Source organism: Canis lupus, chromosome 14 (genome assembly GCF_003254725.2).
Source record: "Canis lupus dingo isolate Sandy chromosome 14, ASM325472v2, whole genome shotgun sequence".
Lineage (NCBI taxonomy): Eukaryota > Metazoa > Chordata > Mammalia > Carnivora > Canidae > Canis > Canis lupus.
The window spans coordinates 59,563,109-59,635,197 of NC_064256.1; the positions used below are offsets into that span (position 1 = coordinate 59,563,109).

General features: G+C 40.8%; 1 long non-coding RNA gene across 3 annotated transcripts; it reads left to right on the forward strand.

Moving 5' to 3' along the window:
- The first annotated feature begins 38,792 nt into the window (after nucleotides 1-38,792).
- Nucleotides 38,793-55,485, forward strand: LOC112678089 (uncharacterized). Of its 3 annotated transcripts, XR_003147374.3 has the most exons (8): nucleotides 38,793-39,065; nucleotides 39,581-39,745; nucleotides 40,731-40,846; nucleotides 42,503-42,638; nucleotides 43,802-43,919; nucleotides 45,745-45,846; nucleotides 52,681-52,954; nucleotides 55,147-55,485. It is a non-coding gene; the product is annotated as an uncharacterized LOC112678089 (long non-coding RNA). The 3 variants fall into 3 exon arrangements; XR_003147376.3 differs by lacking the exon at nucleotides 40,731-40,846 and having other exon boundaries at nucleotides 38,794-39,065; XR_003147373.3 differs by lacking the exons at nucleotides 39,581-39,745; nucleotides 40,731-40,846; nucleotides 42,503-42,638 and having other exon boundaries at nucleotides 38,795-39,065.
- The last annotated feature ends 16,604 nt before the right edge of the window (nucleotides 55,486-72,089 follow it).

Sequence of the window (72,089 nt, forward strand, 5' to 3'; positions counted from 1 at the left end):
CTAAGCTTAGTACTCTGCTGTATATGAGCATCTTTTTTTCTTTTTTTACTCTTAGGGCATTTTGATAAATGAAAAACAGAACATGGGATCCCTGGGTGGCGCAGCGGTTTGGCGCCTGCCTTTGGCCCAGGGCGCGATCCTGGAGACCCGGGATCGAATCCCACGTCGGGCTCCCGGTGCATGGAGCCTGCTTCTCCCTCTGCCTATGTCTCTGCCTCTCTCTCTCTCTGTGTGACTATCATAAATAAATAAAAATTTAAAAAAAAAAAAAAAGGAAAACAGAACATGCTACTTTGCTGTACTTGTTCACATACACTTGTTCCTAGCCAGTTCTTAGCATTAGAAAACTGTAAGCTCTCCCTCAAACCCACTTCCAAAATTTGTCAATCTAAAATATACATATTTTAAAAACTTATTTATTTATTTTTAAAATATTTTATTTATTTATTCATAATAGACATAGAGAGAGAGAGAGAGAGAGAGGCAGAGACACAGGCAGAGAGAGAAGCAGGCTCCATGCCAGGAGCCCGACGCGGGACTCAATCCTGAGACTCCAGGATTGTGCCCTGGGCCAAAGGCAGGTGCCAAACCGCTGAGCCACCCAGGGATCCCCAAACTTATTTATTTATTTTAGAGAAAGAACAGGGTGGGGATGGGCAGAGGGAGAGAGAGAGAGAAAGACATCCCTTCCTGGGATCCAAATGAGATAGATACTATTATTCCTTCTTCTAAATGAGGATCCTGAGGTCACAGAGTGATTGCACGTCTGAACAGAGATTTTAAACTTTTTGCCACACTAGTCTGGAGAGAGGAGCTAACCACATATAGCACAATATTTTTCTGAATAAACAGACCCAAAGATTCGTCCTCAGTGAACACTGTGTGGATACAGAATCCTATAAACACAATGAGATATTAACTGGGGATACACATATGTGTTTTGTGTGTAACACATATATACACACGATGCTCCTTAAAATCTAGCACCAACACATCTCTCCAATTTCATTGCCAACACCCCTATACTTTGTGACTTTGGTCATTTTATACCTTCTGCCTGGAGTCCCATCCCAGGAACATTAGCCCAAAATTCTACTGTCATCTGCAAGTTCCTCAACAGCCAATCCCCCACCTCCACCTAAGTTTCCTCCTGGTGCTCCCTTGACATTTTTATTTTCTCCTCTTTTAATACTTATCATGGTAGAACTTTCATTAGAGGTAATCACGTACTTTCCTTATGTTTCCAGTAGTTTGTGAGGTCCTTCAACAAGGAAATTAGACTTCACTTATTTTTCTCTAGCATTTAGCATAACACTTTGTTCGTAGTGGTCTCCAAAGAGATGCTTGTTCAGCTAAACTGCCAACTTTCCCAAGATTTTTCTACAAGTGAACAAGGTGTTTACTTTTGCATATCATGTTGTTTTATGCTTAGTTCATGCGGGCGAGTTGTACTGATTCGTTAGTGCTACTCTGACTGGAGATGGAGTTTATTGGAAGAGAGAATCTCAGAGGTCAGCTCCACACAGATCTCATTTCTGGAGTTAATGATGCTGCTCCAGGGACATTCTCAATGTTCAGACACAAAATTCATTTCACTGAGGATAGTTAATGCTTTTCAAGAAGAATAATTGGTTCTCGTGGTGTTTTCAGTGACAGGCAGTCACGCATGGTAGGTAAAAGCATGTTTAGAGCCAGACTCCCTGGTTTTGAATCCTGGCTCTGCCACTTGCTAGTCACATGACCCTGGGAAAATTACTTATCTGTGCCTTAACTTCTTCATTTGTAAAATAGGAATATTCAAAGTACCCACCAAATTGAATTCATATGAATTCATGAATGGGTAATGAAGGCAAATCACATCGAACATTTCCCTGCACGTGGTCAAGCGTATGTAGGTACTGGCTGTTAGTGATGTTTAGCATACATTCCTGTCTCCCTTCCCTTGAATGGTAGATTTTTTTTTTTTTTTTGAAACAGCAGCCAACCATAAAATATTCTTTCACTTTCAAAAACTCTCAGAATAACATGAAAGAATATTTCTTTTTCTTTTTTTAGATTTTATTTATTTATTCATGAGAGACACACACAGAGAGAGAGGCAGAGACACAGGCAGAAGAAGAAGCAGGCTCCATGCAGGGAGCCCGACGTGGGACTCAGTCCTGGGACCCCAGGATCATGCCCTGGGCCGAAGGCAGATGCTCAACTGCTGAGCCACCTGGGGATCCCAAGAATATTTCTTAAAATGTCTGAATTTTGGAAACACAAACTATTTCAAATAAAATATCAGGCTTAACAAAACTATGCAAGTCATAAATATAAAAAGCTTAAGGGAATGTAGACAAAGGAGCATCACTATTTTGTAGTTATTGTTATACTCTGATGTAGTTAATTCCATCTGCTATCTAAATTATATTTTAAACTCTATAGATCCGGCTCATACCAAATAAAATCTCTTTTATGTATGTGTGCCTGTGTGTGATCTTATAATATCTAAGTATCATAAATCCGAATTGAAATGCCAGATTAGGTGAAAAAAAAAATTCTCCTTTAATGAACCAGAAAAGCAATGCCAGGTAACATATTTAAATTTTCCTGGGTAATATAATCAGTGATTTTATTATCTCACAATTTGCCATTTTTAAACCGCAGTTCTAAATTTATTGTGCAATTATTTTACCTCATTTACCCATAAAGTGCCACAGTTTCTAGAGTAAGATACTTGCCTTGTGGAATTTACCAGCAATTATAGATGCTATCTTTTGAACAGAATTGAATGTGTGTCATCCAGTTGAAGTGATGAAGGAAGGTGGGCAAGCTGGATGTAATGATCAAAGTTGGCGTGTGCCCAGCTCCTGTAGATGGCAGCCAGATGCTCTCATGAATGATGGGGTTGCTAGGCTCGTTTCTAGATGGATTGCATGCCATCGGCCTTGCCGAGTCTTAAAATTATTTTCTCTTTTTCACTATGCAAACTTGTAAAGATCACTCAGAGTTTTTGAAATGAAATTAGAGCAGCTAGTGGTAGGTCATATCAAGGATGTTAGAGCAATCTGACAGTGACATCTGTCACTCCGTTGTATGCCAAGTTTGATTTGAGGGATTTGGCTAGCAGGAAGATGTCCAGTGATTCCCTCACTGTGCTATATTTGTCATCCTGCCTTTGGCATTGGGCACATCCTCAGGATGTCACTCGAGTCAAAGAGGGTGATACTCCCAGATGGAGGAGGACCGTTCTGTAGTCCAAGCAATAGGATTAGCTAAACACTCCTCCTAAAACCTCAAAATAGATCTACAAGGTGCATACTGAACTGCCAGTTCATGTTTTAGTTTGTAAAACATTAAACATATTTTAAAATGTAGTGAAATTATTCAATTGAAGGTAAATAGACTCAAGGAATCTACTTGTTGATGAGGCTTTAATGTAATCTGTCCTGGGAAAAAATTACTCATTTAGTCATTCATTCAACAAATATTTACCAATCTCATTCCAGGCAGAAAGAACAGTATTTGAAAGGGCTTGGAAATGAGAGAGGATATGGACATTTGAAGAAGGGAGAGAAGTCCTTATGGGCAGACCAGGTTGGGACTAAGAACAATAAGAAGAAATGTATCAGTTTTAAGCACGGAATAGCTTTTCAGACTTAATTTTCTGATATATTATTTTGGTGCACAATGTAGAGGTACATTGGAGAGGAGGGGAAAGAAAAAAATGTGAGAAGAACCACTAGGAGGTTATTACAGAAATCTAGGTAAGAGGCGGTACCCTGACATAAGATGGTGAAAATGAAAATAAGTGGATGACTTTAGAAGACATTTAGGGAAAGAATAAAGTTTGTAAGGAAGTGGATATGAGTGGTGGCAAGATTCTGAGAGAGAAGGCACAGAAATGGCCCAGGTTGCTGATAGGTAACCAGGTAGAAGGTAGACCTATTTATTGAGACCGGAAACTTAGACAGGAGATCAGGGGAAATGATGAGTTCAACTCAGGTATTCAGGATTCAAGGAAGATGTGAGATATCTAATAGACAAATCCAGTAGGCAGTTGCAAATATAAGTAGAAGATCAGGAAGAAAGACTGGAGAGATCTTCATTTGAGTCAAAGATGTGCTCACCAAAGCTATTTTTTTTAAAGATTTTATTTATTGGGACCCCTGGGTAGCTCAGTGGTTGAACATCTGCCTTCAGTTCAGGTCATGATCCCAGGATCCTGGGATGGAGTCCAACACTGGGCTCCCTGCTCAGGGGGGAGCCTGCTTCTCCCTCTGCCTATGCCTCTGCCTCTCTCTGTGTGTCTCTCATGAATAAATAAATAAAATCTTTTTTAAAAAAATATTTTTTAAATTTATTTATTTATTTGTTTATTTATTTGAGAGAGAGAGAAAGCAGCGGGGGAGAAGAGGACTCCTTATACTTGTCCTTCCCCTTCTCCTCCCCTGTTCTCTTTCTCTCTCTCAAATAAATAAAGAATGTCTTAAAAAAAATAATGGAAGGCGTCATGAGACCCAGCATAAATCCCTGAAACATCAGGCGTTAGCAGGTCTTGGCTCACATGGCCCATACGCAGCATCAGCAGAGGAATGGCAGGGCCCTGGTAGATAGGACGAGCTTAGACTGGACCTACTACCAGGAAAGTAGCAAGTGCTCTAGAGACATTAAGATGACTGGTTAGTGAAAGATATGTGAGATTGGGTGGGTAGAATTAATTTAAAGAGTGAGTCGGCATGTCCTTGAACATGGTGGGGACAGAGCCAGAGCCATTCTCTTGCTATTGTCTGAGGGACCTTGCCTTTAACACCAAGCTGGGGCAACCTAAGGCGGGGGGTCGGGGAGGACGGTCTACTTATTGCTTATCTGTAGTACATATTGGAAAGTCAGGTCTTTACATTTGTTTTTAAAAATGAATTTTATATCTCACATTTCTATTTTTAAAAACTAGTCAATTCCTTTTTAATAATATGGATTCTAGTTTGTTATTCTAGATTAGTGGTCTTAAATAAAAGAGTGTGTCTCTGCTTCTCCTTATAGTCAAATGGAAGGAATTTTGCTAATTATAGTTATGCGATTATATTTTATATCAGGGATAATACTTAACAGAAACGAGTCTCCTGCCACGAGTGAAAAGTGAAGAATATGCTCCTCTAATTTAGATTTTAATTTCACCTGATCATTAATTCATTCTCACACATAAACTATGTTTTGTCAAATTAATTAATTAGGGCAATTGCTTCTGGTCTCACGTGCCGAACATTATATGAGGTTGGAGAAGTGCTATCAAATTACGTTTTTAATTTGTTAAGAAGCAATATCTGATGATAAAAGTTGCAAAGAGAAATAAGAAGCTTGCTAACTTTGAATTAGAACACTCAAAAACTTCAAGTTTCATCATGCTATCATTCAGCTTTACAGCTGGGCTTTGAAGCTGCTAGGATCTGCTACTTTGCAATCAAGTTACTTTAACCTCTTTGAGCTTAAATTTCTCTTGGGTAAAATGAATATAATACTTGGAAAATATTAAATCATTGTGCTCTTATTTCTTTCTATAAATCAAGTTCCCTTGATGCCACCTCCATTAGGAAGAAGCCGGGGAAAATCCCTGACGTATAATAATGGGGAAGACAAGAAAGCTTTTCTGGCCCTAGAAGAGGAGGGCAAGGGACTAGGTTATAAGAGAGGGAATCTGGCAGGTAACTAACTTCCAAACCCCTCCTCCCATATGCACTGTCAAGTTAAATCCTCAAGTATGTATGGAAAAGCCGTGATTCATGTGACAAAAGAAGGATGGAGCGGTATATAGGGTAAAGCTCCAGTGTCCTTGCTCAGGCTCTGGAAGAAGGGTGTCTCATGGGAAACCAAATGGAGAAGTACATCAGAATAAAATGGTGGCTAGATAATGAGACGCCCGACCCCACTGCCCTGAATGAGACTTTCCTCCAAGCCATGGGGAGAGTTGAGTGAGACACAGTGAAAGCCGAGAGCGGGCTGAGGCAGTAGAGGAGATAAACGGCCAAACAACCTGAGAGCTTTGCCAACATTTCATCACCGTGGACTTTAGCACCACAATCTGCGATGCCTTGAAGCTTAATAAGAGCCAGCTCGCCATTATGAGGCCCTGTCCCACTACCAGAAGGCGCGTAAAGTTTAACTTCCTTCTTTCTCAGGAGGCCATCTTCAAAGGATGAGATGGAAGCAAGCATGCAACGCAGAGTATTGATACTCTCTACCTAGGGAGTGTACTAAAAGAACCTGAATTTCTTTTCTTTTTTTCTGAATTTCTTTAAAATCTTTTTTTTTTTTTTTTTAATTTTTATTTATTTATGATAGTCACAGAGAGAGAAGGAGAGAGAGGCAGAGACAGGCAGAGGGAGAAGCAGGCTCCATGCACCGGGAGCCCAATGTGGGATTCGATCCCGGGTCTCCAGGATCACGCCCTGGGCCAAAGGCAGGCGCCAAACCGCTGCGCCACCCAGGGATCCCTGAATTTCTTTTATTTGGTAAAATTGTCTCTATTTCCCATCCCACTACAGATTGAGGCCCATAAGGAAGTTAAAATCAGTTATGGAGCATTTTGAAAACTATATACATTTGGCACTGAGCTATATGTGTAAATTTCTAACCACAATTCCTTTTAAAAAGTACAAGCAAGGCCTAGCCAATATTTCAAATATTTGTTAATATTTGAAAAAAGAATTTTTTATTCACATTTTTTCAGTATTATTGAGATGTAATTGACATATAACGCTGTTTAAGGTATACAAAATAATAATTTGATGTGTGTATATATTGTGAGATGATTGCCACAATAAGTTTAGTTAACATCCATCATCTCATATGGTCACATTCTTTATCCTGTGATGAAATGCTTTAAGATCTACTCTCCAGGCAAATTTCAAATATACAACACAGTATTGTTGATTATAGTCACCATGCTTTGCATTACATCCCCAGAACTTTCTTATAACTGGAAGTCTCTACCTTTTGACCATATCCCCCACCCTCACCCCATTCACATTTAACAAATATTCATCGAATTGTTGAATGTAGCATGGCAGGCTCTCTGCTAAACCTAGAGACAGGTGGGCAGGCACAGTGACACATCCCTGGCTACAGTAGTTTGTAATATCGCAGGAGGGGAGAGTTAATTCAAGGTGACCACTGGACTGAATTAATGGCTCTGGCTGTACTGGCAAGCCTAAAGTGTATCCGTGAAGAAAAAATTAGATGAAAAGAAGGGAGGTGAAGAGAGGCAAAGGTGTAGATAAGGTAGCATGTCATCAACAATTATCCCAACTGCCATTCAAGGACATTTTTGCCTCACCCTGCCTACGCTCGGGCTTGATCTAATTCTGAAAAGGAGTTTCATGGGGTTGAAACCATGAATGGCAATGGCATGGCTCACTGCCTCTTCATGAGCTGACTCAACGTGCCCCAAGGAGATTTACTTTGCTGGTGAAACCTCATCTCTTGAGAACTAAGCAAATTCAAGACTTTTGCTGCAAGTAATCTTAGATACTAAAAGCTAGTCCTAGTTGTTATTTTTATTTTCTAAGTTAAACACAATCTCACAATCTTACACTTCAAAAATTTTATACTTTACAACAATAATGTCATTTACTTATTTAAGAAGAACAGGAGGGAGGATGTTTATTTTTCTGCAGTACACAAAACTCACTCAAAGAGACTGTTATTAATGCCTTGGGGTATTTCACATACTTAATTGCAAACCGTATAGGATAACAATGAGGCTCTTAGAGACTAAGTGACCAGGGATCATTATTACTTTAATGATTTAAGTTTAAATACTGCAACAGAAGAAACCCAGACATCAAAAAAGGATCTCAATTCCAACAAATTAACTCAAATTTATTACTTTCATTGAGTTTATTTAAAATTTCTAAAGGAAATGTTTAGGTTTGATCTAGCAGAACATGGAGAGAGTAGCATGGAAATTCTCATACTTTGAGCCAAGGAACTGGTCAAGAGAGAACTTGTAAACAAAGATATATTCTTGTTCTAACACAAGGCCTTGGGTATGTGGAGATGGTCCCTTAATTTGGTTGTAGCCCGGAGACTAGAAAAGTATTATTTATCTACTAAGTTGGTAAGGGCTTCAGCTAAGAGGCTCACAGCTCATCCCAGGAAGACTCAGGAAAATGATATCATGGCCAAGTTCCATGTAAACTGCAGCACAGAGTACAGTAATACCTTAACATCGTTAGGAATGTTTAATTGTAAAAAACAACACACCATTTTCTGAATTTTCCAGACTTTCTTATTTAAACATATTGATTCCTCTGCTTGAAATTTCTTTCTTCTGCCTGAAATGGTCTCCTTCCTTCTGCCCCATGGAAAGCTTCTTCTCACCCTTCCATTTATTTCATGTGTCTCCTCTGGAGAGTGTTCCTTTCTTTGTCTACTCTCCACAGGCATCTCCTAACAAACTCCATTAAAGCACTTTCAATGCTGTATTTCAGTTGTTTGATGGCATGTCTGTTCTAGCCTGTGAGCAATGTGAAGACAGAGACGGACCCTGATTTCAATTTTCATAATTCCAGTGCCTCACAGAGTGACTGGCACATAGGAGTGGCCCAATATGTATTTATTGAATCGATTTTTAAAATATCAGAAGTGAGTCAGACAAGGTCAGTAGGCCGGTAGATATCAATCACAAAACTAGCTTTGTATTTATGTACCTCCCCTTGCCCTCTATTCTGGTTAATCGTATAACCACCCTATCATTCACGTGGCAGGTCCCACACAGCAAGCAACACTCCAGCTGGTGGAGTGTTGTCCTTGCAGGACAAGGAGGGCAAGAGCAAGCTGGTGAAAAGACCATCACATACAAAGGTAGAGGTGGAGCATGGAGCAGCAAATAGATCTTGAATTTCACTAACGGAATTTAGATTTGACTGTGGGCACTGAGGAGCATTGAAGAGTTGAATGGATTTTCATTTATTTGAAAAATAAAACAGCAGAGACTATAGAGGAAGAGCATGGTTAGCAGTAAAGATGATGCTCACTTCTTATTTTATTATTTTTTTTATTTTTTGATGCTCACTTTTTAAAAAGTATTCATCTTGACTACACTACAGGAAGACCAGGCCAGAGGTAATACACTGGTGACCAGTGAACTGCATCTGGCATTGCCCATCTACTGCTTAAAATAATATGGGGAAAATTTAAAATTCAGAGAATTTCACAGAAAAATCCAGATTTCTGAAATTTCTTTAAAATTTTGGAAATCTGGTGATATTTTGTTCACATGTCCACATGGCAACACTCTTGAGGAAGCAGCAACAACATGGAGCAGTAAGGACTGGGCAGGGAGCCAAACTATTCAAGTTTTTTTTTTTTTTTAAGACATTATTTATTTGACAAAGAGAACACAAACAAGGAGAGCTGCAGAGGGAGAGGAAGAAGCAGGCTCTCCGCTGAGCAGGGAGCCTAGTGTGGGGCTCGATCCCAGGATCCCGGGACCATGACCCGAGCCGAAGGCAGACACCTAACTGACTGGGCCACTCAGACACCCCTGTTCTTAAATTTAATACAATTTATGTTAAAAGAAAAGTGAAAATTACTAAATATATACTTTCATCCCTATATTGAATAGCAAATGGATATTCTGGTGTTCTTGTCTCCTGGCCCCATTTGGTTTTCAAGCACCTTCCTCTCCACCTGCCATACACCAAATTTTTAGGAAGGACACACTCCTCCCGTCTCCTTACCAAATCATTTCAAATGTAGCTGTGAAAGAAAGAATTCTCCTCGGAAGCTAAGGGGTGAATCACCGCACACACTCTCTTCTTGTCCATGGCTGTGAAGAAACCCATCCCCAACATGAGCAAACGTCATCCGAGAACTTGGATAAGTAACCAGAAAATAATCCTCTGTCTTGATTCTTAATCGTGACCTCTAACCATCCGTCAAAAAACTGAAATAAAGTCGGCATGAATGCAAGTCTTTCAACATCGTAGAGAGAGATTTCATGTAAATACAAGGTCCTATTCACAGATACCACACCTTAAATAGCTTTCTCCTTTCAATAGAAAAGAAGATGCAATCGAGCCAACCACCCCCGCCCCCCCCAAGCCTGCTGATGGACTTGGCTACCAGGTGACAGTGATGATAGACTGAGGAAGGTTAGCATAGCTATTTGGAACCATTAGGGTTTTGATCATTCACTGAACAGTCTAAACAAGATTTAACTCTGAGTTAGATTTGTATCTATTTAAAATACGCCTTTTGAGACTCTTCATTTACTGTGACTATAATAGCATCTGCGCCTACCCCTCAAGGGAGGATTAAGAGCCTGCCCCACCCCACCCCACTCAGAAGTAAATCTTTTGTAGTCCAGTTCTTTTCTGAGCCTCAGATAAATCGTCATTCCACTAAGAGTCAACTCAGGTCAGGGAGCACTTCTTTTAGTGGAATCATACGCTTGTGCAGATAGTGATGTGGGAACGTGCTGGAATCCAGCTGTCCGTGCTCATAGCTAATGCCAACCGTGAGTAGCTGTCCAAACCTGGCCAGACTACTTCGTCTCTGTGACTCAGTTTATTCATTTGCAAAAGGAGGAGGATAACATTACCCACGTCTCAGGACCCTGGGGATTGGTCAGGTAATCTTCGTTGCATGCCAAGTGCACGTGTGCTCACGTAAAACCCCTCCAGCAGAAGCAAGCGTCTTGTAGACGGGGACTGGCGGCCAGCACACAGCGGGTGTTTTTTAATGAATATCTATTATTTTTCTATAGTCTCTCTATATTTAGAAAGACGTATTTATTACATGCTAAAAACACTGTTCTAGGTGTTCTACAAATATTCGCTCATTTAATTCTCAGAACATCCCCATGAGGAAGGCACTGATATTAACCTATTTTTCAGAGGAAGAAACTGAGGCTTAGTATAGGTAACTTGTCTGAGTTTACCCTGTTCTTTTGTTTGTTTGTTTGGTTGGCTTTTTTTATTTTTGTTTTTTCACTTTACTCTGTTCTTTTTTTCTTTTTTTTTAATTTATTTATGATAGTCACACAGAGAGAGAGAGGCAGAGACACAGGCAGAGGGAGAAGCAGGCTCCATGCACCGGGAGCCCAACATGGGATTCGATCCCGGGTCTCCAGGATCGCGCCCTGGGCCAAAGGCAGGCGCTAAACCGCCGTGCCACCCAGGGATCCCACTTTACTCTGTTCTTAATAGGGGTTCAAACTCAGACAATCTAGCCCCTAAGTCCATGCTGCACTATGCAGAGATTCTCAACCTTCAGCACATAAGAGTCTCCTGGAGCGCTTGTCAAAGATATGGATTCCAGGGCCCCATCGTTAATATTCAAGCATAGCAGGTCAAAGGTGAGATCCAGGAATTACCATTTCTGACAGCGCCAGGGAGTGTCGAGTGCGGGTGATCCTTCACTCACGCTCTACAAAAACACTGGACCATAGAGATGACATTAATCTGTTTAACTAGTCCCTATATTAAATGAATGGCAGGAATGAGAATAAGCCAACCTTTAGATCAATGTGATACTGAAGTTATACTCCTGAGCCTAAAGTAACACTTCTGTTCCACTCTGGAATAAAGTCTGGGCTTTGACACACTTCTGAATAAAATAAGACCTACAAGAAGGGACGTCTGGGTGGCTCAGTGGTTGAGCCTCTGCCTTCAGCTCAGGGTGTGACCCCGGGGTCCAGGGATCGAGTCCTGCATCGAGCTCCCCACAAGGAGCCTGCTTCTCCCTCTGCCTGTGTCTCTGCCTCTCTCTCTGGGTCTCTCATGAATAAATAAATAAAATCTTTTTTAAAATAAGAAATAAATTAAAAAAGAGAGATATAAGAAAATACACCAGAGTCAAATGATGGACTGGTAACAAAATCCCAATACCGAAATGCAGACAGAAAACCAGCACAGCTTTGGTAAGAGTCATTGGAAGTACTGCCATTTCTTCATGGGAGAAATTATGCTTTTCCTTTAGTCATATTTAGAAACCAGCTGAAATTCACTGTGTCCATTCAATGCATTTAAATGAGAAACTGTAGGATACACTTGTATGGCAAGGGCCACATAATCAAGCTTGATTTCCGGCATGTACTATGTACCATGAAAAAGTACATAGTATATCTTTGATTTCAAAGTGCTCATTTTTATGCATTTAATGTTCTAAAACTGGGATATGCTTTACAATCAGTACATTCACTAAATGAGGTAGTATTTTTACCTCTTTATCCAAAACGAGATCTTAGAATTAAAGAAATATGGTAACTTACTTTTGAATCGGTTTTTAGACGGCAGAGATTACAATATATATGTGTACAGGTATGTGTGCTGCTTTATGTAATAGTTAATTTTAAGTTGTAATGAAAGAAAATGGTTTGTAACTACCAATTTTTAAAAAAAAAATCAAATAAATCTGATATTTTTTAACATACAGATCAAGACTCAAAATTTTGAAATATGAAGTAAGTAGCCAAAAAGTGAATGCTTTCATTACAATGATTTAAATGTCTCTGGTAGTAGACATTTACGAATGATCGTCTTTTTCTCACATTCTTTCTCCACCCCCTGCACGTCTCCCCAAAGCGGCCTAGCGGATTCTCCTCAGAACATGTTTTAGCAGAGAAAATAGTTGATGAAATTAATAGATGATACCATTTTTTTTTCTCTGTCTTGTACCTTTTGTTGCATTAGATGGGCTCCAATGTGGAGTAACTGGGAATAAAGAATGATAACAAAGAAAAGAAAGATGGTAAGGACGAGACATTCCCTAAACACAGTTCTGAGGGATCCGCCCTGAAGCACGGAGTTAAGTAAAAGTTTTGTTAAACAGGTGATGCTGGGATGATTCAAAGTCGTGTTTACAAAGGAGGAATATAACCCTCTAAGTCGAAGGCCACAACCACTTGAAAACGGCATTTGCGGAGCAGCAGAATTCTAAAAATTCATGAAGAAATTACTGGGGCCAAGGCCTAGACGGCGAGCGTGACGTTGGTGAAAGATGAGGGCCGAGAAGACACCCCAGCCCGCGCCTTAGAAATGGGGTTGCCTAGTGGCGCCTTACTCGTTCACCTTTATCATCATCGACAACTGGTTTCGGAGGAAGGGGTCAAGGGGTCGGGCGGGGAGGCCGGCGTGCTGGGGCCCGGCCAGGAGGGAGGCCGCGCGGAGGGCGCCGGGGTCTGGGGAGCCGAGAGGGAAGACTCGCACCCAGAGCACCTGCTGGCCGGGCGCCCCGGGCCCTGATGGAGCCCCACCGGCCCGGCCCCCCGCCAACAAACACAGAAGATGTTTCAAACAAACCACCCAGGGCCTTGATGTTGACTTCTAGAGAAGGCTGCCCCGGGCCTTCTCCCGGACTGTTACCGTATGATATTCCGGGCTCTATGGCTGGTGTGTAGCTGCAGGCGACCCCAAACCAGCCTCGGCGCCACGGCCTTGCGTCGGAGGCCAGACAAGCCTCTGTGCCCTGGACCAGCGCTGGTGGGACTGGGACGAGCGGGGCAGAGGCTGCAACACTAAGTGGCCAAAACGAGGCTCCTTCGCCTGAGGTCCCTCCCTGAGGCCGAGACGCAGGACACAGCGCTAAGTGCATGATGATCTGGCAAAGAGCGAAGCCCTCGAAGCCCTCGAGTGAAGCTGAAGCCCCTGAGGAGGGTGCGGTGTTTCGGGGAGAAGCCCACGATCCGCGCGGGAGGGGAGCTGACCTAACGGGTGCGCACCTGCTCGCCCGCCCGGCCTGCAGAAGCGCCCCCCGCGGCTCCCCGACCTACCCAAGTGCTTTACCTTCTTTGCCAATTGACTTTAAAGCTCTGCCCCTGCATGCTCTGCCCTGGGCGTCCGGGCTGGGGGCTGGGGGGTCGAGGGGCCGGGGCAGCACCGACTAGGCCCTGGGGCCCAGGCCCCCTCGAGATCTCCCCTCGGCTCCTCCTGGCAGGTGGGTGCCATCCGTACCCTCTTACTGGGCAAGGCCACTGGGAACAGCCAGTGTGGACAGAGCCCTGCCCGCCTACCCCGAGGTCTGAAGTCTCCCCTGCCTTTGGGTCATCACTTAAAAAAAAAAAAAAGTTCCCTCCAGACCTGGCGTGGACGGCGGTCACCGGCCCACTAACCTGGCAGCTGTTGGCTGACGCCGAGGCCCGGCGCTCTCCCAGGGGCTCTCCTCCCAGACCCCACGCCTGGCCTCAGCGGGTCACTGTGCTTCTCCGGTGTCAACCAGAAGTGGATCAGGAGCTGGAAGTGCTACGTGAGCAACAAGACGTGCCCGCAGTCACTCGCTCTGCCAGACGTGACGTGGTCATGAGGCGAAGCATAAAATCACTGCCTGTGGCTTTGCTTAAACCAAAGTGGAGCCGTTGCTTAGCCCCACGTCGGGCTCCCTGTGCCTCTGGCCCTCCTCACCCTCATGCTCCTCCGTCTCTCTCTCTCTCTCTCCTTCTCTCAAATAAATAAGATCTTTAAAAATAAATAAAATAGAATAATTTGAACAGTGTGATGTATACATATATAAGTTGATTTTATGTACACCCCGGGGAGGGGGGGTAAGTTAGGGGCGTGCTAAGGCCTCTCCTCAGCCATACATACCTCCAGGATGGTCGTCAGCATCAGAAAAGCTCTCATCAGATCCGGAGGCGGCCTCTAAAGACTTCAACACTTCATACCCGAGTCTTCACTAGAAGGTTCTCAACGGCCTGAAGGATATCAGGAATGATTTCTAACTGGAAAACTGAATGTGTCCGAGCTTTAGGAACTGGCACGAAATATCATACGAGCACTTCCTTGCGTAAACTCTATGAACGCCTGAGGCGAGGATTTCAATTTGGTGCCGAGTCTCACCACTTAAGGAAACCGCAGATCGCATTCAAGTTCCTGGACCTAAATTCCGACCGAAAGGCTAGCTAGATCCTTCTAGAATGGTATCACATCTGTCTTGAACAAACGGTTCATGCAAACTACCTGAGGATGCATTAAAGGACTGAGGCCCGGAACTGGCCAGCACGGTTAATGCTTTGGTGTCCGCTTACTCATGAATCTTAGCGCCGGGGCACGTTTGTTCTGAAACTTGCTTTGGTTTGACATTCCCTTAGCAGGCGTGGAAGCAGAAGTTTGTAGACTTCCCCATCTCCAAGGTTAGGTTCTGCTGCTGCGTCCCAGTGGCGAGTGGCCAAATTGGCGCGGGTTGGTCTATGACCCAAGGCTCCGAATGAGAATGTACTCACTTTACGATTTTAATCGTAGATCCAGAATCTCCCCTAACCGATCACCGAAAAGACACAGAGTGGTGAACATCCAGGCATTACATGATTTTATTTTTGCTGTTGAGATAGGGAAGTTGAGTGACATGTTAGGTATCGGTAAGCGTTTCCTCTTCTCATTTCTAATTGCTCAGGTTCTTGTCAGGAGTTACTTTATGCTTCTTTCCAGGACGCTCCACGTTCCTTTCATTGACCTGCCTCTAGTCCCCTTCTCATGAAGAACAAGGTGGGCACCGACCACCTTCTCAGCCCCCTTTCTTTGAAGGGCATCTAGGCGCGTCACTAGGCCCGTCTGTGGGAAAAGAATCCAAGCACCTAGTACATTTATTAACTAACCTTGATAAACAACCAGGGATTCAGCTTCTGAGCTGAAGCCCCGGAGAATCACGGGGTCTTGGGGACTTACACTGCAGTCCCCAAGGTCAGAGTCCCAGCACAGGTTTCTAGGAGATACTCGGCCATCCGTCAGCTAGCAAGACATCTCAATGAGCTTTCGCATTTCAGTACTCCACTAAAGACACTGGAAAGCGGGAGGAACCTTTTTAGAGGTTACTGGGACAAGGAGGAAGGGAAAGACAAGGGGGAAAACTGGGAAGAGGCAGGAGGCAGGAAGAAGAGGAGAGTCATAAGGAGGCAGGAATTGAACAATGTCCCATTCCTATTCCCCTTAAAGGCTCGAAAAGAGTCCCATGTGCTGGGCTCCTGCAGCTCTCCCGGGAGCTGCCATACGTACTTTCTGCAACGAGATTCCAGCCTCCAGTAAGCTCATTGGTCACCTTCCACCGACAGGACAAAGTCTATATTTTTACATTTATCAGTACGTTGTCCGTGTCTTCTTGGCACTATCACCCAGTGAGTCCCACGTCGGGCTCCCTGCATGGAGCCTGCTTCTCCCTCTGCCTGGGTCTCTGCCTATCTCTCTTGGTCTCTCACGAATAAATAAATAAAATCTTTTTAAAAAAATTAGAAATTATAAAAATTCTCATTAGACATTAAAAAATGTTTTACTTTTTGTACTAATTTTCTAAGGCCGCTGTAACAAAGCACTAAAACTTGATGGTTTAAAACAACAGAAATGCATTCTTTCCCAGTTCTGGAGTCCAGAAGTCTGAAATCAAGTTATTGGTGGGGCCACGCTTCCTGTGACTTCTCTAGGGGAGGATCTTTCTCGATTTTTCCAGCTCCTGCTGGCTCGGGCATTCCTAGGCTTATAGCAGCATAGCCCCGATGTTTGCTTCAGTGTCACACACTGTCCCGCGTGTGTTTCTCTCTGTGTCTCTTCTCTTCTCATAAAATCAGTTCTATTGGATTCAGTCCTGCTCTAAGGCCCTCATCTTAACTTGATTGCAGGTGCCGAGACCCTTTTCCCATGTAAAGTCCCAATCACAGGTCCTGGGAGGTTAGGGTTGGCACCTATCTTTCGGGAGAACAACAGCCCTCCAGAAATACAAACTTAAGAGGCACAAAGTGAGGCAAGGAGGAGGACAACAGCTGCCAAGGGCACTGAATTTATCCGACAGCAAATCGCCAGCCTATGATAATAATTGTGACGTGTCCTGCCTGTAATACCTTTATGAATATTGTTATTATTCTGTTTTGTTCTTTTCAAAAAAATCTGCTATTCGTTCGATTCCTTTTTTTTTTTTTTTAATTTTTTTTTTTATTATTTATTTATGATAGTCACAGAGAGAGAGAGAGAGAGGGGCAGAGACACAGGCAGAGGGAGAAGCAGGCTCCATGCACTGGGAGCCCGACGTGGGATTCGATCCAGGGTCTCCAGGATCGCGCCCTGGGCCAAAGGCAGGCGCCAAACCGCTGCGCCACCCAGGGATCCCTATTCATTCGATTCCTATAGCAAACCGTGAACTCTCGCAAATGAAGGAGGCCGGGATGATCACATCTTTTTTATTTTCTAAGTCATAACAAAATGTCCTGTCCGCCTTATCATCAGCCATGTCACTCTGCAGGGCTGTGTGTTTCTGTCGCATGAAGCGTCAAAGGCCGCACAGTGATAGGCGCGGCAAGGACAGGTCAGTGCAACTCTCCCGTGGACGTGGGGGGAACCCTGGAGACCTCAGTCCAGGCTGCTTTTTCTTCTCTCTGCCACATGGTGTCGCCCCTGAGAACTGGTGCTGCTGTGCTAGAAGATTCTCCAGGACCTTGAGAATCTCTGCAGACGGAGGGTCTGATTGTCTCAGACCAAGTTAGCCTAGGGGACCCGGCACGTCTGCAGCACTGAGCCCAACCTTTCGGGCCTACACCATCATTCATTCATTCAGGTTACCCCCCGGCCTCAAGAAGGCTGCTGAGTCTGACAGCCTCCCCCTGGCTCCGTGGGGACGCCTTGCTCTGTCTTCCCAGGTCACCTTGACCCCACGGCTAAGGTGGCTCCGACTCATCTCCTGCTACAAATACAAGGAAGAGTTCGGAGAGTGTGTCCTAAAGGGACCGGGCCATCCGGGCTTGGGATGCGGGGTGGAGGCCCGTCCTCACTACAGTCCTCCTTCCGGGCAGGTGCTCCCAGGGCAGCGGCGCCTCCTCGCTTCGGCTTCATTCTCAGAGCTGCACCCTGAGCCTCCCAGTGGCCTTGAGACACTGGGTCCCAATGGGCTCGGCCGTGCTCCACCTTTCCCATCTCGTTCCTGTCTCCCCGAGGGAACCCGTCTTGCTCAGATCTGCCAATTTTTCCATTTTCAGTCCTGGGGAAGCACCCCTCTTTCCATACTAGATAAAGTTGTGTTCTGTAATTGCCAGCCACGAAGGGTCCCCTTCTACGCGCACGTCGTCAGCAGAAGGCCCCGCCGCCCTATCCCCGGCCGTCTGAGCGCGGCCGTCTCAGTGGCACAGGATGCCCTTCTCCTCCACGATCTCATGGGTGGGGACAGCTCCTCTCCTTACATCTCAGGTGGCTTCCTCCTACTTCCCTCCTCGCCACGGCGCCCGGTGCTGTAAACACAACGTTTCTTTAGGTGACAACGTGTCTGAAGCCAATCGGGCCAACTGGCCATGTTAGGTTTGGGAAATCCGAGGTGGACAGAGCACGGATCTCCCCCCCAACAACCTCACTAAGTGATGGAAAGTCTTATCCTGTCTCTTGCCCTTTATGCACCTGTCCATCAGCAGGCCGACACTAAAACAGTCAACGCAGCCTGTTGTATAAGCTAGGTGCCGTCTCCATTCTTGTCCTTGCAGGGACCCTGACAAAACTTGGCAAAAAGAAGAAAATCCTGTCATTTGTGAAAGACGCCAGCATCCTTGCCACCCCTGCCGGAGACTGTGATTCGCTAAGTCTGAGCCCTTCAACAGCTGGTTACTAGTTACGACAGAGACCTCCAGCCCACCGATCCTAAAAGATTTAGTGCCAGGCCTTTACCAAAAAAGCGTGTTGACCCCTCATTTAGAGCAGTGCCTTTCAGGTACTTCTCTGTGTCGAAGGGCCTGTTGTTTTTCTTTCTTTGTTTCTCATTTCCGGTCAACAGTGGACCAACACTTTTGCTTAAATACAATAAAGATGAATTCTTATAAAACAAAAAGATGCAAAAATATAAAGCCTGATTGTGTTACCTATGAGGTTCAGCAAACATAACATTACTTTGTCAAATTGCTAAGAATGGGAGGAGGCAAGGGCTTTCTCCTGATGTCTGCACCTACTGCGGGCTGATTCCTGCTGCCCGTGCACTGCTCCTCGGGTGGCTCCTGCCGTCGGGCGGCTTGGGCAGCTGCACGGTAGTGACACCGAGGACTGAGAAATGTTTCCTGCGTACAGGACGCCACCCCTCTTTGGTACGATAGTCTTTTAGGACTTAGCTGACGTTTCATTGACCAATCTGTCTCCCGTCCCAGCTGCTGGCTTCCATCTGCCTTCTTATTTCAGAAATGTATGCAGCCGCCACTGCTACTTTGCATTAAGTGCTGCTCGCTGACTTACTCCTGAGCTTTCAGTTTTAAATATAGTATCTACACGCACACTGTTGAAGGAACAGAACCCCCAAAGGAGAGATCACTCTGCACACAGGGAGAACTCACTAAATTTTGTTGTCTAATTGACATGCAGAGAAAATGAAAGACTCCAGAAAAAAAAAAAAAGATACAGGAAAACACTCTCCAAAGTCCCCCTGGACAAATTACCTGCAGTCTAGGAAAATAAAAAGCCTGCGAATCCCCTTTATTAGCTGGTGTCATGTTGCTAGGCAACAAGCTCTCCCTGCTCTCGGCCTGCGGCTGCAGCCAGGCTCTTAGGAGTCAGGCTCGTCTCCCCTAAGTCCCTAAGAGGCCTCAACCCTGACTTCTACCTTTTCCATCTCCTAGTGAGTTGCTTTTTGGGGACTGCCTGGTTCCAGGACCCAAGCAGGATCCCTCCCTTACAGCCCACTAGCGCTATGGCCCTTAGGAATCACAGGCGGGAGAAAACTTAACAGGGCGTCTGCCCCTGTGTCCCTAGCCTGGGCGAAACCCTTCAGGCCACCAACTGCATCGCGGGCTGACCAAATGCTTCCGTGCAGACCTCTCGGAATCTCGAATGCGTGCACGAAACAGACTGAGCATATATATAGGACAGGGCTGGACGGCACGCGGGCTCAGACAGTGGCACCCCCTGCCAGCGCACAACTGTTCTCTACTGTTTACCCTTCAAGGACATGGATAGAGCTAGCTGTCCATCATCGGAGAGGACGAGCTCCTGAAGCCCAGAAAGTGGGCATTTTTTTTGCATTATCTGTACAGCACACACCACCAGGTAGGCACATAAATAAATGTTAAATATTAATAAATGTTACTTTCTAAGACATGAAAGAATAGAATGAAATCAGCTGCCAAGTAAAGTTGCTATAATAATAGTCAGTTTATTTCAATAATATGTTCCATTTATCACTATACAGAAGAACAGGAAAAATGGTCCAGGACCTTCCATCAGCACATCACAGTTTTGAGCATCAATTCCCAAATGAGAAATCCAGGAGGGGGGAGAGGGAACTGAAATCACATAATTTTCCTGATGAAGGTCAAGGAGAGAGCAAGGTGAAAGGAACAGTGCTCATTGCCTGGTCAGACGCATCTCGTCACTGAGGGCTAACTGTGCACCAGGCCACTTATTTTTAACCTTGACAATAGTTAAATAGTAACTACCTTAAGTAGTAAAGGTACAGAAACCTTTTCTCACCTTAAAAACAAGGACATGGAGGCTCAGGCAAGTATTTTGTCCAAGTTGGAGTTTTTAAATGGCAGAGGCAAGATTCGAAGCCGGATCTCTTTTTGTTCATTCTATTCCTACTAATTGCAACATGTCTATCAGTGTTTCCTCGGTGGTGAATCCTAGTGCTCAGACAATTACAGGATCTCAAAAATGTAGCTGGAGATAGAAAAAAAAAACAAAAAACAAACAAAAAACAAAAACAAAAAAAACTCCTTGGGGCCCCTGCATGGCACAGTTGGTTAAGTGTCTGACTCTTGGTTTTGGCTCAGGTCATGATCCCGGGGTTGTGGGATTGAGTCCCATGTCAGGCTCCGTGTTCAGTGCAGAGTCTCCCTGAGATTCTCTCTCTCTCTCCCTCTGCTCTTCCGTCTCTCTATCTAAAATAAAGAAATAAAATCTTTTTGAAAACCGCCAATATCAGAGACCGTGATAAAAAACAAAAACAGCAGCTCAGGAATCCTCAGTTAGGCTTTCGATAGCAACTGCAAACTGGAGATGGGGTGGGCGTGGGAGGCGGAGTAGGGAGCCTGCAGGAAACTCACCAACAGGAATTTGAAACTCTCTTTGAAGCTTTTTGTGTTTTGTTTCTCAGTCTAATCTGGCATTTAAAGTGTCGAATATACTAAAATAGTAGCTTCTGAGAATAGATTCAGGACATGGTGTTTTCCAGTTATGTTGTACTTGTACTTCAAAGGGTAAACATTTCGAGCTAAATTATTCAGTGAGGATTTAGTATTCATCTATTGCTGCTGAATACTAATGAGAAAATGAGATCGTGGTTTATCATTTTCTATTATAATAGCAGAGAAAGCTATTGGCAGGATCCCTGAGAAATGTCTTTCCCAGGTCACTAGCCTTGAAATATTTTGCATATCAAGCAAAAAGCCAATGCTTATGAAGTTATCAGTTGTGTACGATCACCGGCAGAGAATGTGTGTGCGTCTGTAAACCTCAGTGTCTCTCCAGCACGTCTCCAGCATGTGTGTCCAGCAGAGGGTGAGTTTGGGGATTGAAAGCATGGAAAGCCAAACAGGAGAATGACCTGTCACTAAAGAACTAAAACACATATGCACAGAAAGCTCAAACAATCCATCAGGGAAATAAATAATAGTTTTTCAGGAATGACAGCATCTTGATTGTCCCTTGTCCCCTTGAACCTCTTTCCCTCCTTTTATATGGTTTCTTCCTATCAAGATCTAAACTTTTTCCATTAAAAACAACAACACTTTTCCTTCAACTTTATGTTATGATTCAGCTGCCACCTTATGCCTCTCCTGTCCTTTGCACTTAAACTTCTCAATCCAATGCCTACCTCAGAATTTCCAATCATTCAATCTGGTCACATTTCCCATCGCTCCACCTAACTCACCCTCTGAGATTGCTGTTTACCCCAGATCACCAAACCCAGTGCATCTGTTGTTACATCGTTCTACTTCTTACCTGAAATGCCCTTTTTTTTTTTCTCTCCCAACATCACTCTCAGTTCTCTGCTATCTCTTTTCCAACTTCTTTTGCTGATTTCTACCCAAACCAATTTTCAAATGTTGGCATTAAGGGACTTTTCTCTTCTTGTATATACTTGCTACCTCTCAGCTATGCACATAGGTTTAATAATTCTGAACCTATATGACCTCTAATTATATGCAAATTAGTCTCAAATTTGTATCTGGAGTCCATACCTTGCTTTTCCTGAATTCCAGATATGAATACATTTCCCTAGTCAGCACCTCTACTTTAATGTCTCCCAGGTACCTCAACTTAAAATATCCCAAGATGAATTCATATTCTTTCTTCCTGCCTTCCCCCACAACTGAAAACGTAGCATTCTGAAACTTATGGTTGCAGTAAAAGCAGTGCTCAGAGGAAAACATTAGCTGAACATTTAAAAAAGAGAAACAGGGACCCCACGGTGGCACAATCAATTGAGCATCTGATTCTTGGTTTCGCATCAGGTCCTGATCCCAGGGTCATGAAATCCACCCCATGTCTGCTCTGAGCAAGGTATCTGCTAAAATTTCTTTCTCCCTCTCTCTCTCTGTCCCTCCCCCTGCTGTCTCTCTCTCTCTCTCTCCCTCTCTCTCTCTCTCCCTCAAATAAATAAATAAATCTTTGGGGAAAAAAAGGAAGAAATATCTCACACCAACAACATAACCTTACACAATAAGGAACTAGAAAAAGAAGAGTTAATTAAACCCCAAACTAGCAGAAGAAAGGAAAAAACAAAGATTAGTACAGAGATAAATGAAATAGCGAACAAACAAACAAAAAAAGAAATAGCAAACAGAACAACAATAGACAGAATTGACGAAATCAAAAATTGGCTCTTGGAGAAGATTAACAAAACTGACCCATCCTTAGCTAGACTAAGAGAAAAGAGAGAACATACAACCAAAATCAGAAGCGAAAGTGAAGACATTACTGTAATCCTACAGAAATAAAAAAGATTATAAGAGAATGCTATGAACAACAGCTTACCAACAAAATAGATAACCTAGATGAAATAGAAGAGTTCCTAGAAATAGATAAATTACCAAAACTGACATAAGAAGAAATAGAAAATCTGAATAGACTTATAAAGAGTAAAGAGATGGAATCAATTGAAAAAATTCCAGTGAGACCTACAGTCTCACTTGACAACATTTCTTCCTTTATGGATGGCCCTGGGGCTTTGGAAAAACACCATCCATCAAAATCTCTGTTTCTGAGACAGCTTTGAGAAAATTCCAATCAGCATACAGAATTAGGCCAGTACAAGGCCTTGATCCTGCCTCTGAAGCTGACTGAGAAGGAACACCATTCCTTTTTGAGGAGGCCACAACTTTGGCCTCTACTAAGCTAGAAAGTATCCAGAAGTCCCTGAGCTAGCCAGATGTGATACCCTTCCTCTATAACCTATAATTCCAAAAGCAAGAGCATGCTTCTTGGCATGACAAACCTGTACATTTACGGCCAACTGATTTTTGAGAAGGGTGCAAGATCATTCAATGGGGAATGAATAATCTCTTCAATAAATGGTGCTGAGACAATTGAACAGCCGTACACAAAGGAATGAAGTTGAACATTTCAGTTATGCAAAATGAGTAAGTTATGAGATTTAATGTACAACATGGTGATTATAGTTAATGATACAGTATTATATACTTGAAACTTGCTAAGAGGGTAGATCCAAAGCACTCACAACAGAAAGGAAGGAAGGCAGGAAGGCAGAAAGGCAGGAAGGCAGGAAGGAAATAGTAACTATGTGAGGTAATGAATATGTTAATTAGCCTGATTGTAGTGGTCATTTCACAATGTATACATATGTCAATGTATATATATCATGAAGTATTAAGCCAGGAAAAGACAGAGAAGAACCTTATGCATGTTATTAAGTGAAAGAAGCCAATCCAAAAAGGCTATACACTGTATGGTTCCAACTATACAGCATTCTGGAAAAGGCAAAACTATAGAGAGAGTAAAAAATCAGTAGATGTCAGGGTTTTGAGGGGAGGTAGAAATAAGTAAGTAGAGCATAGATTTTTTTTTTTTAGGGCACTGAAATAACTCTGTATGATACTATAATGAGAGATACATGTCATTATACATTTGTTCAAACCCATAGAGCATACAACACCAAGAGTGAACCCTAATGTAAGCCACAGGCTTCGGGTAACTACTATGTGTCAGTGTAGGTTCATCAATTACAACAAATGTACTGCTTTGATGTAGAAATTGTTGATAATGAGGAGATTATGCATGTGTGGGAATAGGGCATACATAGGAAATCCCTATACCTTCATCTTAATTTTGCTTTATTTAAAACTTAAAACTGCTCTTAAAAAAAATAGGCCTTTTAAACCTTTTAAAAAGTAAGAAAATAGTGCCTATGTGAAGTGATGGATATGTTTGTTACCCGGGTTGTGGCAATCATTTCACAGTGTGTATGTGTTATCAGAACATTAAGTTGAACATCTTAAATGTATACAACTTTTGTTAGTTAAACCTCAATAATGCTGAAAAACATAAACATTAACTCAAAATGCATTAGTAACCTAAATACAAGAACTACTAATAGGAAACTCTTAGAGGAAAACATAGAGGTAAATCTTTAGGGCCCAAATCTTTAGGATTTGACACTAGATTCTTATATATGAAACCAAAAGCACAAGCAACAAAAGAAAAAAATAATAAACTGAACTTCACCAAAATTAAAGACTTTTGTGCATCAAAGGACATAATCAAAAAAGTGAAAAGACAACATATCAAGTGGGAGAAAACATTTTCAGACCATATATCTGATAATGTCCATAATATATAAAGCTCGTTATATATCTAGTGTCCAGAAATATAAAGAACTCTTACAATGAAACAACAAAAAGATAAATAACCCAATTTAAAAATAGGCAGGAGATTTGAGAATCTCTCCAAGTGTATATAGTGACCAACAAGCACATAGAAAGATCTTCAACATCATTAGTCATTAGGGAAATGTAAACCAAAACCACGATGAGATACTACTTTATATGCACTAAGATGCTACAATTTAAAGAAAAGAAAAAAGAAAAGAACAAGGGGTGGGGAGCATGTGGAGAACTTAGCACCTTCAAACATTTCTGGTAGGAACATAAAATGATACTGCTGCTGTGGAAAGCTGGCAGTTCCTCAAAAGGTTAAATATAAAATTACCGTGTGACCCAGACATTGCCCTTCTGGATCTGTCCCCACGGAATTGAAAACCATACGCAAATACTTACACACCTATGTTCATTGCAGGCCTCATCGCAATAGCATGAAGGTAGGAACAACCTAAATGCCACCAACAGACGAATGAATGCGTGAATTGTGGTGTACACGTCCAATAGCAAAATTGCAAGAATGAAGTGTTGATACCTGCTTCAACATAGTGGAACCTCAAAAACATTTTGCTACGTGAAAGAAGCCAGACACACAAGATCGCGTATTGTGTGATTCTACTCATATGAAATATCCAGAATTGGTAAACGCCTAGACAGAAAGCAGCCTGGCAGTTACCAGGGTCTGGGAAAGGGGGCAACAGGGAGTGACTGCTTAATGATATGGCTTTCTTAGGAGGAGATGGGAACATTTCGGACTTAGACATAGGTGATGATGTGCACACCATTGTAAGTGTACTAAATGCCACTGGGTGTACATTTAAAATGGCTAATTTTATGTTATGTGAACTTAAATTTAAAATCAACAAAACCAGAGGTTGTAGAAGACCAGGAAGATAACCAACAGCTTCTCCCTTCTTTCCTAAACTCCCTTTAGAATCAATAACTCAGTTATGATACCTTATATGATAGTAAAATTTTTAATGCATTTCCACCACCTTGAAATAAATGCATGATTTAAAAAATTAATTTAAATATTTTAATTGAATAGTTATGCCTTTTCTTATTAAATTCAATGGCTTGTTGCCAAATTGTATTTCTTTTTTATTTTTCAAGATTTATTTATTTATTTTATAGAAGGAGAGAGGGTAGAGGGAGAGAGAGAATCCTCAAGCAGATTCCCTGCTGAGCACAGAGCCCAATGTGGGACTTGATCCCAAGACCCCGAGATCATGACTTGACCCAAAACCAAGAGTCATCTGCTAACCGACTGAGCCACCCAAGTACTCCCAAATTATATTTCTTTTAACTCACAGAATCAAGACTTTTTTGATGTCATTTAAATTAGGATGATAGAGGGAGGGACACCTGGCTACCACCCTAGGGAGCCTGCTTCTCCCTCTGCCTGTGTCTCTGCCTCTCTCTCTCTCTGTGTCTCTCATGAACACACAAATCAAATCTTTATAAATAAATAAATAAATAAAATCTTTTAAAAAGTGATTCAAGGAAAACGGGTAATAGCACATTAACTGAAAACGTATTACCTTTATACATCTTATCTCCCTTTCTAATAAAAGTCATAAAAATATTCACAATAAGAACACATTTCATTGCAATCAGCAAAGGAAGTGGGTGCTTGGTCTTTGGTATCTTGATTAGACAGTTTTATTTTCATTTTTTAAATTAGTTTATGTTTAGAGAGACAGTGTGTGTGTGTAAGTGGGGCAGGGAGGGGCAGAGGGAAAGGGAGAGAGAGAATCCTAAGCAGGCACCATGCTCAGTGTGGAGCCCACGGCAGGGCTTGATACCACGACCCTGAGATCATGACCGGAGCCGAAATCAAGAGTCAGAGGCTTAACTAACTGAGCCACCCTCACACCTCTTGATTAGACAGTTCTAAATGGACCCTTCTACAATGGGTTTTCTTCAAAAACTTTTTTTAGGGGAGCCTAGGTGGTGCAGTCTGTTAAGCCTCCAATTCTTGGTTTTAGCTCAGGCCCTGGTCTCAGGGCCATGACATCAAGTCACATTGGGCTCCCCAGTCAGCAAGGAGTCTGCTTAAGACTCTCTTTCCTTTGCTCACTGCCTCTCCCCCTGCTTGCACTCCCTCTCTCTCTCTAAAATAAATAAATAAACCTTAAAAACAATTTTTTTGGGATCCCTGGGTGGCACAGCAGTTTGGCGCCTGCCTTCAGCCCAGGGCGTGATCCTGGAGACCCGGGATCGAGTCCCACGTCGGGCTCCTGGTGCATGAAGCCTGCTTCTCCCTCTGCCTGCGTCTCTGACTCTCTCTCTCTCCTCTCTGTGCATTCTCATGAATAAATAAATAAAATCTTAAAAAAAAAAACAATTTTTTAAAAATTTGAGTATAGTTGACACAGTGGATTTTCTTGAAGTGCAACTAATTTCAAAACGTTCTCTACATATGAACTGAGACCAGATGCAAGAGGATTATTAAAACAGTCCTCCTACAGCCCCAGAGTGCTATTTTCATAGTCTGTATGTGGAGTCCTATGCTATTCTTTTTTCAGGGTTATATATTATTTATGACTTAAATTATTTAAACTTTCAACAACAACAACAAAAAAAGGAAGGTGAGAGAGATACAATAACCAAAACCAAAAAAAAAAAAAAAAATGTGTACAAACCAAGTGGCGTGAAAAATGAACTACAAAGTCTCAGATCTTGTCTTAGTTTGGATTCCCCAAAGCAGACCCTGGAATTCACAATGGGAGTAAGAAGCCCAGGCAGTCAGTGAACGAGTTAGGAGGTTAAGATATGAAAGAGAGAGTGGTCATAAACTGGTCCTATGAACATGTTACCGTTGTAGGTAACTGTGGGTAAATGTCCTTGAGGACCCCCCCGCCCCGAGAGACTGGGGTGCCTACCACACAATTTTCTCTCCAAGATGTGAGAAGGCTGGAATATATGACCACCAGATCCCTTCCATTTCCATCCTCGTTAGGTTGGGAGCTGCTCCTGGCTATTAACTCCCAGCTTTTCTATCTGAACCCAAAAGAGCTGAGCATGCTTCCACAGCCAGAGAGCACCTTCAGGCAGAGACACACAAGAAACTGCCCGGATGGTCAGGAGCTGCCTAAAAAAGGCCTCTGGGGTGGCCCAAGGAGTGCTAGCAGGACACAGGTACAGGCTGGGTTCTCCTGCAAGCAGACCGACATGAAGCATAAAGTGCAAGCTCTTACTGACCAGGGCCCCGGGGAACAAAACTATGAATGCAAGAGAGGGGAGTGACATCAGTCAGAGGGCCACGTCAGGCTTCAAAGATGTAACACATTTACCTTAGGGAATGAGAGCAGCCTACCTGGAAGCATGGAGACTCTTTATCCTGGGATATTCTTAAGGGAATATGACCAAGTACAAGATTTTTCTACACTTCTGTTAAAGATAAATTGTAATCTATGTGAACTTGCCCCATTATCAGGTACGCTCAAATCCAAATAGTTAACATATTTAAGCAAATAAAAATTAATTCATAACACACCTTTTATGTTACTGCTAATTCACTTGATTTTAAATTCAAGTTAAAATGATGAACTTTTTCTTTAAATGATGAACCTTTAAATACAATACGTATCTTAGAGACATTAAATTATTTATAAATAGTCCCCACACTACTCTTCAGTGCCTTTCTAGGCTGCATGAACATGGGAATAAAAATGAAGCACATGTACACATACTTACATAGGTTTTATTTATTTATTTATTTTAAATAATTTATTTATTGATTCATGAGAGACAGAGAGAGAGAGGCAGAGACACAGGCAGAGGGAGAAGCAAGCTCCATGTAGGGAGCCTGATGTGGGACTTGATCCCGGGACTCTAGGATCACACCCTGGGCCAGAGGCAGGCGCTAAACTGCTGAGCTACCCAGGGATCCCACTTACATAGGTTTTAGACCAAAGTGATGATTGTGTCAATGCAGAACAAATTTTAATATGCCAAATACTCCATTCAGCATATTTGTTTATTTTTTCTTTTAAGCTTTTATTCATCCATTCATGAGAGACACAGACAGAGAGAGATGGAGACACAAGTAGAGGAAGAGGCAGGCTCCCCAGAGGGAGCCCGATGCAGGACTTGATCCTAGGACCCTGGGATCATGACTTGAGTGGAAGGCAGATGTTCAACCACTGAGCCACCCAGGAGTCCCCAGCATATTTGTTTAATTTTCAGATGTTAGCATTCTTGGGGGCGGGGGGAGCTTAGTTGGGAGTATAATGGACACAATAGACATATTTAATGTATGTAATTTGATGAGCTTGGACATAGGTATACATCCCTGAAACTACCACCACCATCAATCATAGGCACAATAATAGACATATCAGTCACTTCCAAAAGTTTCCTAGTTCTAATTTTTATTTGTTTGTGGTAAGAATGTTTAATACAAGATTTACCCTCTTAAAAAATTTTTAAGCATCTAACAAAATATTGTTAACTACAGACACTATGTTGTGCAACCACACCATATGTGCCCATCTTCAGATGAATGGTTTTTTTTTAAAGATTTTATTTATGAATTCTTGAGAGACACATACAGGGAGAGAGGTAGAGACACAGGCCATGGGAGAAGCAGGCTCCATGCAGGGAGCCTGATGTGGGACTTGATCCCGGGAACCCAGGATCACACCCTGGGCTGAAGGCAGGCGCTAAACCACTGAGCCACCCGGGAAACCCCAGATGAATGGGTTTTTAAGAGTGGGTTGTACATACAATGGAATATTATTCAGCCTTGAAAAAGAAGGAAATCCTGCCATTTGCAAAAAATACTGGTATTCTTACCACCACGTCCAGGGATTCTGATTAAATAATTCTGAGCACAGTACAACTAAATAAATACTACACACCTTTCTCAAACAATATTCCAGGTACCAAAGTCATAACATCCCAAGTTAATGGAGTGTTTAGAAGAGCTAATGATTTTTACAAACAAGGAAAGAGAGATCTTTAGAATATTTTTTTACAGTATTTACCTTTGATTCACTGTTGTTTTTCAGCCCAAATCAAAGCATTTTTAAAATTAGCTTTAGTTTGCTCTCTTGAATCTTTCTGGTAATAAGTTAGGGCACAATGAACATAATGGCCAACAGCATAAGTTAAACCACAAACAACAAAGTAAATGAACAAGTTTTTAATGTTCTGAATCCAACTTTCTTCTACTCTTGTTTCAATTCTTGTACTAAAAAGTGATAAATAGGAATATGCACAAGCAGGCTTATTTATGTTCAGAAACTTATTTAGATTTAGTGATTTAGTGGTGTTATATATAAATGAATAAATAATATAGCAAAGTTCTCCAAAATGTTATTTTTATCACCAAATCTTTCTTCCATAATTTTGTCATTGTATTTAATTTTCTTCAGGCAGCCTGGGTGGCTCCGTGGTTTAGCGCTGCCTTCAGCCCAGGGCATGATCCTGGAGACCCGGGATCGAGTACCACATCGGGCTCCCTGCATGGAGCCTGCTTCTCCCTCTGCCTGTGTCTCTGCCTCTCTCTCTCTCTCTCTCTCTCTCTCTGTGTCTCTCATGAATAAATAAATAAAAACCTTTTTTAAAAAATTAAAAAAAATAATTTTCTTCCTTCTTATCATTTTCTTTAAAGTACAATGAAATATAAGCTCCATTCTACATATAGTCTAAAGGATTCTTCTAATTATTAATAACAATTATTTCCAATAATCTCCTAATTAGTAATAATAATTTCTATACTAAACATATTTACATACATTATCTTTTGATTCATCCAAAAATTCGATGTGGAAAGTAGGAGAACAATTGAATCCTTATTTTTAAAAAGATAATTGATATTCAAGAAGTTTAAAAGATGTGTCCATGGTTATACAGACAGCAAACAGGGTACACAGAATTAGAAACTAGGTCTCCTGGGTTTAAATTCTACTCTCTTTCATACATACCACCTTGATTTTCAACTTAAAATTAGTTCTTGGGGGATCCCTGGGTGGCGCAGCGGTTTGGCGCCTGCCTTTGGCCCAGGGCGCGATCCTGGAGACCCGGGATCGAATCCCATGTCGGGCTCCTGGTGCATGGAGCCTGCTTCTCCCTCTGCCTGTGTCTCTGTGCCTCTCTCTCTCTCTCTGTGACTATCATACATAAATAGATAAAAAAAAAATAGTTCTTAATATGGATCACATCAATGTACAATTAAATTCAAGTTCAAAATGACCAGAGAATAATATTTTACCAGTTAGTGCTGGAGAGAGGCATGTGGCAAGCTAGAAAAAAATGAAAAGTCCACTATAATCTAGCCAGCATCCATGGGTCCATTCTCAAATTTTATAACCAACCAAATCTGGTTCTGTTGGAGGGGACCAGAAAGACTGAAATCTTTCCGGGTGAGATAGGTAGACAGACAATACAGTGACTCTGCTAAAATGACCGTCAGCTACAGAGGTCAGCACCAGGCTGTGAAAAACGCTATTTTCCTCCCAAATATCATTTTGTAGCATCGTTTATGACCCTTAAATTGAATGTATTTTAATGAAAGTTACAAACTATGATAGTGTCACATCATCGTTTATTCTGCTCATTTCCTTTATGGCTATCCGCAAGTCAAAAGGATTTAAAAGGGAAATAAAAGAAAGGAAACAACCAAGATTTTTAATCAAACAGTTTTACGTGAAATGCAGTATTTTAGACCCCATACTTCTTTACATCAAGTGAATGGGTAATGCCAGGAGCAGCACTCTCTTCACCTGGGAGCTGCAAGGGAGGAACTCAGAAAACAATCTCAGGGTGCACATGACCCAGTGTCCCCGGCTGTCACAGTCAGTGCCCTACAGCATCGCCTCCAGGACCCATGAGAGCTAAAGAGGGAAAACTCTGGTCTGACGGTGTCACATTGGCCTTTGTGAACAAATTAAAACCTGATTTTCTGCACACTTACTGTAGTTCTAGGAAAGATCTCAAAATGCAGAGAATCCAAAATTTTCCTTCTTTCTCAAATACCAGTAAAATGATTTTTAAAAGAACATTTGGGTTATCAAACAAAGAGGGGCTAAATATCTAATATTAAGCACAAAGAATAATCTCCAGCAATACTGTGGTTAAGATGAAAAGGTACAAAAGAGGAAATTTTCAAGAGTTTTAAATGTTTAGCTATTGGTCGTTTTCATGATTCTCTCAGTGGTATCAGGTCATACTTGCCGGGTCGCTTAAAACATAAAGAAAGGGTAGCCATCCATTTCAAGAATAATCTGGCAAAGAAAGAATGAAGAGACGACAAACCACAGGTCATAAAGACAATTTTAACTCTTGGAATTAAGTGCACTTGCATATAATGGATTGGTAAACCCTCGTGGCTGTAAGGAGGGCTCCGGGGAAGAAAACCTATTACCCTGTGAGCTGCTCAGAGAAGGGGTCACGTGCTATTCAGCTGATATCCTTACTACCCAGAACATAGTATACAGTTAATGTCTGCTGACTGTCTGTTATCTCTAAGGAGAAAAGCTAGGTTTGGGGTATTCAGAAATAGAAAAGTCTCCTAAGTCTGTATTTGACTGAGGTTCTGGATTGTAGGCTTTTGGAAGCATCCTTCAAAAATATACTAACACAGTTCCATTTTTGACATCAGATGTTTGAAACAAAATTTATTTCTTAGGATGCCTGGGTGGCTCAGGGGTTGAGCGTCTGCCTTTGGCTCAGGGCATGACCCCAGGGTCCTGGAATCAAGTCCCGCATTGGGTTCCCTGCAGGGAGTCTGCTTCTCCCTCTGCCTGTGTCTCTGCCTCTCTCTGGGTCTCTCATGAATAAATAAATAAAATCTTTAAAAAAGAAGAAGAAATTTATTTCTTATTGCATTAGAAGAAGGACAAAAGGAGTCAAAAAGAACAAACAGAGGTACCTGAGCATCTCAGTCAGTTAAGCATCTGCCTTCAGCTCAGGTCATGCTCTCAGGGTCTTGGGATGGAGCCTCTTATCAGGCTCCCTGCTCAGCAGGAGAGTCTGCTTCTCTCTCTGCCCCTCCCCTCCTCTTGTGCTCTCTCTCACTCTCTGTCTCTCAAATAAATAAATACAATCTTTAAAAAGGAAAGAAGAGAAAGGAAGAAAGAAAAGAAAGAAAGAAAAGAAAGAAGAAAGAAAGAAAGAAAGAAAGAAAGAAAGAAAGAAAGAAAGAAGAAAGAATGAAGAAGAAGAAGGAAGGAAGGAAGGAAGAAGGAAGGAAGGAAAAAGAAAGAAAGAGAAAGAAAGAAAGAAAGAAAGAAAGAAAGAAAGAAAGAAAGAAAGAAAGAAAGGAAACTTAGAGTGAAGGAATGGAAGGAGGAAGAGAAGAAACAGGGGAAGAGAAATAAAAAATTAAAAGTCACAGACTACAAATAAAATATAACTAAAATAAGAGCTCATGAATTATTAAGCAGGAACTAAAATAATCATATGATTTACTTTATGAATTAAATCAATTTTTTAAATGGACTTTAGCTACCATATAGGTTGTTGGAATTATCGATGGACTTTCATTCACTTATTCTTGCAGCGTCACGATCACTACTACGTGGATTACTCCCAAATCACTGATGCTTGACCATTCCTCCAAATATCAGGTTTCCAACCCTCAGATGCCTTCACCAGAAAATCCTACCGGTGCCTTTTAAACTTAACGTGCTAAAGCTGACGTGGTATCATCTGCTGCACCAACCTGCACTGACCCTTTCTTTGTGGTGGCATCATCCTTACTCCAGGGAAACAGGGCTGGAGAATCAGGGTCATCTTCATCTCTCTCCTCTGCCTTCATATTCCCTTAGCCATGAAGCAGGAAGCTTCCCTCTCTACAAAGCTTCCCTTGCTGCCCCCACCACTCCACCCCCACCGCTGCCATGAGCATATTACTCCTGCCCTCATCCTTTTGGATCTGGACGTGACCAGGCTTGAGAAATGCTCCAGCCTCCCAACGTTGACACCCCGTTCCTTGCCATGCTTCAGGGTCAATGCCTGATGTTGTTCCCTGCACGTGCTCCGTACATTCAGGTGTCAATCAATGCCTTTGCTTTCATTATTCCTCTGCCTAAGATGTTCTTCCTGAACCAAAATTCTACTACTATCTGAAGCTCTTCCTTGTTCTAATAGTATAATCCATACCTTGTCTGCCTCCTTGAGCAGTTTGATCTATGTTTCTCTGAAAGCATTTTTCCCACTCTGCTTTAGATTAAACTTGCTTATTAACATTATTCTCCTTGCCAATAAATCCTAAGTAATTTAAGGGAAGTGATGGTGTTTTTTTATGTCTTGGAAAGTACTTGACTCATAGGGAGCATTCAAAAAACATTGATTAGTTACACTTTTAACACCCAAGTAGTTTAAAGGCAATAGGAAATACAGTTTCCAATAGAAAAGTAGATTTTATTTGGCAAACATAAAACATTCAAATGATTATAAAAAAAAGAATTATTTGCACTGACATTTAAGTCTTAAAAAATACAAGTATCATATCAAAGAATGACACTTATGCGCTTGTCTTAAATAGTCATAATGGCTGACACATGAAATGATTATGTGCTGTGCACATGAATTAAATTATTTGATCTTTAAAACCAGCCCATTCAACAGATGAGGAAACAAAGATGTGAGAAACTAATAATTTTCCCAATGTCTTACAAATAGTAAGGAACAACACAAGGATCCAAGGGAAAAGAGAATAATATAGATGCAGAAAAATCACATCATATTTTATCGATTTTTTTCACTGAATTTTCTTTTTTTTAATTATTTATTTATTTATTTTAGAAAAAGAGAGAGGGACATAGCGAGTGGTGGGAGAGGAGCTGAGGTAGAGGGACAAGCAGACTACACTGAGTACAGAGCCTAACTGGAGCTTGATCCCACAACCTTAAGATCACGACCTGAGCTAAAATCAAGAGTCAGATGCTTAACTGGCTGACCTACCCAGGCACCTCTTTTCACTGAATTTCTTAAAGTAATTGGTGTTACTGTGGTTAAAAAAACTTACCATTGGTTTCCATTGCCAATTGTTCAAGACTCTTGCTGTTTTAAAAATTAAAAAATTTCTAAATCATGTGCTACACTAAATGTATATTTAAGAAATACTACTGTACAGTCCATTTCAAAGTAAAAGTAAGTTTGAAATTATATAAGACATTATGATAATACAATTGCTTGAGGAAATGTTTGATTCTGAATATAATTTTCTACTCTTAGATGAATTTCTTGAGGTCAAAATATTCTATTTTGGGGGCATTTATTTGCATTTCTACCACTGTTTCTTCAGAGTCAAGTGCTATTGCTCAGTTTAAATGACCCCAAGCATTAAAGTAAAATGAGAATAATGTGAAATGATTCTTTATCTCATAAAAGCAATACTCACCACCAACCTACATATAATTTTACATAAGCTCCATATTTGACTCAAGGCAAACATCTGTAGTAGAACATTAGGCATGGCATTTTTCAAAGAAGGCTCCGGGAGCTTCAACTCTTGTATTAGGCACTCACGGAAGCAGGAGTTGTGCCCTGGGTTGTCAGCCAAGGGAACTGGAATGAAGAGATAGAGGTTTAATGCGGTCCGGAAATACCATGGCTTCGTCATAACTTAATATTTAAGCCCCAGGAGAGAAGTGAGGAGATAGAACTACACACACTCGCGTGAGATTGTGATCCTTGACCTGATTCTCATCAAGTGTGAAACCTCATCAGCCTGTCATCATCCAGCAACATGCAGTTAAACAAGGCAACCGGAGAGGATCAGAGCATCACCAAGTCCAGATCCTCCTTCATTCTCAGCTTTTCCCTTTTAACAAATTCCAGTCTTTTTTCTTCATTGCTCATGATTCCACCAACAAAAATAGTTCCTTACAGAGGGCATGTGATGCAGTGAGCACTGGGTGTTACGTAAGACTAATGTCACTGACCTCTACCTCTGAAGCCAACAATACGTTATATGTTAATTAACTGAATTTAAAGAGAATTTAAAAAAAAATAGTTCCTTATATGAAAGGAGATATTTTTTTCTAGAATGGAAGAGGCTGAATTTTCCTAAAATATAACAACTAGGAGTGTATACCTAGGCTTCACTTTCACTTCTTATTGCACATCTTAGTAATAGAATCACGTAGCAACAAACATTAAGTGTTCCCCTTGCGTGTAGCACTGCCTCTTGTAGTAGGAGTCCAAGAACTGGTCCACCAGGATATTCTTTATATTTGTACTGTGTTTTATCAGTTACCCAATTCTTTCACACATATGTAGCTTTAGCTTCATAACCACCCTATGAGAAATAAAGTAACATTACCATCACTCTATTTTAAAGAGATGCAGAAATTGAAGCTTAAGGTATTGTCTCCTTAGGTCTCATGGATGGGGAATGTGAAGACATAGGACTAGAACCCACAATTATAAGGCAAGATTCGAGGACGGTTATATAAGTCACACAAACAAGCAGAAACTAAAGAGAGAACAGGATGTGTTTATCAAAATAGCAGGTTTAAGTCAGGGAAAAATTAAGACATATATATAGCTTAGAACCACGGCCTAGAATTTCCTTTGATGAGGAGGGGTCGAATGTCCTTTGTTGTGTTAATGAGGTGACTTTGGGAAAGCACCTAAGGATGATGGCCAGTTGCCAGTGGTGCCAACCATGTAATTAGAATGTTGGAACTTTCACTCCCACTTCTCAACTTCTGGAAAGAGGAGAGGGAGACTGGGGATTGAATCAATCACCAATGGCCAATGAGTAAATCAATCATGCCTGTGTAATAAAGCTTCCATAAAAACCCAAAAAGATGGAGTCTAAAGAGCTTCTGGGTTGGTGAAGGTGTAGACATGTGGGGCAAGTGGTGCACTCGGGGAGGGTATGGAAGCTTGGGCTCTTTCCCACATGCCTTACACTGTGCATCTCTTCTATCTGGCTGCTCCCGAATTGTATGTTTTTCTAATAAACTGGTGATCTACTAAGTAAAATGTTTCTCTGAATTCTGTGGGCTGCTCTGGCAAATTAATTGAATCTGAGGAGGGGATTGTGAGAACCTCTGATTTATAGCCAGTGGGTCAGAAGCACAAGTGACAACCTGCATTTGTGACTGATGTCTAAGGGGTGGGACAGTCTTATAGGACTAAGCCTTCAGCCTGTGGAATCTGACGCTACCTCTGGACAGGTAGTATCATAATTGAGTTGAATTATAGAACATGCAACTGGTGTCAAAGCATTGCTTGAATATATCTGGAAGCCCCCAGTCCACACTTTGAAAATTGAGTACAGGAACTGAAAAGAGGTGTGCTAATGATACGCGAAGACAAAAGGTATTTGCGAGGACTGTACCAGGAAATGGGACACAAAGTCACTCCAAACTAGAAGATTACTGTGTGATCTGCTCTCACAGAAAAGTCAGGGTATTTGAGGACAGAATTTCCAAAATGGGAACCCAAAACTATTCGTTATGACTTAATGCTGCTGGAGATTAGTAAGGAACAAATGGTGAGTGGAGGAAAGTGTAGAGAGCCAGAAAGAATTGAACACGGTTTCTGGAGGTAATAATTGGGAGAAGGGGGCACCTGAGTGACCCAATTGGTTTAGCAATTGACTTGATCTCAGTTCAGGTCTTGATCTCAGGCTTCTGAGTTCAAGCCCTGAGTTGGGCTCCATGCTGGGTATGGAGCCTGCTTAAAAATTGGAGGTAGTAAATGGAGATGCAGAAAATTATAATAAATATGATTATAATTACATCAACGTCTACTATTTATTGAGTTTCTGCTAATGCCCTTAAAACCCTGAAACTTACCCCTTGCCACCCTTATTTTACATATGAGAGAATTAAAGTTCATAAGAGTTAGGTTACCCATATTGCCTGAGCTAGTAAAAAGCACAAAGTAGATTTGAACTCAAATTATTCTGAATCTTACCAAATATTTTAGCTGTGGGGTAAAAGGACCAATACAAAGCAAGCTATTATTTGTGGCCTAGAAACCAGGACCTCAAGAGGTTGCCTGAGTGTCAGAGCCAAGAATAGATGGAAGAAAAGGGATAGTAGCCAAGGTCAAATTAGGTTATCTAGAGGCAAGACAGAGTCCTGCAAGTAGAAAGTTTTCAGCTTCATCTACTGCATCTTTCCTCATCTTAAGGCTTTATGATAAAACTTACTATCATATGAGCCCTAGTACTAGGAAAATGGTATTTGAATCCATAACTCAATATAATTGAACTCAATATAATATAAGATCCTGCTTCTCCAGGATCTGAGGTCAGAAAAGAAAAAAAGGTTAATCTAGAAATGAATGTGAATGTGCAATGATCTCTGGGAACAGAAAAGAGAATAAAAAAAAGTTGAGTATGGAAGGAGGTTCTTCTGCAGGGTATTATGGAGTGAAGTAAGTCAATCAGAGAAGGACAATCATCACATGGTCTCACTCATACGGGGAATATATAAGAAATAGTGAAAGGGGTTATAGGGAAAGGAGGGGAACTGAGTGGGGAAAATCAGAGAGGGAGATGAACCATCAGAGACTCCAAACTCTGGGAAACACACAAAGGGTTGCAGAAGGGGAGGTGGGCGGGAGGATGGGGGTGACTGGGTGACAGGGACTGAGGAGGGCATGGGATGTGGTGAGCACTGGGTATTAGACTATATGTTGGCAAATTGAATTTAAATTAAAAAAAGAAGAAGGCAGTTCCTGTCCATAGTAATGTATCTGAGCCAAATAAAGAAAATATAATGAGAATTTGGGTTAGTTAGACTAACTGTGTGAGTAGAGTCTTGCCCAGACTGGAGTCTGTAGAGTATGCATTGGATTCTGTTGATGTCTGCTCTTAAGTAAAGAGTCACTGAAGTCCAAATCCCTGTCCCAGGATTTGCAGGGCCATGACAAGTGTATCCATAGCAAAGGACTTGAAATGAAGAACAGGCAAGTCATAAGGAGCAGGATTGAGTGGAAGTACCCAGAAATATTTCCAGGGGCCATAGGATGCAACAGGAGCACTTTTGAGACACACGACTAGACAATGAGCAATTAATGTCATAAATCAGTCTGCTTAGCAACCTAAACTCTCTGGTTTTTAGTAATCTCAGTGCATACCTGAAGAGACCATGAGTGTGCCATTTAGTAGACACCATGTTACAGGAAGAGGAATGATCAGAGGAACACCAGCAGGAAAGACCTTGGTATCGAGGCTGTAATCTCCTATTGGGGTGCCCCATAGCTCTTTATGATCCTGCTATGGGGGGGTGAAGCCTTGAAAATTGAGCTGGGGATATACTTTCTTGACAGAAGCCCTGAGAGGGCCTAATTCCTCCCAAGAGTAATGGTTTTTGCACATTCGTGGGTAAGTCTGCGCACAGGAAGAATGAAGTGTTTTGTCAACTTCTTACTTCCCCATTCATGTCTCCTCTACACTTTGTGCCTCCTGTCCTCCCCAGAATGGTCCCTCTGGAGGCTGCATAGGACCAGAGGAAAGGGGAATTTCGAATTCCTCAAGTGATGTTTTTGATGTTATTATTTGTAATACGTCCTGCTGATTGAAAGATGCTAATATTAACAAAACCTTGTTATTCCTTTGCAGTTGATGGTAATTGGTAGTCACAGTGTCAGGATTTGCATGAATGGGCTGGACAATAAACAGCCGTATTTTGATTGAAGTAGTAATTACTGTTTCTTCATTAATTCATCAACCACATGCGTCTTTGAAGTGTCCCTTGTGATTCCATCTCATGTCACTCTCAGTGGGGAAGAAAATCTTGATTGATCTGATTCACTCTCTCACAGTTAATCAATAGAATCAACTTTAATGTAAGCTACTAACCTTTTTTTTTTAAGATTTTATTTGTTTATTCATGACAGAGAGAGAGAGAGATTGAGAGGCAGAGACACAGGCAGAGGGAGAAGCGGGCTCCATGCGGGGAGCCCGATGTGGGACTCCAGGACCACACCCTGGGCTGAAGGCGACGCTAAACCACTGGGCCACCGGGGGCTCCCCAGCTACTAACCTTTATACAAAGAAGTGTGGTAAGGAAAGAGAACTGGAACAAAAAGCAAGTTTTTTAGATGGGTATTGTTATTTTGAGGACATGTCATTCTCCCCATGGGTTGCCAAGTCCCAGTAGCCTTTCATCAAGGGGTTCTCTCAGGAGTGTTCAGAGCGATGTCTTAATCTTACAGAGTATTCTTAAATTTACTTATCTTATCCATGCCTATAAGGCCAAGCAAGTATATATGAATCGTGTGTAGCTGTATATGATTTTATACACAAATCTTCCTTGATTTATGATGGGGTTACAGTTAGACAAGCCTACATTAGCCTGTAGTTGGGCCAAACCATCTAACACAAAACCTATTGTATAACAGAGTGTGGAGTATTTCCTGTAATCTATTGGATACTCTATTAAAAGTGAAAACCAGAACAGTTGCGTGGGCACAGAATGCATAACTTATATAAGTGGATCACAGTTTACCCCCGTGGTCCTCATGGTCGTGTGGCTGACCAGCTGCTACTGCCCGGCATCATGAGAGAATATTCTACTGCGTGTTGCTAGCTAGGGAAAAGATCAAAATTCAAAACCTGAAGTATGGCTTCTACTGAATGCATATTACTTTTGCGCCATCATAAAGTCAAAAAATCATGGAGACATTGTAAGTTAGGAACCATCTGTATATGTAGATGTTCACATCAAGATGAATATATTATATCCACATGTATCAGGAGAATTATTTAAACCTTAGAATACTTCCAGGTTTTCTAAAGGGAACAGGATCCAAGAACAAACCTTCATCAAGTTTGGTAATGAAAGTAAAATTTAAAGACACTGAAAGAAAGCCAAATTTCACTTCATAAGTAGAGTCAGATATGCCAAGAGAGGAGGTGTGGAGGGAGGCTCACAAAAGGAAGAAGATGTAGCTGACGTGACTAGACAAACGAACAGAAGAGGGTTACAGTGACTGACGTTGGGGCAGAACTCTGGGAAAAGACCATTCTCAAAACTGCCCCTGACAGGTCTCCTATCAACACCCCAAGATGCTTATCAAAATATACCTGCAACATCACAGAACTGTCCCTGTGAAGAACTCTGACAAGGTTTTAAGACAGATACGCAAGAAAAACTACCAGAGGTATAAATGCACTTTCATTAAACGGAAAATGGGAATGTGCTGTTGTGATTGTTAATTTATGTGTCTCCTTGACTAGGCTAAAGGATGGCCGAATAGTTGAGAAACAGTATTTTTGGGTGTGTCTGAGAGGGTGTTTCCAAAGAAATTAGCACTAGAATCCAAAGACTGAGTAAAGAAGATCACTCTCACCAATGTAGGTGAACATCATCCAGTCCCTCCTGAGGTGGCCCTGGACCCAGTCTCCCCTGAGGTGGCCCTGGACCCAGTGGCTCCTGAGGTGGCCCTGCATAATAATTGCTAACATGTATTGAGTGCCTACTGTGTCATGCATCTGGAAGGACTTCTCTTCCTTTATTATAAGGGACTACATCTTCCATGTATATTTATAATTCATTGCCATGATCCATGTGAGTTAGGACAGCATGGCCTAAACACAAACTCTAATCGTGAGTGGCTTATTTTGAAAACATTAAGCAATCCAGTATGTGATACGCAATTATGCTAATTATAATCCCGTCTCTAACACTTTGAAATGCTCAGGTAACTTTCACATTCTTAGTGCAAAAGGACTCACTCTTTTCTACGATCTAGTTCCCTAGATCATTTCTTTCCCCTTGACCAGGGTCTCTCTCATGCCACACTCCCAGCGAGAATGCAGTTAGTCTTCCTCAATGACAGCTTCACTCAAGAGAATTGCACTCCTCTTATTTCGGAGGGCAGGAGGGGGAGACAAGATAATCTGGCTGTACCTGCTTGTTCTTTCCCAGAGGGAGGGAGAGGGAATGCTCTGAACTAGTAGTTCGTCTCCAAAATACACACCACACCACCACCACCACCACCACCACGTTGGCCCAGCTGTCATATATACCAAAGGAGAAAGCTCTTATCAGGCCTTTTCAAGACCCTAAAATTTAATGACCATGTCAGTGTGCCTTTGTTTTAAGCAAAAGGTAATGCATCAAGTATGCACTGATTCAAAATTAAATTAGATACTATTTCTCACTTTATACAGGGGTACTTCACATGTTTCTTTAAGTAAGTAGCTATTCTGGTACAATTATAATATAATTCTAAATATAGAATAAATATATCCATGATTTAAAAAAAAACACTGGTATTAACATAACAAAGTTGAACTGCAACTCCAAGAGATTAATTTATAAAATACATGTATCATACAATCACATCATATACTTGACCCTATAAGTGGGGACCTAAAGAATTCTATAGTTAATAATCTGGGTGAGGGGATGGGAAAAACAAAGAGAATTAAGAGATACAAACTTCCAGTGATAAAATAAATTAAGTTCACAGAGATGAAAAGTGCAGTATAAGGAATATAGTCAATAATACTGTAATAATGTTGTATGGTGACAGATGGCGACTACACTTATGGTGAGCCCTGAGTAATGTACAGAACTGTCAAATCAATATGTGGTACACATATTGATTGATAATAGAATATTGTATTTTAATTATACTTCAATTAAAAAAGGGATCATCTTCCCTTCAGAATTTAAAATTTTCCAAATATTGACATTTCACCATGTATTTGAATATAAGACTCCTGATACCAATAGTTATAATTTATATATAGAGTCGTATCATAGTGGCACAGTAACATTTGAGCATTAAAAAAAATTATTATTATTGCAGGTCCAAGTGTATCACCAAGCTCATCAAGTAGGGGACCTCAGGCAGCTACGCACAACCTGTGTTTTCCCCTGTTTGAAGCGCAGAGCCAGGATCCTTGATGGAATATTGAATTGGAAAAGCAGAAGCCTCCACTTTGGTGTTAACTCTAAAGCATTATTTTAATGAACTAATGGACTTCCCAAACATTAGATCAAAATCTATTAAAAGAAAAACACACACACACACACACACACAAAAAAAAAGAAAAACAAATACTCACTTTTACCACATATCAGAATTTTTCAAGTTAATATGTTCTTTTCATCCCCACAAAAAAAGACTGGAAATAGTTTTGAGGAAACATTTTTTTTTTAATGCAAAATTTTTCTGAAAGACAATTTTTAGCTAGAATTACTGATCTATAAAAGCTATCTACAATGTCATTTCCTTCCTCAAGTAGGGGAAAAAATGCTCCTTCTGACAGTTTCATTAAGTACTTTATTAATCTCAGTTACAAAAGTGATTTAATTCTTACTGGCACTGACATTTTACTCCTTCCAAATCATTGAGGACAGGACTAGCTCTTCTTTATCCCATTCTCTCCCCAACAGTAGCACTGAATTTAGCATATTTTTTCACTTGTATTGAATTAACGAATTTGGGAGCATTAAATATATTGTTTATAAGTTAATATGTCATAAAAATATGTTAACTGAACCAAAGAAGTAGAAATAAGACCTCAGAGAATTAAATTACTAAAGGCCAACAGCCAGTTAATGGCAGAAACAGATCTAAATCTCAAGCCTTCTGACGTGCAGTACAATATTCTTTCCTTAACCAAAGTTTCTTGAATATTTATTCAAATGCTAATTATAAACTTACCATTTGAGGGGCATCTGGGTGGCTCAGCGGTGGAGTATCTGCCTTTGGCTCAGGGTGTGACCCCAGGGTCAAGGATCCAGTTCCACATCGGGCTCCCCGCAGGGAGCCTGTTCCTCCCTCTGCCTGTGTCTTTGCCTCTCTCTTTCTCTCTCTCTCTCTGTGTCTCTCATGAATAAATAAATAAAATCTTAAAAAAAATTACCACTTTAAATTTACTTTAAAAAATGTTAAGTTACGGGGACTTAATATAATTGCTATATTTTCACTTATTAAAAATAGTCTATATTGGATTGTGTTGATACTTTTTCTTTACTTCTTTTGCTCTCGTATATAAAAATAAGTTCCCAGTAATTTTAATTTTTAAAAACATATTCTGCTACTAAATTTCATCACAAGAGAGTATATACCAGATATCTATAATGATGTGATGTTTTACAGTAAGGGATCAAATGAAGGACACTAAGAAGAGCTAGCTGCCCCTCCTCCGCTCCGGGCTTCCTCATACGGTCTGCTCAGCCTATACCAAGAGGAATCTTTCCATGGCTACAAGTCGTTGGTTCTGTATCCGATTAAGAATTAAATTAAGTTGACTTATAGAGCACTTTATGGCTTAGACAGAATTTAGTGCCGGCATCATGGAGACGTTGCATGAATATTTATTGAATATAATCTGTGTGGGAGATTCCTTTATCCCCCTGAATCTTCATGCGAGTTTCGTGAAGTTGGCATGTATGTGCTCACTTTACAAATGAGCTTATATATGTTATATGTTATATGTTATATGTAATATATGTTAGAGCTGGGATTTTAATCCAAGTTATCCAATTCAAGGGGCTGCTGGGTGGTTCAAAGGTTTAGTGTCCAACTCTTGGTTTTGGCTCAGGTCATGATCTCAGGGTCATGAGATCGAGCCCCATGTCGGGCTCCATGCTAAGTGCGGAATCTGCTGGAGTTTCTTTACTCCTCCCTCTCCTTTCCCCCTTTGCCTCCTCCCCCTGCTTGCGCTCTCTCTCTCTAAAGTAGATAAATAACTAAAATATTCAGGTTATCCTATTCAAGTTCTCCTTCTCTCTAGTAATATTCAGATATGCAAATTTCCTAAGATGATGTGGGTAAATCGTATTTTTGCCTTAAAATACTTAGAGTACAGAGTTGTTGAAATTCTGTTTATTATTTGCTTCAGTAGGAGCCATGATGGAACACACATGGCACACTCTAATAAGTTAGTCAGGGTTTAATAGAAGGACAACGTACAAGGGTGTGACAGGATGAAGAGAAGCCAACAGGTGACGATGAAGGACCTGGAAAGCTAGCCACAGTGAGTGGCGAGCTATTGCCATCTCTTGCCTGAAGGGCAAAGGGAATAGGTGGTGATTCCATTCCGTCAGCTACCATAAGCCAAGTGAAAAGAAAAAAGTGGAGACTGCATCAGGTTTGGGGAATCTGCCTTCAGGGCCTACTTGGTTAAGAAAAAAGTTCTAGAAAAAGTTCTACCTGGGTAGAACTCTTAAAAAACTCATATTTGCATTTCAGGTAAGAGAGCCAGTCTTGGAATGGAGGCGTAAATATTTGGCCTTTCTCATATTTCCCTTCCCAGTTTCCAGTGTAAGAGGAGTAAAGTAAACCCAGAGAGGGATGGGAAGAATTAGGAAGGGAGAAGAAATAAAAGAACAGGACTTACACACCCTCCGCAGTGCAGTTTCCTTAGACTTCTAACCGCAAGACATACAGAAAGGAACTGTGTTAATTTGCCATGAAGTTGAACTTATGTCATTCCAGAATACAAAAGATTTTTTATATCTTGGAATGGATGAAAAGTTACGGAAATCTAAGTTAATTTTAAGAGGACTAGAAAGAGTGATTTGACAGGGCATGGTTGAAAATAGCCTTTGGAGAAAAAATAAAATCATTTTATGCTTATATTTCACTAGGTTGAAATATTTAATAAACCAGTTACCTACATAAACACTGAACACCATCAAATATATATTTGACAATAGTACCATGAAGAGTTAACCGCAAATAACTTTCAGCCTTGTTAGACTTACATTACCAATAAGCCTGGGTAAGAAAATTGGCCATAAATCTTCAGTGTAGTACTCATGTTTTGCTAAGTATTACAAAAATGTATTTAAACATAATTTACTGTTTGTCATCAAATGCATATAGATGCCTATTAAAAAAAAAAAAAAAGCCAACCTGAAGTTTATTTCTGGTTTACCTCCTCTGTGAATGTCAAAGTCACAGAGCCAAGAGTGTAAGTGTCAACTTCAACTTTTGACTTGTTTTCACATCCTTCTCCTATGTATTTTGAGTGAGCGTAAAAATGAGCTATTTTTATGTTTTCCACAAGATTAAATTCTTTATTCTTTCACTTCCAGCCCTTTGAAAACTAAGCAAGGCAACAGAAACATATCCACCAGCCTCTGTATCAAGTCACTAAGAAGAGTCCAACTCTTTCACAATGACTCAGCCCCCTAAAGGTAAGAGTATAGTTAATTCTTCCAGCTGGAAGTTGGGTTGAATGGCTTATCTCCAGCATCCAAAGATCATAATCATCTGATTTATTTTGAAATACAGTTTTCAGCAGCAGTGTTCTAAGAACCAAGTCTGTTCATCACTCTATAATCCCCCACATTGTCTACGGCCATACCACGCTGAACGTGCCTGAGCTCGTCTATAATCCCCCATATTAAGATTTGTATTAATCTCTTTGAAAGCATGAATAATACAATGTCCATTCTCCTATTTTTCAGTGAAATATCAAAAAGCTTATTTAAAAAAAAAAAAAGAAAAAACAATTTCTTCCCCCTCCTCTGCCTCCAGATGAATGGATTTTCCCCTGAGCTTTCACATTTCCAACTTTGCTTTTGGTTTCCTTGACTATAGTTGACCCACTTGGTCCCTATTTCCCTGAAATCTTCCTTCGCCTTTGAAAATGTGATACTCCTATTTCCCCAGCTACAGTTTCATCTCTCCCATCTCCTCCTCTCTTCTTGACCCATCCCGCAAGGCCAGTCAAAGCTTAGTTTAATATTTTGTTCTTCTCTTTCTGTAGATTCTCTATCTTACCAATTCTAGCAGTTTTCCACTATCACACTTATATTGGTGATTCCCAAAATGTACAACTTATGTCTTCGCATTTCGTCCTTTCCCATCTTCTGTGTCAGAGAGCATGTCTTAGGGAACCTGTGACATCTGAAATGTCAGTAAGCATGAAATCCAGCCGAATGCCCCTACCCATTTACTTGCACCCTCATCTGCCCCCAATCAATCAAATGTTGTCCTGGCCCCACCCTTTCTGCATTTGTATCTTCCTTTTCCTTTCCCCAGAGCAGACCTTCATCTCATCACTGGAATTGCTGTGAGGTCCCCAATTATGTGCTAAGTCTCTGCTCCTGAGCTTGCCATTCGGTGCTGCACACAGCTGCCAGCATTATCTCTTTTATCACTTCTTTTTTTTTTTTTTTTCTTTTATCACTTCTGTTATCGTGCCAGTCTCTTAGACTCTCTTCCTCTTACCTATGAGATCTCATTTAAATTCTTGAGTATGGCCTCTAAGGCCCTGCATCAATGGAGTCCACAATCCCCATGTTTTCTAGACAAATACCTCATTACTCTTCAACATACTATTGCTTTAGCTTCATCAAGTAAATACTCACTTCCCACATATATCTTAATCATCCCCCTTGTATTTTTCTCACAACCTCAAATTCCCTCCTTTGTCCTTTTTACTGGCCCATGCTTATTACTAGCCATACTTACTATCTTTGGCCATATAATTACCATAGCATTGTCATTCCTGAGACTATAACATTTCCTCTACTTCTCATCTAGCCTATTTTTATTTTCCCTGAGGGTCTCATGTCTAGCAGTCTACATGTTGCTGACAATCCCATATCATTATTCAAATAAATTGTCAACCTAAATGTAAACAAACTATGTGTAATTTCAGATGAATGGACTAATGCTTAAAATGCTTCCTTTATTCGTGAGATCAACAAACATTTATTTAGTATCTGCTATATGGCAGTGACTATGCCAGCAGCTAGGAATAAAAAGATATATTTTTAAAAACCCTCCTCCTATAAAAATATGCTCAATGATTTGAAAAGCTCCTCTTAAAAGTTATTTTCCCATTCACCAGCAGGCACTAGTCATTTTTGAAGTTTAGTTATCATTGGGTCATTTAAATATGTGCCTTTTATTTCTAGAAGGCATTATTTATGAGTTAAAATAATTCCTTAATTCAACAAATATTCATTGAGTACTTACTAGGTGTGGAATGCATGAATGAGTGAGCTCCTTAAGGAAGGGAGTTTTTTGTTTGTTATTTTATTGTATCCTCTGTCAGAGGAAATATATTTTAAGCTTTCAAAAAAATGTTGACAAAATATATGAGGACATGGAATTCTTGCTTTTAGGAACATTAAAAATTACTCTCCATAGTTAATAATATTGTGCTAAATGAAAATTCCAACACCATCCTTACAATCATATCAATGATCTGAATAACAAATGTCTGTCTATCTTCAAAGGCAAACCAAAGCCTTATCCACTCTCCATTTCCATATTATAAAATTCTCTAGAAACCGATAAGAGTAAAAAAAAAAAAAGAAAAAGAAACCGATAAGAGTAATTTTAACTTCTGAAACAAAAAGATATTTTAAACTGAAAGCAAGAATGCCATATTTATTTTTTACAGTTGAACTGTTTACATAATTAAACTAATTAAGATTCCAACTAATTTTCATGGAAGGAAATCCTTCGGGTACTACAAGTGTTCTTAAAGTAAAATTATCACAATTCCTCTGTGATTTTGTTACATTTTAATTACCCTCTTAAGTTTCTAGACTCTCTTCTTTATAGTTTCTTGGTACAGATCTGTTGGTTGCCCTTATGTCCCTCCCTTTATCAGTTTTACCATGCAATTCTCTAGGAGCAATAAACCTATGGGCTCCACATTGACCCCAAAGCTTCAGCCAAACATGCAAGTGTCAATGCCCTGGACGTGTGCAGCTGCCTGTGAGTGCAGTTTCTCATTTCTCTTACATAATATATATGATGAACAGGTTTTTTCACCCCTTAACAGTTTTGTGTTAGGAAAGCGAGTAACAGTATTTGTACAATCAGCGCTGTTAGAAGGCAGTCTCAGGACGGAAAACCTCTGCTCTGCTCCTGACCTTGTCTCTGAGATGGGTCTTTCTAAGGCAATCATTCTGACACAAATAGCAAACACTATCATTGTTCTGACCATCTGTTTGCAGGATATGTATTTCTAAGGTGTCAAGAGAGTCCAGCTGCCTATTTGAAATTGTGAACAAACTACAAAATAAGGGCCAATCCAGATTTTGTTTGGTCTGAAGCTTGTACGATACTGGGAGACCCTCCACAGAGAAGTACAGAAATGCAGGGCTGCCCGGGTGGCTCAGTGGGTTAGGCAGCTGACTCTTGGTTTCAACTGAGGTTATGATCTTGGGGTCATGAACTTGGGGTCATGAAATGGAGCCACATGTTGGGCTTCATGTAGCCCCATGTTGGGCTCCACGCGAAGTGTGGGGTCTGCTTGAGATTCTTTCTCCCTTTCTCTCTGCCCCTCCTGCTCCTATTCTCTCTCTAAAACAAATAAATCAATCTTTTAAAAAAAAATGCTGAATACAAAGACAGTATGAAGTACAAAAGTGGACATTTAGCTCTGTCTTCTCCGCAATGGGAACAGCTCTCCTGCCATTCTCATCCCCTGAAAATGTGCACCTGTGCAAAGCTCGTCTCCACCCCCTTCTTGGTCAGGATCCCCTCCCAGCTGCCCAGGTCATCGTATGCAGTGGTGCTAAAACCACCGGAGACACTGACGGATCAGAGCCTCAGCAGCTTGGCAGCCCCACACCCCCGACCTCACTCCTAGCCGCAGCTTCCGAACCAGCGCCACTTCTAGGGACATTGACCCAGCAGCCACGTTCACTGGGGCTGGGGCTGCCACTGTGGGGTGGCTGGCTCTGGGACTGGAACTGGGACTGCATCTAGGAGCCTGATAGCCTGATTGTTGGGTATTCCAGGAACCCTCTCTGAAGCAATAGCTCTTCTCCTACTCCATTCTAGGCCTTGCCCTCCCAGAGGCTATGGGACCCTTTGCTTGATGGTGGCCTTTCTCATCCTCTTCACCATGTGATGGAGCCCTCTCCACCTCCCACAGGTCTTTCTTTCCTTCTCATCTGCCCCATATGTTCCTTTAGCTATACCTCCCCAGGCAGTCTGTGGAGTGTGGTTGGCTCAGGGTTTGACTGAGGGAAGACAAAGAAATATTGTATTAATAAGGAAAAAAAGGTGGACACTTACGTAGAATAAGAAAATAAATGACCAAAAATTAATGTAGATCCGAGTCCTTTTCTTTGGCGATCTCTTGGGCCATTTACCAGAGATACCAAAAGAGAAATGCTCCTTGTTGGCAACCTGGCTTCTTCCCTTGACCTGAAACTCACAATAACGCTCAGAAACACTCAGCCCCCTGGACGAGGCTCGCTGAAGCTTTAACTCATAAGCTGCATATGGGAAATTTACTTCTGCACAATTGAAACAAACAAATGAACAAACAGAACCTTAATACTCTTTCAGATGGTTTTTTCTATTTTCTATCTTAGCTTTGGCCTTCTACTAAGCTTCTGGCCTTTTCTGAGTTTCCTTTAATGGGACCATCATTTTTATTAAACAAGCCAATTTTTATGCTGCAGAACACGGTATCCAGGGACGATTCATGTCCCTACAAGGCTGTCACCATTCCCTCTTCTCCCCGACTGTGCAGAGGAGGTCGGCATGACAACGATGCAGCCTTTGGTGTTGCTCCCCCAGATTCAGTCTGCATGTTCCAGACTAACATCCAAGCATTTCAACTTTTTTTTTTTTTTTTGCCTTGTTTGTTTTCTTGAACTTCTCATTGTCCACCATCAGCATGGTATTCAGGGCCACATAGCCTCAGGACTAGGCGAGCTTAGGATACTAAGTTCTTAGGTTTTCCAGCTTCCAGGAGCACCTGTAGTACAGCAGCTGAGCCAAGACATTTGCTGAAGCCAAAGGGAAATATCTTTCCTAAAGATATTTCAGATACTAAAGCAAAACTTGCCCGCATACTCTAGAGGATCACGGTGTCTTTTATAAAATACTCCAGTTTCACAAAAAATTCTATATTGCCTTTCTCTTACATCTATACGTTTACAAAATGGTTTATACTAAAAGTATATTTTCTGGCTTTAACTAGCATACTTAAGCACACTATTCACGGGGAGATCTTGAGTCCTCAGGGAGCTACAAATAGTAACACTAGGCTGTCATTGGGGATTATCTCATAAGGATAATGAAAATAAATTTTGCTTTGATATTTCAGATCAGGCTTTTAGGAACACTAGCTGGGGCAGAGCCTCAGACTGGAATTTGGCCCCATGGGTCTATTTCTAGTTTCTGAATAAAAGTGTCTTTGGCAGTTCACGTTAGACAATTCTATTGAAGCTCATTAAGAAACTACTGGACATTTTTCTTATGGTTTATGTAAAGATTGTTGAGCTGCTTTTTATTTTTAAGAAAAAAATTGGTTTGCCTCAATTTTAACAATTCTAAAGAAAATTCAAAATAATACCAAGCTGTCTCTCTTGGAGGCCAAGCTGTAGAGCCTCCAGCACTGTTACGGAAACTGGGTAGAAGAAAATTTTCTCTTATATAACTATATTGCTAATCATTTAGCAGCTAAATTTGCTGGAAAAACTAGCCTCCCAAGAGAATAATGCTCACCTTGCCAGGTACTTTCCAGTATGTTTTAGAGTCGATCAATCCCTTATCAGTGTCTTTTAATAGTCGAAATTTATCCATAACTGAAAATGTGCTTGCTATTTCTATTTTCTTTGTACCACTTTTTACATAAGTTCCCTAAATATAAAACTGTGTCATTCCCACTAGGATATATAGGATACAAATAGCTAATACCTTGTAAACAAATATTGCTATCAGATAACCTAGAACATTTTTTCCAAGGTGAGCATTTTGAGATTCTACTTTATTAATATACAGATATGGAAAGCACATTAATAAATCTGCCTTTTGAGAAAATATCCCAGTGGTTTTCCTTTTGGGAATGAAGTCTTAGATCAGTGATCTTCCAGGTATGACCCAAGGACTGATATGAAGGGCCTCCTCACTATTTAGAAACTTATTAAGTGAGCTATTAAAGTTTATTAATACGTTCCATTCACAAACCATTACTTTCTTAGAAAATTTTTCTAAAGGCTACAATGCAGCATTCTGTTAAGAAGCCTGGCTGCTGTGCTATGCTTGACAATGTTGTAAAGTCCTACTGGGCACATCCCCTCATATTGTTAAGCTTCCTAAATTGCTCCAGCAGAATTTCACACTATTATTAGTGTATCGTCAATGTAGCTTTTAGTTAATCACAGCATTCACTTGTTGCTATTCTTTCTTTGTTTTTAATACCCATATCATTATTCATTTTACTTTATTATCAATTTTTTTGATTTTCTCTCCTTTAGTTAGTACCGATGCAGATTTTCATAAGCATATGAAAAGGGTCTCAACTTCAATAGTCATCAGAGAAGTGCGAATTAAAAAAAAAAAAAATCGGAGGGGCACCTGGGTGGTCAGTCAGTTAAACGTCTGCCCTCTGCTCCAGTCATGATCCTGGGGTCCTGGGATGGAGTCCCACATCGGGCTCCCTGCTCCGCAGGGAAGTCTACCTCTCCTTCTCCATCTACCTCTCTCCCTGCTCATGCTCTCTCTCTCAAATAAATAAATTAATTTTAAAAAACAAAAAAATAAACAACAGATAACAGATATCATCAAGCCTACTAGTATGGCTAAAAATAGAAAGAATATCTATATTTATATCTATGTAATCTTGTGTGGATGCCATAAAGCTGAGCATGTTCTTACCATCATTAGGGAGAGGACAATCCTGAGAGAGTTTTAATAGTATATCAGAAAGGAGAACAGAAAAATCAGGGTGTTTGTGAGGATCAGGAGCTTGGCTTAAGGTGGATATTCAAGGCAAGCGCTTGATTAGGATTGGTGCGGATCATTAGAATTTAGTACTGGTGGATGCAGCAGGATTTTGAGAATTTTGAAGCAAGGAGTTTAGGGAATTACACAGTTGTTTGGTGCTATCTATTAAGCAGTTAAACAATTTGATGTTTATTTAAATTTTTTTTTCAAAAGCTCCCTGAACAAACTATAAAATTATCTGCATCTAAAAAATAAATAAATAAGATAAAATAAAATAATAAAATAAATAAAATTATCTGTGTCTTTTATTTTCCTAGACAATGGAATAATAAATTCATGTTGATGAAGAACAATAAAGTCAAGTTGAGGAAGACGGGCAAAGTCATGTATATGTAGATTATATTTAATATGCATATACATGGTTTCAGTTCTCACCGTCCCACTGTGATCGTTCTTCAGCCTGGACTATGAGAGGGTTCAATAACATCTCGGGATATGTTCAGTCCAAATTCTCATCAATATTTGAGTTACCATGATACTCCAAGGTATCCAGTATCATGTTTCCAAGGATGGTTGTTTCAACCTGCACAGGTGTCAGTTTTCTTTTTATTGGAAGATCGATTGTTGGGTTATTCGATGACACAGTGGCTGCTCAGTAATATTCAAACATCTAGTGATCACACATCTGAACATTACAACCACACAAGTGCCAAGGGAATAATTATGATTAGAGTTTATAATTCACTTGTTAGCCAGGAGACAAAATGCCCAAATCAGACAGAGGATAGATCTCATCTCTCAACCAAAAAACCCACATAACAGATAGAGGTTTGTTAGCTAAATTGACAATTCTGTGGTTTATTCCTTCCCAAATCTTTTTAATGATATTAAAGACACCAAAGAGGCCTTTAAGAATATAAATACAACATACTTCCCCTAAAACATCACATATTCCCTCTCAAGAAGCCAGTATTCTATATGTAGAGGCTCTATTCTGAACCAGCATCTGTCCAATTTAACTAACATCCTAAGTGGCACTTCTCTTGGTGGCATTCTCCAGTTTAGCTGGTTTGTAAACCATGGCATGTTGGAATCTTCCTATTCTTAGGCCCATTTTAAAGCACGTGGTGAAATTTTTCATGGTGAAAGGGAAAACTGATGGGCCAAAACGGTCCCTGAGTGATGCAGAGGCTACCCTAAAGCAAGGAGCTGGATTACCAATATAACAAGTTTCTGTCCAGTGGCAGTTAGAAATGAGTAGTCCTTTGTACACAAATCCAGCCAGTCATTGAGAGCCAATCAATGATCTGTTTTTAGATCGACCCCAATGGATTGTCAGTGTTGTAAAATTTGGCACTACTTGTCAAGCATAGTTGAGTACTAAGCAATGAGTTCGTGGCATTGAGATCCTTAAGTAGACCTAAAGCAAAAGAAAAATAGTATGTCTTTCTTTGAAAGTTTTTTGAAAGTTAGTTGGCCTTCCCATGTATACCATTTGTACTCTAGCCTGTGTCTCAGTTCTATTTTTATGTAAGTTCAATTTCAAAACTGAGGCTCAACAAAAGATCACTGAATGTTTCAGTGGAGGCAGGAACTTTCTTTTCTAAGTACAATGTGATGAGTTTCAGATTTCTCACTGTCTGATCTGTTGTGGGGTTTTCTATCCACAATGTTAGCTAACAGTCAAGTACAGTGACCCCGGAAACCAATGGATCTATTACAGGGAACTGGTACCAAAGGGAGCTGTGTGGCTCCAAATGGAAAAGTGTGTTTTCTTTGCTTTAGTCATATGCATAAGTTTATTAGCAAAGTATAACCATGCGTGGGACTCATACAATGGAGTGACAAGGCAGCAGGCATTAAAATTAGGAATAAAAAATAAAAAAAATAAAAAATAAACTAAAATTAGGAATAAGGTTCTTATAATAACTTAAAGCTAGCCTTATATAAGCAACAAGGGAAATAAAATGTCCAGAAAAATAAAGAACAAAATAATGCACATTAAAGCATTATAATCTATTTATTCTGTGACTCTTGGGCAAAAGCTGCCTATGTATCATTTAGTCATTTACTTGGCCCAAAGATCTTGAGTTGAAATTATCTCCTTCTGATGATTGTCTGCCTCTGGAGATATCAAAAAATCTTCATCTTGAGATCTCTGCTAAGGGCCATTTCTAGTGATTTAGAGATAGCTTGCACCTCTTTATTTGAGAGACATGAATCCAAGGATCAATCACTTAGAAGTTTATTGTTTTTCTAGTTGTGAACAGTACCTAATGGGCTCTTTCTAAAAGAACTGGTCTCAGGTTTTTATATCCTTCAATGATTGTATAGAAGGAATGTAAGAAAGGCTGCTCAAACCTCTTGATAAAAACACTGCATGTATTTGCTGAATCCCCTGCAATATCGAACAATGTCTATTTTTAGTAAATGGAGCCCAGAATTGCAAGTGATTTTTCTAGATGTGTAAGTGAACCATTATTAATTGATACGGGAGAGCCAATGAATCCCAGAGGGAGTTGATTTCAATGGCAATATCTTAAGCCTTAGAAGTTTGAGAATCTCTGAGAATTTTGCCAATTGAGTTTTACATGTTCTTTCTTCCTTTCTAGAGCTTGTGGGCAATATGAGCAGTAAAGTTTCTAAGTGGTGGGATTTTGCAAAGCTTTTTAACAGCAGTTACAGTAAAATAGATACTTTTGTCACTAGAGAGATAGATAAGAAATTCCTCGGTCAGGAACACAAAATTAGGTAATATTTTTATACTGTTTCTATCTCTCCAGGTAGAAAATGCTTCAAAAGTCCTGAGAATAAGCAATGACCAGAACATATTAAAAATCTACTGGGCCATGTGGTAAAAGAGAGAGCAGAAATAAACTCATGCATATACAATCAACCGATCTCCAATAAGAGTGTCAAGAATACACAATAGGGAAAGAATAGAGTCTTCAATGAACAGTGTTAGGAAAGGCTCTCTGCTTTCCACTATGTGAGGATAAGAATAGAAGCAGCGGTATGCGACCATGAGGAGAACCCTCCCTGGAACGGGCGATGCTTGCACTCCAGTCTCAGACTTTCTAGCTCCCCAAAATGTGAGAAATAAACTTCTGTTGTTTAAGCCACCCAGTCTGTTATTTTTGTTATAGAAACTTAAACTGACTGAGACAAGGAATCTGATTCTCATCACGAATTCTGATGTGTTGGCCTTCGTTCCCCACACCAGGAAATTTTCTGACACCGTCTGGATATTCTACATTTCAGTTCAGTTCTGACACTAATACTACGAGATCCCACTGATAATAGGAATCTAATATAGTCAAACTCATAGAATGGTAGCTACTAGGGGCTGGGTGGAGGGAATGTTGTTTAAAGGCACAAAGTTTCGGTTATGTGAGATGAATAAGACCTAGAGATTTTCTGTACAGCATCATGCCTACAGGTAACAGTGATGTATATATTCTTAAAAAATTTGCTAAGAAAGTAGACCTCTTATAGTATTCCCATCACAAAAATAAATGGAGCAAGAAACTTCTGGAGGAGATAAGTTTATGGCATAGATTATGGTGATGTTTCACTGCTTTATACTTTCTCCAAACTCATCAAACTGTATACATTAAATATATACAGTTCTATCTGTGTCAATTATACCTCAACCATGAAGAGATGCTTAGAACTTTCAGTCCTACCCCTGATTCCTGGGAGGGGAGAGGGGCTAGAGTTGGCCTGGTGTTCTGATTCAACTTAAAATCATCAGAATCAATAGCTTACCATATATCCCTCTTGATTCAGTGGCAAACACCTACCTATGATGTTTAAGGGCAACAGCCACAAACTAATGGAGGCTTCTGTCAACTTGGTTGGTTCTATATGTACGTTAGCCACATCTTTATTCATGGTTGGTCCCCTGAGCTATCAACCTCCATCCATAGGTGCTTTAGAAAGTCACCTCACGAGCATAAACCAGTTGCAGTGGAAAAGGTCTTGTTATGAATAACGAGATACCCATTTCACCTTTATGACCCTGAAACATTTTCAGGAACTGAGAGCAAGAGACCAAATATAACAAAAGATGCTCCCATTGCTCTTATATCTCAGGAAATTCCAAGAGTTTGCATTTTTGTGATCCAGGAAGTGTGGGTGAAGACTAAATATATATATAAAATGACCAAATATAAAGAAATGACCACACCTATATTTCTTATATATTACAATGTTGTAGTAATAAAGCAGAGTTCCAGAAAGAATAGGAGGTCTACAAGTCTGATTAGATGATCAGAGAGTTCCTTTAAAGGCTTATCAGGAGTGGGAGGGTATTTGGCTTATTCCTAAAAGACAATTAGTCAAGCTACCATTTGAGGAGCTAAAGGGGAAAAAAAGAAAAGAAAAAGAGAAACAGGAAGTTGGGCCCGATGCAATACCCCAAGGTGAATGCTCCAGAGGTCTCAGAGGATTGCTCTATTTCCAGATTGAGAGTTGGGTTGCAGAAATGTGATGTCTTGATCAGATCTCAATGGGCCTCCAAAACTGTCAAAGAGTGGCTTGTTATTAACATCACCAAAATAATCTCTTGATGAGACAAAGCTGAATTTATTCCCCACGAGATATAGGAGAACCCTACTTTGGCAGTGTTTTCATAGTTGGAGATACACAAGACTTTGAGACTAGTTTAAGACAGTCTTTCAACACAAAGAACTTCATTGACATTGTGGAAGGATCATGATATAATTGGTTAGAATTGGTGAACATGCAAAAGGTGAGGTTTTCTAGAGGAGAGTTTCAAAGAGTCTTGACAAGTAAGAATTATTTGATGCTATCAATGAAAAGTTGAGCAACCTAATTTAATTTCGGGTTTTTGGTAGCTTTTGGAACAAAGAATAAAGCTATTTGCAATTTATATTTCTTGGGCAAGAGTTTCCTGAAATAATAAAGTCATGTTGATAAAAACTGTGAAACAGTAAAATGTTAGTGAGGACAGCTGAATAATAAGACACACTAACGTAATGGTAAACTGTATAGTTTAGAAGTTTTCATTTCTGACTTTAATTCTCCTCCCACAGAAGGATTTTTTTTCTCTCGCCTCCAAGAGCTTTGAAGAGCTGGAGGGCACTTTGTTTATCAGTTACTAATGGGTGTTCACAGGAACCTAGAGAGATCGCCATCTCTTGTCTAAAACTCTGCAATAGCATCTTCATCCCTCCTCCATTCTCGTCCTACTCCAGGGTACTCTCCACACAGCAGCCAGAGTGAGACTTTGAATATGCAAAGTAAAACACTTCAATGTTTTCCCATCTCTGCTAAAAGCCAAACCCTTACCAAGGCCAACAAAGCCTACTGGACCATCCTTAGAACCAGCCTGGAGTGTATGCTTTAGGAGGGCCGTCCTGGCTTCTCTCTAACTGTATCACCCGTTGCCTCCACCCACCCACCACCAGCTGAGGAGTCTAAAAGTCAGTGCAATGTGCACAACTGGATTCCATGGCCCACTTATAGAATATGCTGTGGCTTCCCAGAGGCCCAGAATTCCCAGCCCAGACATCTATAAGCCTGCTTCCAAGTCCTCAATCTATTCTTGCCTGTGATCCAAGATGCAGACCTAAGAGGGAGTTGAGAGGCAGCTGTTTGCAGGAGTGAGAGTGGATCTTAGAAGCAATGGTCTGGGATGTCCGTGTATATGTACAATATCTCAAGATATAGAATAGAGCTGACAAGGGAGAGAGAAAGGGGCAGACCGAGGACCGGGGCCAATTCCTTATTCATCAACCTGGAGTAATGAATCCAAGAACTTTTTATTTAAACCTGGCCTCCTGGTTGTTATAAAGGTTAAAAAAAAAAAGGAAGTTAGAACATGTTTTATTTATGAGGATGGCTTGATTTATAACATTTAAATATTCAGACATGTCATACATGGGCCTACATGTGCTTTGGCCCTTGGTCCCACATGTTAAGTGAGAGCTGTACATAGTTAGTGCCCCTCCTCCGCCTCCTCTCTTCCTCGTCACCCTGCTCCTGTGAGTGGCCCTCCTGTTACTCAATCAACGGAGTCTTTGCACTCATAGGTGCTTGTGTCTGAAACGCTCTTCCCTAGAAAACTAAAAACATTGGTCTCAGACCTTATTTAAATCTCTCCAGAAATATAGCTTCCGTCGAGAGGCCATCCTCCTTCACCACATCAAATACCCCTTCCCCATTGTCCTCTACGCCCTTACACTACTTTAACTCTCTTCACAGCATTTTTTTTTTTAACATAACACTACCTGGCCTTTTATCAAATAACTATTTGTTGTTGGTCTTCCCTCCACTAGAATTAAGTTCCCTAAAGCCAGGGAGTTTATCTTTTTATTTACTGCCATAAACCCAGCTGCTCATACACTTCATGACAAGTACTCGGCTTTCCACCACACGCGCACACACACACTCACACAAAATACTAGCGAACTGTGACTTGCTCAAGACACCAATTTTAGTGAAGCAGAAAGAATGAGTTGCCATGGTCTTTAACTTTTTAAAAGTGTTTTCTCTTTCAGCAGTTAAAAGGTGAACTATGGTTGGTTTCTAAGTGTATTCATTGGCAATAATACAAAGAATTTCACATTTTTTTAGTGATGTTTATTTTTTTAAGATTTATTCATTTTTACTTAGTGTGTATGCTACCTGGGGAAGGGCCAGAAAGAGGGGGAGATAAGTAGACTCCCCACTGAACAGGGAACCTGACCCAGGATGGGGTCCCAGGATCCTGAGATCATGACCTGAGCCAAAATCAAGAGTCAGATCTTAACCAACTGAGCCACCCAGAAACCTCAATGATATTTATTTTTGATCCATTTAAAATCTTTCAAACAACCAACAGTGTAGTTTCTCAGAGATGTACAGAGATCGATGAGTGAGGGAGAAGGAGCATTTGCATGGACTTCTTGTTATCACTGAATATATAGTGTGTGGGTGGACTTGAAGCCATAAAAACGAGAGGAAAAACAGTCTCTACCTGATGCATCATATAAAATATATATATCATAATATATACATACATGTAAAATAAAAACAGAAAAAATCAGAGGCTGTTGTCTTTAATTTTCATGTTTGTAATTCCTATATTATAAATTTAACACAAGATACATTTTATGGGGCACCTGGTAGGGCAGTCGGTTAAGCATCTGACTCTTGGTTTTGGCTCAGGTCCTGGTCTCAAGGGTCTTGAGATCAAGCACCATGTCAGGCTCCACCATGAGACTCTCTCTCTCACTCTCCCTCTGCTCCTCCTCCTCCTCAAAATAAATAGGGTACATTTTATATGAGATCAAACTTTGAAATATAACATTTAAAATCTGAGGTCATAATGTTATTTATTATATTCATGACACTACTTACAGTATTTGTGACATTTCCAATATGCATAATATCCAGAACATGCACATAAACAGTTGAGATAATTTAGATATTTGGTACAGGACTTTAAAACCCAAGGAACATATGGCAACTGAAATAATATTGAACATAAAGAAATATCAAATTGCTTTCCAGGCCCCTCTGATAATCTATGACGGATGATGTGAAGCTGTCTCTGGTTTTTCAAGTATCACACACACATACACACACACACACATCCTTTTCTTTTTTAACATTTATCCTTAGTGCTTAGCTGCCAGCAGGCACTTCTTCATAAATATTATGAACTAATAAATAAATAAACTAAATGAACTTAAATTGAACATAAATAAATGAACTTGAATTGACTAGATCTGGATTCAAAAAAAAAAGGGACAAATGTACAGTAACAGAAAGACACTGAAAACTACAGGAGGAAACACACAAATGACTGCTTTATTTATTACAACAATAGAAAAGGGTGAAGAAACACACATTAAAACCCATAGTCATGAGCTAGAGGCCTCAATTATATTTATATAGTTTTTTTGTTTGTTTGTTTTTTATGATAGTCACACACAGAGAGAGAGAGAGAGAGAGGCAGAGACACAGGCAGAGGGAGAAGCAGGCTCCATGCACCAGGAGCCCGACATGGGATTCGATTCCGGGTCTCCAGGATCGCGCCCTGGGCCAAAGGCAGGCGCCAAACTGCTGCACCACCCAGGGATCCCTATATAGTTTTTTTCTAAATTGCGTTCTGAATTAACACCAACATATTTCCTTGACTTTTTAAGTTTGCCCTGCTTAATTAGGTTGCACAGGTTCCTCATGAGGTGGCCATCATCAACCCTGTAGAGTCAAACGTTTGCAAGTATTATAACTTAGAACCTTTTTACCACAGCTTCCCTATCACTGTCTTACTCCAGAGTTTAGCCATTATCTTTCCCTCTTTCATAAGAAAAACACTCTTAAGCCAAGCCCCAACTTGCTTCGAGAGTGCGGAAAGATCCTTTATGCTGTAGTATATCAAGTACCGAGGCATGTGCCTCGAGGATTTATCTTCCAACCTGAGATAAGTTTAGACTTGTATCAGGGATTCCAAGGTAGAAATCATCCTCATTTTTTTTTTTACATCAATTGGCACACTGATTGTATCTCCCCTGAACAGTGACTCATCCGTGACTAAAAACCAGAAACAGTTGCTCAGGACTTCTGGCAGATTATTCAAAAAAGACCCATCATTATCCATCATCAATTTCTGCCCCAAAGTACAGTCCAAGTAAACAGGAGGTGTTCGCAACAACAAAGTACAGGCCTGATGCTACAAGAACGAACCCTCCTGGGTCAGGCAAGCTTCAGGTTCCAATGCATTAATTTTTCAAAATATCAGTAATTTCTACTCACCCGTTCAGTTCAAAATGCATGGAAATCCCTTTGGGAAAATGAACAAGTCACAGCATGATTAGAAGTTACAAAACATGGCATTTCTCCTTTCTCTCCTCTAGCCAGCAAGTTCTAGGACCGCAGGGACCATGTCTTTCTTACTTACAATGTATCTGGCATAAAGCGAGCACTAGATAAATGTGTCTTGTTAAAAATAATTAAAAGGATTAATGGGCAAAAGTCTTTGCTAGCAGTTCTCTTATAATAACAACAGAGATATTTAAATCATACTTAAATGTGAGAAAAAATGTGTTTTCTGGCATCTTTAATTGGTAGTCACGAGTTGAGAAGGACCAACATGGTACCTGCCGGGTTTCCATGTACTTAAGCAGACCCCACGTCCCATCGGTATTCCATCGTGGCTCTTTTTCGATGCCATAAAGCCTCAGAAATGAGAGTCATACAACCAGTAGTACATCTATAAACCAGTAAGGATCTCCTAAGGCTCCACTTGTAAAAAAAGAGAGTCAGCATCTTGGGGAAAAAAGGAATCGTGCTCTCTTATCTCACACCGTGATTGATTTCTGAACAGCTAGTCTCAGGGAACGTCGGACTATACATAGTTGATGTATCCGTATTAACACAAATGTCTGAAGTTTCTCTTGCAAACTTTATCCAGGATAGCCTGAGCTTTTGAAGTGTTTGGTTGTCAATCATCCCACTGCTTTGGGGCAGCATTTCCCCAGAAGCGAGATCTTTGGGTCACCAATCCAAGCAGATGCTCCCATGGGGTAGGGGAGGAAGAAGGAATCTTTCTCAAAAAAATGATGAGGAACATTAGCATATTAAGATTCTGAAAAGTCCTGCAGTCAGGATAATTTTCCTTTTGTTAAGACCAGCATTTCCAACCCAAATTTGTTTAATCTGGTAATTTTCTTGTACACACCTGTCATAGAACACTCTTACGGACGCAGCGCTAGCACAGGTTGCTTTATGCAGTTCTGTATCTCCCAACTTCATCTTGCTAAACTTCATGACAAATATGTTGGTGTCTTTTTAAACACTTGCATCAGGAGTACAAGACTATTTTGTTGATTCTAAATGTTTTCCCCATGTCCTAGAAGTCTTAATCCACTTCTGTGTGGGCAAACTGGAAAGCTTAACAGTGTCCTAGCTCTATTGTTCAACAAACGTTCAGTACCTGGAGACACAGCGTGAGATTATAATTCAATGTGATCCCAAACACAGGAAAACACCATGGAATGAAGGACAAGAATTTCTGGGAATTTCCTGGGAAACCCAAGGAAATGCAAATAAGTTTCACTTCCTCCTCAAGACAAATGACGTGCGTGCCCAGAGTGTGCTGGGCCATACAGGAAAGCGAGGAAGCCTTGGGCTGTACATGTGAACACAGCCACTGGGCTGCCTTTATTAAGTGCCTCCCCGTGAATGAATCTATATTTCAGCCTCTTTAATAAAATCACTATATAAACTAGTTTATGATTTTCTTTCTCCGACCATCGCAGCTGGTCATTACTGCAAGCGATGATCTCAGAGTCGGTGGTTCCTGCCAGAGAGCTTGCATACAGAGAGATGCCTTTGTGAGCCCGCCATAGAAACCTGCAGAAAATTGGCCTTCTTTCCTTAATAGAGCCACACGAACAAAGATGAGTTTGTTGCTGACTCAGAGCTGAAAGCTTTGTTTTGTCAAGCCCTCTGAATGTATTGCACTCTGCCAAAGAAGAAGGACTCCTTCTTAAAAAAAAAAAAAAAGAAAAAGAAAAGAAAGAAAAAAAAATGAAGAAGAACAGTAAGCGGAAACCAGACAACAAATCAAAGTGCTCACCCTTTGGGTAGATATTTGTGACTAAAGTGGCCTGAAACTTTCTTCTTTCTTTCTTTCTTTTTTTTTTCTTTTTTTTTTCTTTTCTTTTTTTTTTTCTTTTCTTTTTTTGTGAATACTGGTCACATTTCACAAGCTGAATAAAAATGAAAGGAAAAGGAACTTTAATTAATGGGATGTCTTTTGATTCGCAGAGCAAAACTGCCAGAGCAGATGTACTAGCAAAGAGGATTAGATTGTCCCTTCTATGATGCACTGACATTTTCCTCTTTCCCCTGTAGTGACCCCATTGAAGAGAGGCTGTCTTTAGTGCCGAAGGCCCCGCTCTGCAAAGGAACCGTTGTCCGCCGCACAATGGCCCCTCTCACAAGACTAGACGGGAGATGTGAGGGGAGAGCTAATGTCCCTTTAAATATGGGCGAGACGGTTTCAGTTTTACTATTTTTAAATGGCTAAAAGAGAAATTTGTGATGCATTCAAAGTTGATAAAATATGCATTAAAGTGAGCCCTAAAACATTCATGAACACCGTCCATCAATTTGAAAACGCAAATGGAATCAAGAAGGCCTCACTGCTAATTTTCCTTTGCTTTAATTAGTTCTAGGGTGTTTGGGAGGATTGTCTTGTTGTGTTTTGTTTTGATTCGTTTTCCAGTTATTGAGATCTAAAAAGATACAGCTACTTCCAGTAGACGGGAGTAATTGCCATAATGTTGACCTTAATCACCATCTGAGGAACCAGAATAATCCGTGAAGCACTCAGGTGGTACCTGGTGTGCTCCGACGAGTCCTCAGGGAGGGGAGCAACAACGCGCTGCCTCTGCTGTCATGCTTACCTTGCTTCTGGGAGGACCAGGGAAGAGGAGACGTGCGTGCATCCTTCGTGCCTGGTGCCAGGCCGGTTGGCATTTCTGCAGTTCTGGGAAAAAAGGAAAAGGGCAGGATGCTACTCAGCTGGGGTCTGATTCTACTGGAAATAGCTGTGGTTCCCTGCACAACTCAGGTTGTGGAAAGCCATGAATGCTGGCACCACCACAGAGTCACTTATTCAAGGAAAAAGTGAGGGCAAGCTACTGCGGAAGTGAAAGAAATAATCCTCTCTCCTCGCCCCCCAACTACAGCGCCTCAGTGATGGGGTGCAAAGCTGCCCTGGGGAGGGAGGAGGACTTACGTCAAGGATTTCTCTCTGCGCTCAGCCAACTCTGGGGACGGTCTATCCCTTTTGCATCCAGGAAGCTTTGTCTTCGGACAACAAATAAATATGCAATTCACACACCTGCGGACAAAAACCACACAAATAAGTCTGGGTCCCCCGCATCCCCCCGCACCGGTCCCATTTCAATAGCAAAACTATTTGTTACCAGTTATGGCTCCTTAAGATAGAATTAATGCTCCTGTGAAAAATAACTTTCACGTTATGGTCGTAGTGATTTTTCAAATAACATCTATTTCAACGGGTACCAGAGCAGGCCCACCAAATAGTGAATACATGGTGACCCCACCTTCTTCTCCATTCTCTTAGATCTCTAAGAGCTTGGCCAGGCTTCTCATTCTGACCGGTGGAGCAGGTTCTGAGGCCCTCTTTGTCATATCCTGGATAATTGTGCAATACATTGCTGGATTTCTCTTGTCCTCATCTAGACCAGCACTGCCATAAAGTGTCACCCGGAGAGAGTACCACCACTCCTGGCCCAGTCTAATCATGATCATTAGCTACATTTACCCAAAGAGCACAGATTTGGGAGGAGCCCCTGCCACAGACCAGAGAACAATACTCTCAGAGATCCCTGAAAAGCAATGTCAACATTGACTAATGTTTAAATCAATTTCAGACATGAGGACAGTGGCCCACGTGCTGGTCACTCTCTATTCTCACGTATCAGCTTAATGAAATCCTAATGGTCTATAAAGTATCATCACTCCCTTTGTTTCTACAAAGTTACACAGAAATGTTGTGGACAAAGAAAAGATCCTGATGTTGAAAACTAAGCGAAGGAATGTTGGACAAACTATATTATATTCTCCTTAATTTCATCCTCAGTAGAACCAGAAAAGAGCTGGGAATCTTCCTTTGCTCAATCCCTTGATGTACATAACTAAAGCCTTTCATAAACTTCCCTAAATCCTTTCGTTTTCATGCTAAATTATCCCAGTTCCCCTGATCTAAGTCTTCGTTTTCCAGATCTCTAATCTCCTTGTATCTGAACACTAGAACTCCTCCAAATTCTTTCTTCTTTCCAACTCTTGGAATCATTTCTAGGAGCATGTTTCATAAACGCAACAGTTTTCCTCCTCTGGGCAACAAGACCTCTTTTCATAGCTCGATTTCTGCAGTTGAGCACATAAGTACTTGCTGTGAAACCACTGATTAATTGTAGAAAAAGCTGTGGGGGAAATAGAGAGTCCTGCAAGTAAAAATCCAGTGTCCAGGAAGTTCACAATCTCTTGGCAGATATAGATACATACCACATAGCTCTTGACTCAAGACAGAATGAAATAACTGCTCTACCGGAGGTTCAAGAAATATGCCCGGGGTGGGCAAAGACATGAGCACTGACATTGGACTAAGGGACAGAGGAAGCAGCCTATGGACAGGTGGCATCTGAGTCTGTGTTAGAAAGGAATAAGTTTCACTTGGGTAATGAGTGATCCCTAAAGGAAGGCTCGGTGGGTAAAGGTCAGCCTTCTAACAGTCCTAGTGTTATATGACACCTTTCCTGCAACATCTTTCTCAGCAGGATGACTGCTGGAAGCTTTCATGTGCACCTTGCCTGAGGACAAATGGGCTTTTGACCTTCTCAGTCTGTGAGTGGGGCTCCCTGGGTCCTACAAGCAAGGAATACACCTTTCTTGTTTTTCTTGATATCCCTCCTCCTTTATCATCAATGAAAGGAGGTTTGGTAGATGAACCTGTTAGGAAATTTTTAGCACGATGACATGAAAATGAGCTGAATGTTCAGAGATGTTAGGTGATCCAGTGTGAATAGTTCAGTCATTGAAAAACTGAGGGGCACCTGAGTGGCTCAGTCAGTTGAGCATCTGACTCTTGGTTTCAGCTCAGGTCATGATACCATGGGTCATGAGATCAAACCCTGAATTGGGCTCTGTGCTCAGCTGGAAGTCTGCTTGAAGATTCTTTCCCTCTGCTCCTCCTCCTACTCTCTCTCTCTCTCTCTTTCAAATAAATGAATTAAGAGAAAGAAAAAAGAAAGAAAGAAAGAAAGAAAAGAAAGAAAGAAAGAAAGAAAGAAAGAAAGAAAGAAAGAAAGAAGAAAGAAAGAAAGAGAAAGAAAGAAGAAGAAAGAGAAAGAAAGAAGAAAGAAAGAAGAAGAAAGAAAGAAAGAAAGAAAGAAAGAAAGAAGAAAGAAAGAAAGAAAGAAAGAAAGAAAGAAAGAAAGAAAGAAAGAAAGAAAGAGAAAGAAAGAGAGAGGGGATCCCTGGGTGGCGCAGCTGTTTGGCGCCTGCCTTTGGCCCAGGGCGCGATCCTGGAGAGCCGGGATCGAGTCCCACGTCGGGCTCCCGGTGCATGGAGCCTGCTTCTCTCTCTGCCTATGTCTCTGCCTCTCTCTCTCTCTCTCCCTCCCTCTCTCTGACTATCATAAATAAATAAAAATTAAAAAAAATAAAAAAAAGAAAGAGAGAAAGAAAAAGAAAATGAGAGAAAGAAAAATTGAACCTAGTGATTAAAATCACACCTATCTGCTCACTTCTCAGGCACTCTATTTTTTGGCCACATTTCCCAAGTGGGCATCAGGAAAGGGTGACTGAAATATATTTTCCATGGCGCATCCCTCTCTGGTTTCCACATACTACTTCTGTGCTGTGAGAGTCCTCCTGCCCTTCTCCAACCCTTCATTTGCGTGTTTTCTGTAACTTGTGGAGCTCCTTTAAGATCTGACCACAAATGACATGTTTTCTGTGGCGTCTATCTCAAACCAAGTAGAAATATTCAGTAGCTCGCTGTGTTCTCAAAGCACTTTGTACATATGGTGAAGGTCTCTTAACCATACTTAACAACCTTTTGCAGCGGGCTGAATTCATCAATATCCTCTCCACTCCCTCTGCAGCCTCTGGACAGTTGTCCACTGCCTAATCAAAGATCGTGATGAGTAATCTCTCTCCAATGTGCCTACATCCTTCTGCCTCTGCTAGGAGGTGTATCCTACCAAGAAGCAGTTGACTTGTTCCCCTACTTCTTTATGCCATTTGTATTTAATACTTTATTTATATAGCATGTAAGCCAGTAAAATATGAATGAAATGAAAACCAAATCATAAAACCTCTATTGAGTGAGATCTCATTTAGACAATAATAAAAAATTAAAGAAAAAATCATTAAAAAAAATGACAGACTTCCGTAAGTGTCTCTGTGAGCTTGTCTGTTTTCCAAGTATCTTTGAAATTTCATTCTACTTTAAGAAAATTGTAATTTCTAGGAGTTATACAGAATGGCTTAGGTTTATGGAAAAGGGGGAAGTCAGAACTTTAATCAGTGGAGCCATATTCAAAGGAATTACACAAAATATTGAAAGATTGACCAAGAAATGTATATTTTTATATTTTGATAACCAACCTTTTATCAGTCTGAGTCTAATGGGTAAATGGATTTTTGTTGTATCTCTATTATGTACTTATTGTGATAAGCAGCCATTATTTATGTGTCTGACTCTCTAGCTGAGCCTTATTCATTGTTATGCCTTACTGCCCCCAGGAGATTAACTGGTTTGGAAATCACCTGGGTAGGAGATTACCTACCCAAAGACTACACACCTTGGTCCATAACATCTCTTCAATAAAATGTCATATGTTATCTTAGTTGATTTTAAGAACAATTGGTAAAATAGCTGATGTAGATATTATATTCATTTTATAAGGGAGGAAACCAAGTCTTAGAGGTTGACTGATTGCCCAGGGACAAGAGTTTGATGTAAAAGAAACCTAGGCTCTTCTGTCCTGACCACAATTCTAAAGAGATTATGGCATCAATAAGTTTGACGAAGCAAGTTTGCTCTGGTGACCTTGCAGTGGAAGTTGGATCTTGTCTATCATAGGAAGTGAGACCCCATTCAGTGCCCTATATATTTTTCCTTCTCTAATCAGTCTTATGGAAGGCATGCATTTGGAAACTCTTTATGTCACAGAGTTTACGTAAGGGGAGCAAATTGGACACGGATGTCAATTCCAGAAAGGTTAGAACCTATGGACCACGGTTGTTGCCCTAAGTGTCCAAAGGCCACAGGGAAAATCAACCCCCCGTTGATTTCCCAGCAAATCCTCTGAAAGTTGCTGAAGCATTTGGTTTTACTCATTTTACCTGTGCCTTCACTTAAGAAAATAGCATGGGGAGAAACAATAATGGAACTGAGGAAATTGAAAAGCCTCCTGAAAGAAGAAGTAAATTGGAGTCTTCACTTGGCAAAGCATCTGAGGAAATGTTAGCAATCAGAAATCCAGAATCTACAGGGCCCTCGGTGAGTGAAGAGCCTGAGGCTAAGTCAAAAGGGAAAGGAAGATGTGTTAGGCTGAAGTGAGAGGAAACCAGCGTTGTTTTCACTGCTGCACACCTGCCTCCTGAAGGGCTCCTGGTGTTTTTGTTCTCCTCTCGATCCCAAGGACTAATCTGATATTAATCATTGACATCTCAGTATGAATAGTTTTAGATTCAGAAATGATAAAGAGAAAATGACCTGGGGCTTCTTTTTAAGGGTTTCTGGGACTGCAGGAGCATGTGTGTGGCGGTAATGTTTCTGGTTCTCATAACAACCACACAGCATTTGAGGATCAATATCAGAAAGAGGTTTTCAGCCTGCCTCAGATATCTAATAACCATTTATTCCATCTGTTTTTTCTTCTTTAATAAAAACTACTATTTTTTTAGCACGGTCTAAGTGCCACGTGCTCTACATACAAGGTCTTATTTAATTCTCATAATAAACTGCCACTCTTCATCACACGTCAGATACCTGAGCTCCCCCTGATTAGAGAGAGGTGATGAAATATTGACCAGGTGACTAACCCCTGCCAATGTGTCGGCTAGCTCATTTGTAACTCTGGTGTCTGGAGGGGAAAAAAATATTTATTTAGAAGATGTGTATCTCCAGAAGGTGACTAATGCAGGAATTTCAGATCAAGTAAATATGAATCAAATTTGCGCTCACATGGGCCTTTTGAGGGCTCTCAGATTAAACAAAGTAGCTGCCTCGTCGGTGCCTTTACAGAACCAGCCCTGCTGAAAATACGGTCAGAGGGCAGGGTGCTTCAGTAACCTCAGCAAGGTCATGTGAACACCCTGCCATAGACTCTCCATGACTCATCAGAAAGTGCCATTTGGACAATCTCAGTTGAGGCAAGCAGCCAGCTCCCGGGCCAACTCTTGCCCACCCTTTTCTGCCAGTAGCTGTAGAACTGGATTTAGAAGACATGTGCCTCTAAACATTATGTAACTGGATGAAACAGCTCTTTAGCAGAGGTGCAGACACATTAAACCCGAGGAGCAGCTATGGAGCTTGACATAGAAATGAAAGCAGTCTCCTGCTAAGCCCCCTCTGACCCCATTTATAGCAAGACATCTGCTACAAGGATGTAGTGGAGGAATAGTCCTAGAAATAAATTTGAGGAAGAAACACAGTTCACAGAAGAAACACACGTGAGGAAGAATCAGAGTTCAGAGAAGATTTAAAAGCCCTGGGTCTTTAAATCACAGATCTTTGTTTTGTAGATCCGTACTTTTGAGGTCCTGACTGAAGTCGTAGGGAGAGACCGGAAATAACAGGGTACTGATAAAATTTTAAGCAGCAGCAGAACCTAGGAAAAGGGTGAGAGAGCGGGGAGGTGAGGGAATGATATTTAAGGGGGGTAGCCAGGGAAGTCCTGGAAGACGTGACATGTAAGCACAGGGTAATAAAGTGAGAGAGCTGATCTTCCTGAGCACATTCTCCCAAAGCGGTGCCTTTTAAAGAACACCAGGAAGCCTACGTGAAAAGGGATGAGAGGTAGCAGTGTAAAATCCTTAGTGGGAGGAACGTATGCGGATAATAACTGGGGGTCACAGTAAAAAAGGAGTTGCTATGTGACCAGACCCCTCCAATGTACAGCAGCCTGCCCCTCTCCTAGCAGTAGGACATGGATCCAGGTGAAGCTTCTGTGCCACTCCAAACGTCCCTGATCCCCTGGTTTCCAGGTGCTTCCTCAAGAACTGATCCCTGTAGGCATTAGTCCCTCTTCACCAGACCTGGTTTTGAGCATAGCCATTTGGTGGGAGGAGGGCACCAGTTTTTCTTTGTGGGAGTAGATGTGGTTGTTGGGACCTTAGCGCACCTGTCATATTTGCCTAAGGCTGGTTCCAGTTAAGACACCTCCCAATGGAACCGAGCGGAAGTTAGTTAATGTTGTTGGTATTTTCCTCCTTCCTGGTTCAGCAATTATTCATTTCATGTTTAACCCTTAAATGAGTATTTTTACAGTATTTTTACCAAGCTCCATTCTGATACCACGGGATTGATGTTTAAGGATATCTTTTCCATGATGTAAATTATTAACCTTAATGACGTATATACCCTTTCTGTCTACCAGCGAGTGCTGTTTCACCAGCATCGAAGGTAAGAGTCTCCTGATGCAGAGGAAATTGTTATTACGAATAAACAGACCATTTTCCTGAGACTGCAACCTTTAGGAAAGCATCCAGGAGTGGATTTAGATGAGTGACCTATGAATGAGCTTTACTAAGGTGACTCCAGTCATGATCACATAGAAAATTTCAAAGGAAGAGTTTGTGTTTGTTTCTGGAAACGTTCAGGATTCACTGAGTCTGAAACACGTTCATTTGCTTCTCTCCAGCTTTCAGCTTACCAAAGCTAACTACAGAATTTTATCTCCTTTAATAAATTTATATTCTTATAAGATATAAACTTTAAAGCCTGGTGTGATCCCTCCCTATAGAATAATTTGTCCTCTGGCTTATTCAACAACACTTAGAATATTATGATTCGTTTTAGTGTTTGGTCAAATACATAAAATATACTTTAGTTTGATGCAAAAGCATAACGAGAGCTGACACGTAGCAAGTATGCTATATGCTTAATGTTCTAACATGAATATTTTATTTAATCCTCACAACAATTGTAATAAGTAGATATTATTTCATCTCTTTTATTTTATAGATAAAATGCAATATGGTGAGGTTATAGTAATTACCTGAATTTGTACAACTGGGAAGTATGGTCACTAGTTTTTCAACCACACTCACACACATAACTGCCATGCCGTACTGCCCCCTTTAGATAGTCTTCTAATTAAATCCCAAATCTCTAGAACTTTAACACAAATATGGTGTGTGATGTCTGGCACTTTAACCTCTTGATGTTGTCATGTTCTCTCCTATGCCAGCAGAGCCTTGTGAGCTTAGTGGGCTCTGACTCATACCAGGCCTATTTATCCAATTATACCTCACCTCTACCATTGTGACCTGATCTATATTTTTTTCTAAAGCTTCTACCATCACATCATTTATGGAGAAGAAACTCTTCATTCTTCAATATTGCTGATAAGGTCCTTGCTCAAAGTATTAATATATGAACCTGAGGATAACTTAAGGGACACAGGGAGTTTCTGTAGTATTTCCGATATTAGCGCTAATTCAAAGCGCAGTCTGACGACCAGTTTCCTTTCTATGAAGGGTTTTGTTATCCGTATGTGAGGAGACAAAGAGCTTGTGTCAGAATGTAAATCAACTATATCGCTGTCTTAGTCGGTACAGGTTGCCATAGCAAAATACCATAGACCGGGTAATTTTAAAACACTGAATACTTATTTCTTACAGTTCTGGAGGCTGGAAGTCTGAGATCAAGATGAGGGGGATTTGGTAAGAGCCCACTTCTAGGCAATTGTGTTTCCGCTGTGACCTCACTGGCTAAAGTGGCAAAGGAGCTTCCTTGGGCCTCTTTTTCAAGACCACAAATCCCATTTGAGAGCTCTGTCCTTATGATGTAATTACTTCCCCAAGACCTCATCTCCTCAGGCTATCACCTTAAGGGTTAGGATTTCAACGTATGAATTTAGGGGGGGGATATAAACATTCAGTCCATTACAATCAATTAGCACAGTATCTAGTTAAGATTTTCTCAATGACGGATGTAGTGAAC